Source organism: Anolis sagrei, chromosome 6 (assembly GCF_037176765.1).
Source record: "Anolis sagrei isolate rAnoSag1 chromosome 6, rAnoSag1.mat, whole genome shotgun sequence".
Lineage (NCBI taxonomy): Eukaryota > Metazoa > Chordata > Lepidosauria > Squamata > Dactyloidae > Anolis > Anolis sagrei.
In genome coordinates, this window is record NC_090026.1 from 25,496,491 (window position 1) to 25,561,090 (window position 64,600).

General features: G+C 37.3%; 8 protein-coding genes across 8 annotated transcripts; 6 read left to right on the forward strand and 2 right to left on the reverse strand.

Moving 5' to 3' along the window:
• Positions 1–2,452: 2,452 nt before the first annotated feature.
• Positions 2,453–3,403, forward strand: LOC132779532 (olfactory receptor 14A16-like). The gene has a single exon (XM_060783218.2). It carries the CDS (start codon positions 2,465–2,467, stop codon positions 3,401–3,403), a length of 939 nt encoding a protein of 312 aa, XP_060639201.2. The 5' UTR covers positions 2,453–2,464.
• Positions 3,404–8,894: 5,491 nt separating this feature from the next.
• Positions 8,895–9,848, forward strand: LOC132779405 (olfactory receptor 14C36-like). Its single transcript, XM_067469490.1, has one exon. The coding sequence runs from the start codon at positions 8,901–8,903 to the stop codon at positions 9,846–9,848; it is 948 nt and encodes a 315-aa protein (XP_067325591.1). The 5' UTR covers positions 8,895–8,900.
• Positions 9,849–18,348: 8,500 nt separating this feature from the next.
• Positions 18,349–19,314, forward strand: LOC132779533 (olfactory receptor 14A16-like). Its single transcript, XM_060783219.2, has one exon. The coding sequence runs from the start codon at positions 18,349–18,351 to the stop codon at positions 19,312–19,314; it is 966 nt and encodes a 321-aa protein (XP_060639202.2).
• A 5,420-nt stretch (positions 19,315–24,734) lies between these two features.
• LOC132779406 (olfactory receptor 14A16-like) lies at positions 24,735–25,685 on the forward strand. Its single transcript, XM_060783100.2, has one exon. The coding sequence runs from the start codon at positions 24,735–24,737 to the stop codon at positions 25,683–25,685; it is 951 nt and encodes a 316-aa protein (XP_060639083.2).
• Positions 25,686–33,237: 7,552 nt separating this feature from the next.
• Positions 33,238–34,236, forward strand: LOC132779407 (olfactory receptor 14A16-like). Its single transcript, XM_060783101.2, has one exon. The coding sequence runs from the start codon at positions 33,238–33,240 to the stop codon at positions 34,234–34,236; it is 999 nt and encodes a 332-aa protein (XP_060639084.2).
• Positions 34,237–43,404: 9,168 nt separating this feature from the next.
• Positions 43,405–44,382, reverse strand: LOC132779534 (olfactory receptor 14A16-like). The gene has a single exon (XM_060783220.2). The coding sequence runs from the start codon at positions 44,380–44,382 to the stop codon at positions 43,405–43,407; it is 978 nt and encodes a 325-aa protein (XP_060639203.2).
• A 6,517-nt stretch (positions 44,383–50,899) lies between these two features.
• Positions 50,900–57,945, forward strand: LOC137097422 (olfactory receptor 14C36-like). Its single transcript, XM_067470518.1, has 3 exons — positions 50,900–51,792; positions 56,505–56,626; positions 57,926–57,945. Exons 1-3 carry the CDS (start codon positions 50,900–50,902, stop codon positions 57,943–57,945), a joined length of 1,035 nt encoding a protein of 344 aa, XP_067326619.1.
• Positions 57,946–58,254: 309 nt separating this feature from the next.
• On the reverse strand, positions 58,255–59,241 carry LOC137097423 (olfactory receptor 14A16-like). Its single transcript, XM_067470519.1, has one exon. The coding sequence runs from the start codon at positions 59,239–59,241 to the stop codon at positions 58,255–58,257; it is 987 nt and encodes a 328-aa protein (XP_067326620.1).
• Positions 59,242–64,600: the final 5,359 nt, after the last annotated feature.

A 64,600-nucleotide genomic window follows, 5' to 3' on the forward strand; every position in this document is an offset into this window, starting at 1 on the left:
GGAATTTAAGTCTGCATATGTAATCAACAGAAGTCCAGCTGCTAATCTGAAAAACAATAATTTAGTGTAAACTTTTAAAAAGTTTGCTAATGAAAAACATGGAACTGAGATGGTTAAAGCAAGGGCCAAGATCCTATAACTTAATTGCATAGCATAATCACTATTTGTGGAGTTAGATGGCAGTTGTCCCATGTCACAGTTAGGCTCCCATTGAATGGAAATTGTGCCTTCATGCATTCTTGGAGATGATTGCATACATTTCATTTGTGCACTGAAAAATGCTCTGTTATAGCTCTACAAGAAATTGCTAGCTGTACAATGGCCATACTCCTCAACTAGGCCTGTGCAGCCTTGACCTGCGAGCAAGCAAAGTCACTTATATATCCATGCTGGTTTATGCCACTGTCTCAAATCTGGACAGATCACAATTACTTATTATAGCTTTTTTTCTCATTGGAACCCCTGATTGAAATTGCTTGGTTAGTTCATTGGTCTTTTCATTGTTCCATTAATTCTAAATGCTTTGGTATAATAAAGGATATGTTTTCTGCAATATGCCTTTCAAATCTTTTCAGTGTTCTTTCCTCATAAGTGTATCATTGTGTTATTGTTTTAATCAGAAATATTTGACTTGCTATTCAGGGTTAAATTTTGTTCTGAACATGGAAGAAAACACCTTAGATGGGAGGGGGAATGGAAGCAATTACTTGTGATCAGGTGAGCTGGACCCATGGGAGTGAAATCTCAAGAAACCAAAGCAGCCTTAAATGATGGTCTTTCTTGGCATCTTGCTATCATTTTTGTGGCAAACATGAGTCAGTGCTATCTTTATACATAATGTACCCCTAATAGTAATGTTGACCAAAGCAATGAATAGATTGTTCATTGTGGTGTGGCTCAAAATGTTTCAAGGAGAAGATGAATAATCTCACCTACCAACGCCTCAATGGATGCTGGAGGGGATGCTGAATTTGACAGTTACAATTACTTGCCTTTAATTGTTTAAATGTGTTTGGGTAAGTTTGATTTTGTTTTATTCTAGAACATTCTTTTTTTGCTACCTTCTGCTTGTCTGTCTAATTATTTTTCTATTCATCCAGCCATCCTTATGTATTATAAGGAAATAAAATATTCTTTCTCTTAATCCCTCCTGCAGTGGCACAAGTAGAATAACACTAGGATTGTTTTTCTGTTTCTTAAAGTATTTTCACATGCACCCTTATATGCTTGAAACATTAAAATGAGGAGAGAGATATCATCTTTTTGCTATGTGGTTTAAATGTTTAGTGGTCATTTCATATTTTCTAAACCAATATATAGATATCATTGTAACTAGTCAATTTCCATAGAAATAAATGTCCATTTAGTGGAGAAATGTATATATTGCCTGTTAATGGAAGAATGAGAATAAATCAGATTGTAACTAATCTCTCCTTAATTTGTGTAATTGTTAAGTTTTCTTCACTATCAAAACAAAGCAGTATCTTTGGGAAAATTATTTTGGCAGCCTACTGAAGAATAAACTAGAGGGTTATTGGCACTAGCTATCTGTTGATCTACAAACAGTATAAATACATGTTAGATTAATATCACTCATGCACTGTTGAAAGTTGGTTGACAGCATGAAATCATTTGAACTCAAAATGCTCAGTGAGTCCCCTCCTGTAGTATTAAACTTATGTAGATTGTGGCGGAAGTGATTGGCCCAAGAAAAGCCAATGTTATCCACAAATCTAGCAGTGAGTACAAGTCTCATAGACAAACAATTCAGGATTATCATCTTCAGGAACAAAAACACAAGTTCTTTGCATTGTTCAAAAAGTCAAAAGAAACAGATATCTAAACTCAGTATCGCATATGAAACTATTTAGAAAGAAGAGAAGGAGTATTGTGGGTTTTTTTTAATAGTTAGTTTATTTCAGACTGCACATGTGGTAATTATACAAAACTCCAGATATCATGAGTGACTACAATGACTTATAATTTATCAGTGCATATGAGCAAATCAATGTTAATCTATGAAAGGTGGTAGGGGGTTTGCAAGATGGGTTTATGATCTGTAAATAGGAATAAGTAGACAGACAGATGCTAGATGGACAGAGAATCCTAAAACCGAAAGCATATCATATCATAAAAACTGATTTATTTACTGAGAGTTCATATCTTGGAGAAAGGGAAAACATTTTTTAACAAATAGACCAATATTGCCTTCTCCCTTTAATAATGAAGAGCAGAGCATAAGTAACCCCTTCTATTATTCTATTATAAATACAGACATTGAGTGGATGCATAAATTCCACCCCATGCATAAAAACATGAAAACATGAAAAATTCATGTAGCAAAAACTTCACTGCCCAAGAAAAGGGTGTTTATTAAAATCAAAATAGCTAATATGCCAAAGTAGTAGTTTAACTATTCTTTTATTCCTCATCCTACAGGAAATACCAAAATACTGAAAACAGCATGAATAACCTTACTTCCACGTCATCTTTTCTGTTGCTGGAATTCTCAGATATGAGAGAACTACAAATGTTATGCTTTTTTCTCTTCCTAGCATTCTACCTGACTGCATTAATAGGTAACCTTCTCATTGTCACTGCAGTTGCAGTTGATTCCCACCTTCACACTCCCATGTACTATCTCCTATTTGATTTGGCCATGTTGGATATTGGATCAATTTCTGTTGTGGTGCCTAAGGCTATGGATATGTCCCTCAAGAATGACAGGTCAATTACTTATGCTGGCTGTGTTGCTCAAGTTTTCTTTTTTGTTTTCTTTGCAACCTCAAGTTATAGTGCCCTAACTATAATGGCTCATGATCGTTATATTGCAATTTGTCACCCACTCCACTATGATGTAATCATGCACAAAGGAGCCTGTCTACAGATGATAGCCATTGGGCTGATTTGTAGTCTTATTTATGCCATATTACACACTGGTGGTACCTTTGCAAATACTTTCTGTTCCAATATTGTCCATCAGTTCTTCTGTGAAATTCCACAATTAATAAAGCTGTCCTGCTCAGGCCTTTCTATAATGGAAATCGGGGTTCTTATCCTGTCATTTAGTACAGAATTGGGATGCTTTATCTTCATCATCAGAACATATGTACAGGTCTTTGCTGCTGTGCTTAGAATTCCTTCTTCACAAGGTCAGAAAAAAGCCCTCTCCACTTGTGTTCCCCACCTCACAGTAGTCACAGTGTTTGTAACCAGTGCGGTCCTAGCCTACGCAAGGCCAGCTGCTGACTCTTCTAATTTGGACACTGTTTTGGCCATAATATATACCTTAATTCCTCCCATATCTAATCCATTCATCTATAGTGTTAGAAGCAAAGAGCTCAGGACTGCTTTGCGAAATCTGTTACATGTTGCATATTTAAAGTTGTTCTGTGAGAATTGAGTTGTATAATCTTTCAAATGTTAATATTTTCCCCTGAACAATTAACTCCATACTTCTCATGTACTTTGTCCTCTCATGCAGATTGGGGTCTACTTTTTATTGTGTCATTTCTCAGAGCCTTTTTAAAAATAAGATAGGATATAATTTGATAGAATGTCTTCACCGAAAGATAATAAGTACTGTTGATTGCTTGTATATTCTCAGGTCCTCCTTGATTTTTATAAACAGCCTGGGATCCATAGGAGTCGCTATTCCTTGCAGTCCCAGCACATGGCCACTCAAACCATGCAGAAGTGTGCCCAGGTTCATTCAATTTAAGGGTAATTGTCTTCCCAGTTTCATTGCTGGGGCAATAAATGTTGCTGGAAAGGATACCTTTTTCAACAGATTTCCTCAATGTACAATGTACATATATAGGATGTGGCAACTAAGAAACACCCTATGAACTCTATACAAGAACCTTGAGATGCTTCTCAAAGTGTTGGAAAGATAATTATTTTACAGGTTAAAAATTAATAAAAATATCTTAGCAAAAAAAATCCCAAAAATAACAACCCGATGAATTTTTAAGAATCTTCAGGAAGGTGAGAGATTAGAAACAAATGGGACAATTGTATGGTTCCTGAATATATCCTTTATTGCAGCCATCCTCAAACTGCGGTCCTCCAGCTGTTTGGGCCTTCAACTCCCAGAATTCCTGACAATTGAACAAGCTCATTAAGGCTTCTGGGAGTTGGAGGCCCAGACAGCTGGAGGGCCACAGTTCGAGGATGCCTGCTTTATTGAATGTATTCTTTAGTGGAATGTTGCACTACTAAAAGCAAGTGTTTTGCCAAGCGTCAATGCTCATCTGGTTTGCCTATTCGTAACTTAAAAAGAGATTTCAATAGGATAAAAAAAAAGAAAGGATGGAGAAAATTAGTTTTATTTGGAATTGTGTAAAATAATGGTCATATAATTTTTAAAAGTTTACAAATGACTCTTGAAATCAGCGATAGAAGTTGAATCTGTAAAATGATAAGGTCTGTTAAGAACGGGGATATCATGAACAAATGAACATTTGACAAAAAAGATGTTGCATGACATAACATTAATCTTGTCTAACATTAATCAGTGATTTTGTAAGAAAATATAAATAAAAGATGTATAAATCACTTTATTACTCACTGGACCGCTGTTCAGGGAGCATACAACCTCTCTGTTACGCCAACTCCACTGGCTGCCAATTTGCTACTGGACTCAATTCAAAGTGTTGGCTTTACCCTATAAAGCTCTGAATTGTCCTGGCCCAGCTTAAATGTCCCAACGTATTTCTCCCTATCAACCATCTAAGAGTTTAATATTGTCCGGGGAGGCCCTTCTCTCGGTCCCGCCTTCTACTGAGGCGTGACTGGCAGGGTTAAAATGTGGCTATTTGAACAAGCCTATGGAATCTAATGCAACAGTCAAACATGGAATTAGATGAAAGTGAACATTGGAAGGGCTAGACAACGATATTTGGACAATGAGACTAACAATGAATACATTGGTTCTATATGTTTTTCAAGATTGCATTGAATGTCCTTTTAATTCTGTTACTTGTATATTGTTGGGCATCAAATTGTTTCTTGATTGTAAGCTGCCTTGAGCCACCCTCAGTTCGAGATAGGCGGGATAGAAATATCAGAAATAATAAATACATGAAAAATGATGTACTGAACTCTAAGTAGGTTGTCAAAAATGTTCACAAATACTTCAAATTTATGTTGTGCTTGTCAGGATAAGGAAGGATCTTTTTCTGACATATGGTGGACCTGCAAGAAGGTGAAAAGATCTATATATTAATGGAAATAAAGTAAAATAAAATTAAAGGTGGATTGCGAAATATAATCAGAAATGATTTTGTTGGACATTTTTGAGAAAGAATAGGATCCCAGACATGGACTATTCTTCACATAGATAATAACAGCTGGAAGAATATTATATGCCCAAACTTGGAAATGAATTGAAGCACCGATGAATGGAAGAATGGATTTCCTAATTTGCAGAATTCGCCCAAGTTGCCAAACTGATATGGATTCTGAAAAAAAAAAGCAATTGAAATTTTTACGAAATATTGAATACTGTTTATGAAATTTTGAGCAAAAAGACTGTGATTATGGCATTTAGTAATGTTAGCAAACAGAATTTAATTAAACCTATAATGGTAGAACGGCATAGCTTTTGCTATTTAGTTATTTCCTTCTCTTTATTACAGTTCATTGGGGGCAGAGTTCTTTTGTAGCTTCGTAAAGTTGTTTTGTGTTGTTGTAGGTATGTATTATAATACTGTAGATCAGTGATTTAGTAATGTTAGTTTAGGGTTAGGGTTAAGTGCAATGCACTTTACACACGGACACACGTTATATGTTATAAAAGTATAGTCCTTCTTTGCTACTTCTTTTTCTTGAGTGCTGTTTATCTCCATGTGAATTAGTTTGTATATGTTAAAGTCAATAAATATCACATTAAAAACTGAAATATTGTATATCTTTAAGTATAAAAGAAAAGCATATCCAGCATTTCTGTGTATAGTTTAAGATTGTTTGATAATTACAGCAAAAAGTAATAAAAATTCCAGAGAGTGTATATAAGATTCTCCATGCAGAACATTTCAAAAACTGTTTCAAAAATATTTCAAAAGCAACTGTCTGGTTGCCCCTGACACGACAAATAAATAAATAAATAAATAAATAAATATTTTAAAAATATCTCTAAATTCACAAAAAATAACAAGAACAATTCCCAGAAAAGGGAAATTCAGCAACTTACTTTCCACTTTTTGGAGGGAAATTGCAGTAGAACAAAAAGAAAATGGGAATGATAAAATATATTAGATATCAAGTTGCCTGTCACACTCTCTTAAGGCAAAGTGTCTCCAACTTGCATCAAATGTATTAAAAACTAACGTACAAAGGTGACTTTTACTAGCAGCCAAACAATACTAGACAGTTTGTTCACAGTAATGGTACAAAATGTTTGTATATCCTCAGTATATCGATTAATAATTATACCAAAATCTTCTAAAACTCTGTAATTTTTTGAGTAGCTGTGAGGTTACCGGGCTGAATGACCATGTTCTAGAACAGTGGTTCTCAACCTGGGGTCCCCAGATGTTTTTGGCCTTCAACTCCCAGAAATCCCAACAGCTAGTAAACTTTTGCATTGCTGTGAGTTTACCAGGCTGTATGACCATGTTCTAGAAGCATTTTCTCCTGACATTTTGCCTACATCTATGGCAGGCATCCTCAGAGTTTGTGAGGTTTGTTGGAAACTAGCCAAGTGTGGTTTATGTATCAGTGGAATGTCCAGAGTGGGAGAAAGAACTCTTGTCTGTTTGATTTTTTAGTTTAATTGTTAGTTTAAAAGTCACAAACCATTGGGGTGAAATATATTACTGCCAAGTCTTTTTACTATACGCATATCATTTTTATTAGTTAAAGGGCCACACTTTCTTTACCTTTAAAAGCAGGGTGATCAAAGATGTATTTACTTATCACAGACAGCCATGATTAGAACTATTAACATGAATTTTCAAATAAGAATTTTCAAAATACAAACATTTTTAGTCCGATAGAATTATAACATATTTGCCCCATTATCCATTGCCACAAAACTGCAGGTGAACTGCTGCCTCCCAGATAGCCATGTCTGCATCATGCAGTCTATGATTTGGTAGATCTCGGAAGAAGTGTGGATCTCATCTAACAGTTCTACGTGGAGCAGGGCCTAGAGATGCCTTATCTCCATGGTGCCCTCTATCACACACCAATTCCCAGTGAGGTAGAGGTACATGTGGCCTCCACCACAGGTAGACAAAATGTACATGGTGAAGTAGATGGATGTCCAGCCAGCCCCATCCATCAACTGCTTGATGCTTTCCCTGCAGCCCTCATCCAGGGATGGTACCACCATCGTTGAGATGTGTTTCCTGCAATATGCCTTTCTAATATTTTCAGTGTTCTTTCCTCATAAGTGTATCATTTTGTTATTGTTTTAATCAGAAATATTTGGAATGCTTATTCACTGTTCAATTTTGTTCTAAACATGGAAGAAAACACCTTAGATGGGAGGGGGAATGGAAGTAATGACTTGTGATCAGGTGAGCTGGACTCATGGGCATGAAATCTCAAGAAACCAAAACAGCTTTAAATGATGCTCTTTCTTGGCACCTTGATATCATGTTTGTGGCAAATATAAGTCCGTGCTATCTTTATACATGATAGTAATGTTGAACAAAGCAATGAATAGACTGTTCACATGTCATGGGGCTCAAAATGTTTCAAGGAGAAGATGAATAACCGCATTTACCAGTGCCTCAATGGATGCTGGAGGGGATGCTGAATTTGACAGTTACAGTTACTTGCTTTAAATTCTTTAGATGTGTTTGGGTAAGTTTGATTTGGATGTATCCTATAGTGTTCTGTTCTTTGCTGCCTCCTGTTTGTCTGATTCTTTTTCAATCCACCCACCCCTCCTTATCAATAGAAAAAGTGATCTCTTAAATCCCTTCTATTAGTGGCATAAGTAGAATTACACTAGGATTTTGTTTTTCTATTTGCTAAGGTATTTCACATGCACTCCGTTTGGTATTTTCGAAATCAAAACCATATAGATGCCACCGTAACCAGATAATTTCCATATAAATAACTGTCAATTTATTGGAGCAATGTATATATTGTCTGATAATGGAAGAAGGATAGTTTATTTCAGACTGTGCATGTGGTAATTACACAAAACTTCTTCAGATTTCATTAATGACTACAATGACTCATACACTCTTTGATATGTGGCTGAGCAAATTAATATTAATCCATGAAAACTAGAGGGAAATAGACAGCAGATACTGAAATCTAAATAATATTATAAAAGCTGATTTAACAACTGAGTTTGTTTTTTGGAGAAAGGGAAAACTTTTTTAAAAATAGAACAATATTGCCTTCTCCCATTAATACTGAAGAGCAAAGCGTAAGCAGCCCCTTCTATTATTCTATTGGAAATACAGGCATTGAGATTGGAGTTCATGCATAAAATCCACCCTATGCATAGCTTGTGTATATGTTAAGATATTTAACTGCAGCTGATGCCACTCATAAGCCTTTTCTCTGAATTTCTTCAGACACACAATAAGGTGGACATTGATGGGCTAAATAAGAGATAAATTAAACTGACATTAAAACTTATATATAAGATATAGCTAGAGATTTATTAGATATAAACATTATAGCTATTCCTGTTCTCTTTATGGCTGTAGTCCACCTTGGTTCATATTGGATGTGGTTGCTATAAGAATTACTACACACAGGACTATTGCCATAACATTTCAATATGAACAATTATTCCCCAAATGATGTTGAAAACCTTCACTGTCCATAAAAGCATGTTTATTAAAATTAAAGTAGCTAATATGCCAAAGTAGTAGTTTAACTCTTCTTTTATTCTTCATCCTACAGGAAATACCAAGATACTGAAAAGAAGCATGAATAACCTTACTTCCACATCCTCTTTTCTGTTGCTGGAATTCTCAGATACGAGAGAACTACAAATCTTATGCTTTTTTGTCTTCCTAGCACTCTACATGACTGCATTAATAGGTAACCTTCTCATTGTCACTGTAGTTGCAATTGATTCCCACCTCCATACTCCCATGTACTACTTCCTATTTGATTTGGCCATGTTGGACATTGGATCAATTTCTGTTATGGTGCCTAAAGCTATGGCTATGTCCCTTAAGAATGATAGGTCAATTACTTATGCTGGCTGTGTTGCTCAAGTTTTCTTTTATGTTTTCTTTGCAACCTCAGGCTATAGTGTCCTAACTATAATGGCTCATGATCGCTATGTTGCAATCTGTCACCCACTCCATTATGAGAGAATCATGCACAAAGCAGCCTGCCTACAGATGGTAGCCATTGGGATGATTTGTAGTCTTATTTATGCCATATTACACACTGGCGGTACCTTTGTAAATACTTTCTGTTCTAATATTGTCAATCAGTTCTTCTGTGAAATTCCGCAATTAATAAAGCTGTCTTGCTCAGGTGTTTCTGTAATGGAAAGTGGGGTTCTTATTCTTGCATTTAGTATAGCATTCGGGTGCCTTATCTTCATCATCAGATCATATGTACAGGTCTTTGCTGCTGTGCTTAGAATTCCTTCTTCACAAGGTCAGAAAAAAGCCCTCTCCACTTGTGTTCCCCATATCACAGTTGTTGCAATGTTGGTAACCTGTGGGGTCCTCGCCTATGCAAGATCTATTGCTGACTCTTCTAATTTGGATACTGTTTTGGCCATGATATATACCATAATTCCTCCCATGTCAAATCCATTCATCTATAGTGTTAGAAACAAAGAGGTCAAGACTGCTTTGCGAAATCTGTTACATGTTGCGATTTCCTACAAAAATGTATTTAAAGTTGTTCTGTGAGAATTGAGTTGTATGATCTTTCAAATGTTAATATTTCCCTCAGACTGTTTAACCCTACACTTCTCATGTATTGTTGAGGGCTTTCATGATCGGAAACATAATATATATTTGATGGAAATATGTTTTAATATGTGTATACTACAGAGTGTTTTTAAATGGTTATGTGATTTGTTTATGTGTCTTAGCAATGTTGTAACCCACTTCAAGTTGTGAGGAGAGGTGGGTAAAAAATAAAATTATTTTTATCATCATCATCATTATCATCAAAGTGTTTGTACATCCTCAGTATATTGACTAATAATTATACCAAAATTTACAATACATCTACATTTTTTTAAAATTGTGAAATGTCATTTTAACTTTCAACATCAAAACCCAAAAGACACAAACCACAGGGATGAAAGATATTACTGACTGTCAAGTCATTTTACTATACATAAATTAAAGGACCATTTACCTTTATAAATATGGTGAGAAAAAGTTTATTTATCAGAGATAGCCATGATTAGAATGATTGACATGGATGTTAAAATAAGCAATATTTTAATGCAAACATTTTCACTCTGATATAATTATAACATGAGTTTGTACACAAATTAAAAAAAAAACTATCAGTGGCAGGATCCTGCATCAGGAGACATATGTGTCTCACATATAGCTACATCTCTGTATCTACTGATGCTATACCCTCAAATCCAAGGTAATTTGTACAACTCCCTTCCACTCTCTGGCTACAACACAATAGCTTACAAGTTGCTGAAATTCCAAAATATGAGTGACAACCTACTCATACACTCTCTTTTGGTTAGATGCACTTCATCGGGTATCAATAGGGACCATAGGACATCTCTGTAGATAAGTGTTTTTTTTCCAGTTCAAGACTTTCAGGTGTTTTGGATCCAGTTCCCATAAGACTCAGCTGCTCTGGTCAATGACCATGGATTCTGGGAGCCAAAGTCCAAAACATCTAGAAGGACAAATTTTGGAAAACATTTATCTGCAGAGACCTCCTGTCACAAGTTTCCTGATTGTCTTGCAGGAAATTGTTGTAAAGAGAGCATCACACTGTGGATTTCAATAACACGGGTGCAAATTGGTTTTCAGTTGCAAAAAAAAAAATTAAGGGGGGGAGGGGTGTTCCTCACTATATAGCTATAGTGTTATGGTTTCACTTTAACTGCCATGGCAATGTCCTATGGAATCTACATCTCAGGGAAGTGTATTTAGTATTCTCAGGCTCCATTTACACTGCCATATAATGCAGTTTCACAATGCAGTTTAACTGTATCAAACTGCATTATATAGCAGTGTAGACTCATATAATAATGTTAAATCATATTATGAAATTGTATTACATGGCAGTGTAGATTAGGCCTAAGTCAGAATGCTCTAATGCCTCACTAAACTTCAAACCCCAGGATTCCACAGGAGACTGTCATAGTATTTCAAGTGAGAATTGTGTAATGTGGGAAAAAAAGCCCTGGTGTGATTATTTCATGTCATATGGTTGAGTGAGAGGGAGAGAAGTTTGGAACTTGAGAACAATTATGATATTTTCAGTAGGAGACCCGAGATTTTCTCACTTCTTCAATCCATATGAGTCACCCAAAGCTTTCATTCTTGTGACTACAGGTTTGCACACTATCTGTACCTGGAATAAATCCCCAAACCAACAGCATCAGTAGCTTTAAGTGGGAACTGATGTGCATCCCTAATTTTGATTTTTTGCAAGAAAGGAATTTATTGAACTGGGTGAGAAAGACAAGCCAGAAATGGGATACAGGACTGAACATACTGCCTCCCCAAAGTAATAGGCATATCTTTGGTCAGAATAATGTGTCAAAGAAGTGCTTAACTTCAGCTGGGATGGGCTCCTTTTGCATGTGGTTGGCCCTTCAATCCCTCAGTTTTCAGCACACTGATCCTTGTTGGTCATCTCTAATTGATTTCCTCTTAGGCAGCTCTAAAAGGAAATAGAACCTCCACAAATAGAGCATAAATGTCTAAACTTGCCAGGATGACTAGCATACATTCCTGAGATCCAAGTTTACAACAAGAGATCCTGTTGTTGTTTCTGATCCACCAATGGTTTTGTTGAAATGGAAGTTTGGCTGCATTCGACTATGTGGTTGCTATGTATATGTTCTCCCTATGTAGACCTCACCTCATTGAAGATATGATATATGTCTACAGTTGCAACTGCATTTGAGCCCTGAGTAAGGTTTGATTAATGTATGCTGTCATATGGAAATATTCATGAAAATACAGCCTGAGAAATCTATATAAGTCCTTTAGTGAGTGGCATGTTCTTAGTCCATGTCTCCTCATACTGATACTACATTGGTCCAATCCATGTGACAAGATCCAGGGTGGAATTAGATGGAGAGGGAAGACAAGACTTAGAAAGGTTTTACCTCTGTTTCTGTACTTCTGTCTTATGGTATATGGCAGGCATTCTCAAACTGCAGCCCTCCAGCTCTTTGGGCCTCCAACTCCCAGAAGCCCTAATAAGCTTGTTCAATGGTTCAGTGGTTAGGAATTCTGGGTGTTCCATTGCAAATAACTTCATCCAGACATAGAAAGAAGATTCAGACGCAGGGAAGACGAATGTGGAAGTCAACCTCACTCCAACCCCCCCCCCCCCCAGTTTTACTGGGGTTTTTTTTTGCTTTGTTTTGTTAGCTCATTTTCTTTTTATTCTTTCGTGGTGGATTTTTCTTTGTATCCTCACCATCCCCCCCCCCCCCCCCCCGCCCTTCCTAAAGGCCTGTATCTGAATTAACTACCAAGGTTCAATGTTTGGAATCTCAGACATTGTAATTTTGTAAACAGATCTGCAAATGAAGATTATTTAATCATCCACATCCTTTCAATTTATTGGAGGAATGATCCCCCCCCCCCCAGTTATCTCAGAATAATCACTTCTGTTTTAAGATGGGTCTACACTGCCAACTAATCCAGTTTCAGAATTAACTGCTTTGAAATGGGTTATATGAGTCTATAGTGCCATATAATCCACTTCAATGCAGTGAATCTGCATTCAGAAACTGGATTATATGGCAGTGTAGATGAGGTCTAAGAGACATAAATTCTTAGATCATAATCCCATTCTCCACCTTTCAAGCTAAAGACTGTGTACTGTACTTGGAATTTTCTTTCAATAATATATTACAGCTAACAACATTTGCACATTAGAAGATTATAATATATCTCACAAAAAGTTACAAATATGTTCATTTATTGTGTTATCAGAAATAATCGGGTAGGTGTTCTTTTGTGCTTTTGTGCTTTAATTTTCTTGTAACAGTGGGGAAAAGAACACCTAGGAGAGGAGGAATTCAACTGTTACTTCTGATCTGACCTGCTGGATTCTTGGGAATAAAATCCCAAGAAACCTCAATAGATTTAAATAATGCCCCTTCTATGACATGCAGTCATTATTTGTTGCTGTGAGGATCAATCCCAATTGTGTATAGATAGAGTGTTTCTATTTGTAGTATAGACCAAAAGGTGATCAGCCACATTTATGGCAATAGTCATTGGATGACCTATTTTTGCTGGAAAGAGAGGACAGACCATCTTGTCTGTCATACTGCAATGGAAATGGAGAAAAAGTTGAATCTTAAGGCTGAGTGTCTACCTGAAGCACATTAAAGGTATGTGGTACATGGTGTATTCCGAAGTTGTCATTTCTTTCTTTTTGGTTCTCTCTTTCTTCAACTTCCTTCCCATATATCTAACTTGTCTCTATGTATCATGTTTCTATCCACCTATCTTACCATTATTTTTATGATTCCATTTGGAAATGCTTTTGCTGTCATATTTATTTCCTATAATTGAACAAGCAAAACAGAACAAGCTTTTCATTTTTAGTTGACTGTGCATTTGCTAAAATATTTTTGTGTCATTCCATAAAACTGAAACATGACAATGGTGAGAGAGACCCATTCTTGTATTGTTGCATTTAAATATTGAATGACCATCTGCTATTTTTCAAGGCAATCATGTGTACATGTACACCTATTCAGAAATGATTATATTCAGCCAAAGTTTAGTGAACAACTGTTCTTTCAACATCTTGCATAAAGATGGTAGAACTAGCACATGGGAGATGATGGCTCACTTTCCAGGAACCTTTATAACATTTTCATTAAGAGAAACATCTTTCTGAGCACTAACAGGTAGAAGTTATCTGTATGAGTTCACTTTTCCAACATTATACTGATGCAAACATATATCTTCAGAGTTGTTCAGCTGTAGTAACATTTGAGCTAGCTATCTGCTGCACTCCATGCCAAAAATTAATACAGTTACAAGGTTTGAACTCATGCCATATTGCAATTTCTCTTCCACTAAGTATTAAATCTATATAATGATCAAAATGATCCAGCTGCAGTAACGTCTACCAGAGTTGTGTAATATAAGATAAGGAAACACAAATTCAGAGTTGGACAATATCACCATTGAGTGAATTGATGGGGAAAAGAGTAAGTAAGAAGGAAGTGTAACATGCACAGATATCTATAACAACAATTGCAAAAACTGTAGATTGCAAATCACAATTTCTATGTTTTCAGAATTTCTACATTGAATGTAACATGAGAACATTCACACGATTAATTAAAGACTGTTTGTTTATAAATAGAAGATAATTTTTCTATATTTTGTCAACACAGTGAAACTAGTGCTTCCAAAATAACAATTAAACAATGTCAGGCACAGTGACACAAAATAACACTTTCTATATTGTTGAAAGATCTTCTTCCATAAACAACATCAGAGACAGTGACACATGGTTTATCAATACTTTGCACTACAGTGAAACTAGAGCTTCCAAAATAACAGTTAAACAATGTCAGGCACAGTGGCACAAAATAACACTTTCTCTGATGTTGTTTATGGAAGAAGATCTTTCAACAATATAGAAAGTGTTATTTTGTGTCACTGTGCCTGACATTGTTTAATTGTTATTTTGGAAGCTCTAGTTTCACTGTGTTGGCAAAGTATTGAAAAATTATCTTCTATTTATAAACAGTCTTTAATTAATCGTGTGAATATTCTCATGTTATATTCAATGTAGAAATTCTGGGAACATAGAAATTGTAAGTAAGAAGGAAGTCTATGATACATCAATTTATTTTTCTGTATGATTTCATGGGTTACAAAACCATGCCCTTGAGTGTATAGATCAAGTATAGTAGCATATGAATACATTTCTATTTAGTTCTTGAATATTTTACTCCCTCCTTGAAACAAAAGCTCCATCTGCACTGTGTAGACTCATATAATGCAGATAATTGTATTATATGAGTCTACACCTACAATATAATATAATAGATGTTGTAAAATACCCTTGCTTGGTACTGGTATTAATCTATTATTCATCCACTCCAAGCTTCTTCCAATATGGAAGAAAGGTAACTTATGACAAATGTTTAAAAAGTGTAGCTAAAACATATCAGAATTGAAAGGTTAAACACAATGAAATAAGCTATTATATTGAAAAACTAATTTTAACACACTTAAAGTGTCATGACAATAAAAAAAAACATACAGAAGTCATCACCTACTAGTGAAAGGAGACCATAGGATAGTCTATCCTAGCCATCTGTGTAGGGAAATTCCCATCTTGGAGGCAGCCATTGAGAAAACGCATGCCCATGCCAGATATGGCTGCAACATAGGTGGGACTAAGGCCCCTTCTCTATTGCCATATAATTCAGATTATCCATGTTATCTGCTTTGATTATATGATTATATGAATCTAGATAGTCTAGACTGCCAGATAGTCCAGTTCAAAGATGATAATCTGGATTTTATATGGAAGTGTAGAAGGGGCCTAAGGCACAACTATATAAAATCCACATTGAACTTATTATCTGAGTCCATGGCAACATGAACTCAGATAATCCAGTTGAAAGCAAATATTGTAGATTATCTGCCTTGATATTCTAGGTTATATGGTTGTGTGGAAGGGCCCTAAGAGAAAGCCCTTACCTGAGGATCTTAGAACTCAAGTAGGTTCATAAAAGGAAACATAGTATCTCAGACAGGCTTTGTGGATGAAAATTAGAATGCCGACACAAAGAGAGTCACTTGATGCTAATTCATCAGGGGGTTAGCTATTGAATCAATATAAGAATGCAAGGTTTAAAAAAAGTGTAAAAAAGTGAGGAGCTATTGGCGGGAGGTCCACATGGAAGTACAAAGAATTCTCCCGACCAAATTAGAATTTAAAGCTGAATATTACTTGTTGCATCTATTAGACTTCAAATTAGAACCCAACAAAGATATGATATTATTTCACCTATCTGCAGCCGCCAGAACAGTGCTGGCAAGTAAGTGGAAATCTAAAGAACTGACAACAATCGACACCTGGCTGCTAAAAATTAGAGATTTTATGGAACTGGACTCACTAGCGAACATGATATATGATACTAGTAAGAAAAGAAGGATTGACTGGCACCCTTTAAGACTCTATTTAAAACAAAGAAAAAACATTGCCCTAGAGATCAGAGAAGGTGTTTAGTGAAACCAAAAAAGAGTAACAAAGGCAAGCTTTCTTTATAACCTTGCGGAACCTTTGAGGAAGTTCATTAGGTGTATGAAACCTGTTGTATGATATGACTGTAATCACCCCCCTGATACTCCCAACACTACCTACCTTTTCCACTCCATTCCCCCCTACCCCCATTCCCACTCCAGTCCCATTCCATCCCCTCCCCTTATACTGTCGATGTATGGTATTTATTTCTGCTTGTCTGTTGTATTTGTTTGTTATGAAAGGAAAAATCCACAATAAAGATTATTGAAAAAAAAAAGAATGCAAGGTTTTTTAAATTTGAATATTTTGTAAGCCAAACATGTGATATGTCAAGACTACTAATATTCCATCTTAAATATTGCAAGATTTTTTTTAAAAAAAATAGGATCTCAGATATATAACATTTTGAAAACTGAATATTCAATATATTGGTTCACTGTCAAGAGATGAAAGAAAAACACATTAGACGGTGCTGAAAACTTGATCATGCCTTTGTTTTGTTCTGGAATGTAATATTTATCTGATACATTTATGTCTGCCACTGTGTATTGTTAATTTGGTTGATGTAAATGAAAACAAATGATAGAAAAAGTTGAATTCTTTGCAGAATTAAGTTTTTTAAAATTAGATGTAATTAAATGGTAATATTGTCTTGTGTACAACTTTGCATTCAAAAGGAAGTGTAGAACCACCACCACCACCATTGTTGTCATTACAGGCATCCTTCCAGACAGCAATTCCTGGCACTTTATGAAATGGGGAAAGTAATTTTCACAGTGTGCCTTCAAATCCTTTCCAGTTTATGGCAACCTTAAAGTGAAGGTATTGCAGGTTTTCTTGGCAGGATTTGTTCAGAAGGGGTTTTGCATTTGCTTTCTTCTGAGGTTGATAAAGTGAGCAACGTGCCCAAGGTTGCATAGAGGGCTTCCATGGCTGAGAGGGCATTCAATCATGGTCCTCTTATTCTTAATTAAATGTTTAAATTTATCCACCACACTGGTTGTGGACATATTACAGGCCCGTAGCCAGGATTTTGTTTGGGGGGGGGGGCTGAGTCTGAGTGAAAGAGGGTCTACCCTAGCAAACCTTTTGTATCATTACCCCAATACCCCCATGCATATGGGATATATTGAGCATGGTGATCAGATCATGATATGAATAAACATAACAGTTTAAATAATGTACCAGTAAGGCCTTCTCACGGACCACCATGAGCATTTGGGGTGGGGGGACTGAAGCCCCCCAAGCCCCACCCCGCTACATGCCTGACATATTAGTAAAATAAGTCAAAGATGAAAGTGCACATCTATGAAATTGTACATCTGACTTTTCCATTTTTTCCAACCCCACACCATATTACGTCCATTTCTCTTGTGCTTTACTTCAGTGAGACAAGATCCAGCTTCCATTTTGCTACCTCTCCCCCAATATCTATGTATATGTTTTTACAGTGTATATATTTATTTTTTATTTATTTATTTACTGTATTTGTATACCGCCCTTCTCAGCCCTCTGGTGACTCAGGTCGGTTTACAGTGGCTACGGATTTGATGCCCCAAAACACCATAAAACATTTAAAAGCATTAACACATAATATAAAACCATAACAAGAATATTAAAAATATAGATCATTTGCGTCTTCTAATAAAAACATTGTCCAATCTTGTCGTCCAGTCGTTCCAGTTCCTATGTCTTTTACCTTGCATTTTCAAACGCTTACTCAAACATCAAGTCTTGACTCTTTTTCGAAATGTCAATATGAGCACAAATAGAAACTTAGTCCGTTCATCCTTGGACTTGAATTGCGTATCTCAGAGAAAATAAATAAATAAATGAATTAAATAATTTTCTCAGTTGTTTTAGACAGGTCTGGTAGTTAACGAGAGAGATCTTCATTAAAGTAATTGGGTTATTCAACAGTTCTCATTTTATTTTTCCTGCAGATAGTATACAAGGATGGAACATAACATGGACAACGTCACTTCCATGTCCACTTTTCTGCTGCAGGAATTCTCGGAGGTCCGAGAAATGCAGATCTTACACTTCTTTGTGTTCTTGGCACTATACCTGACAGCAATAACTGGGAATCTTCTCATCATCATGGCAATTATCCTCGATCACCACCTGCACACTCCCATGTATTTCTTCCTATTAAATTTGGCTGTGTTGGATCTTGCCACAATTTCAGTTACAGTGCCCAAATCAATGGCTATGTCTCTCACAAACAACAGGTCAATTTCTTATTTTGGTTGTGTTGCCCAGGTTTTCTTCCATTTCTTTTGTTTGTCATCAGATTTTTTTGTCCTGATTATAATGGCCCATGATCGCCATGTTGCAATCTGCAACCCACTCCACTATGAGAGAATTATGCACAGAGGAGCCTGTCTTAAAATGGTAGCCAGTGGGGTGACTTTTTGTCTCTTTTATTCTGCATTACACACTATAAGCACATTTGCAAACACTTTCTGTTCTAATATGGTCAATCAGTTCTTCTGTGAAGTCCCAGAGTTATTAAAGCTGTCTTGTACAAACATATACTTAGTTGAAGTTGGGCTTCTAATTATAAGCTGCAGTATAGCACTAGGATGTTTTATATTCATCATCATAACATATCTCAATATCTTTGCTACAGTGTTAAAAATTCCTTCGGTACATGGCCAGAAAAAAGCTCTCTCCACATGCCTTCCCCACCTCGCTATTGTCACACTGTATGTAACAAGTGGAGTCCTTGCATATGTAAGGCCACCCAGCGATCTTTCTTCTGTACTGGATATAACTTTTGCTGTGATGTATGCCATCATTCCTCCCATGGTGAATCCATTCATCTATAGCATGAGAAACAAGGAGATCAAGACTGCTCTGTGGAAATTGTTAGCTTTGGAACTTTCCTCTAAATTTATCTTTGAACGTTTCAAGAATTAGTTCTGTAAGAGTACAGTGATTTGGAATTAATCACAACAACAATAACAGGGATTTTTCCTTTGCCTCCCCACCAAGGATTGAGAACAGGAACAACAGTGTATTAAAATACAACATATATTTTAAACCATCTGTTTAAAAGAACATATATATCCAATACATATTAAGAAAAATGCATAATTAAAAATTCATAATTTAAGAATTATCTGAATAAGCCTCCCAGAAGATATAGATTTTTGTTGCTGTTGCTAAATATCTGACAGCAATTACTTGATTGAAGTAATTGTCCCTCAGGGGATCTGACTTTCCAGTGAACTTATGGAAGGAGATGATCCTGTAGGTAATGTGGACTCAAATAAGGCTTTAAAGGTAATGACCAGTACTTAGTATATTGTCCAGAAACTAACTGGCTGGAATAATTTTAATATAGGTGTAATATGCTAATTCCTAGATGCACCAGTGAACAATTTGTCTGCCATGTTGTGAATTAATTGATGTTTCTGAACTTGATATGGCCCAATGACCCATTGCAGAAATCATCCTTGAGCTTACCAGAGGATGCAGTAAAATTTTTTGAATCTCCACCTCTAGGTATGTGTTGTTATTATTCAAAATGTTACAATAATGCGTTAGGAGTAATGCAGCTATATTTGACAATTAAAGCAGGATTACACGAAAAAAGTTCTGTTGGTCTTGCTGTAACATATAACGAAGGAGGGATGGGCATGTTGTTTCCAATATTTGTATTTCCTCACTCGTACAGTTTGCATATCTCAACTGATTGTGAATTGATGTATCATTATTGATTGACCTCTCATCTCATCATCATCATCATCATCATCATCATCATCATCTTTATATTATATTAATTATACTGTTGAATTGGCAATCAGTAAAAATGTTTATGTTTTGAACCCTGTCTTAAGATGCATAAGCACCCAGGTATGAAATGTGCAACACAAAGAATATCTGCATTAAACTCTGGCTAGTTGACATCCAATACATATCACTCGAATATCTTAAAATCAACATATATTCGAATCAAAGTTATTTTTCATCCATATCCTTCATCTTCCTGAAAATCAAGTCAAAAGGTTTATGGCCATCTTAGACTCTATCTACACTGCCTAAAATCCAGATTATCATATTTAAGTTGGATTTTATTATTCTACACTGCCATATAATCCAGTTCAAAGCGGCTCCAGTTGAGGATGATGAGATGGGGGGAAGCATGAGTGTGAGGCTTTCCCCCATGAATACCAATGTTGCCCTGGCATGCACTGGCTCTTCCCTCCTTCACCCATGGAGCTGTGCTGGTGTCATCTGATGGGAGCTGGCAGGCTTGATGGGTGACCAGGGTTAAATTGGTGCATGCTCCCAGGTTTAGCCCCATGTGAAGAGGTCGTTAGAAACTGTAACTCCCACATCTCAGTTTCCATCATCTAGTAATGTCTCTTGTTTGGTATATACCAGTATGTTCAAGGTTCCTGTCCCAATTCAAAGTGAAGATGGTCATCTAAAAAGCCTACACAGTTTGGGTCCAGCCTATCTCCATGACCGTATCCCCCCCCCCCACCCATGAACATGCGTGAGCTCTAAGGGGACCACATCCCCTTATACGAATCTGCCCAGGCCCTGTGATCTTCAGGAAAGACCCTTCTCTTGGTCTCACCTTCATATCAAGCTCAGTTGGTGGAAACAAGAGAGAGGGCCTTCTTGGTGGCTGCTCAGCGACTCTGGGATTCCCTGATATACTTCCTACAGTAGGCTCAACTTTATCCAGCAAGGCTTTTAAAGATGAAGATTTTAAAGATTAATTCAGGAGGTGCTGTGGTTTTTAACTGTGAGTATGCTTAGAATATGTGTGTCGTCACACCCAGACGCTATAATGTTAAAACTAAGATGTGCCTCTCTCTTTATCTGTGCGAACTGCTGGGGGTCTTTCTTTGAAGCAATAACTCAATACTTTCAGCAACAGATGCCAGTCAAGATATGAACATCAACAAAATATTTATTTCCAAAGTCCTTGGCAGACTTGGCACAGCTTGATAAAGTTACAACACAGTCAATTTGGGAAACCATAGAGATGTTCTTTCTTTCTCCTTTCTTCAATTATTGAGGTAACCTTTCTCCAAAAGGTAGAAAAAATCCTGGGATCTTTCACCCTAACCCTGAGCTGCTATGGTTAGAAAGAACAGGCCTTTCCCTATCTAAGCTCAAGGTTAGCTTTGGAGATGAAGTAATGCTCAATAGTACTCAATAACTATTTCTCTCTATTTCTCAGTATCTATCTATAACTCAATCTGCTTCTCTATCTCAAGTGCCTTTCTTAATAACTCAATTTCTTACTCTGACTAAATAACCCAATAACCCAATAACTCAATAACTCAATAACTCAATTCCTATTCTATCTATCTATCTATCATCTATCTATCTATCTATCTATCTATCTATCTATCTATCTATCTCAGTATCTCAATTGTTCAGTTACTCAATTGTACTCACAATGGGTTTTTCAGAACTACCTGCCTGACCAACAGCACATCTGAGGCTCTTTTCTCTACTGAAGGAGGCAGGGGAGATTCCAAAATGGAGATCTCAACCCCAGGAAAAAGGGCGTACTCCAAACCCAAAGAGATACTTTCTAAACCAATAACCGGAGAGGGCCTGCAGGCTGGCTTTCCAGACTCTGATACTGTTTAACTTCCAGGGTGCTGCTGAGTCTGTAGCAACCCTGGGGAAATGCAAAGGAATGCTATCCAATGCAGCTAAAAGACAATGTAAACCATGCTCCTGGAAGACGGTACAATATGTTTTAATGGTTTTAACTGTGAATTCTTAAATACTGTTTATATGCAGCTCTGATTTAATGTTTGCATATTTGTATATTTTAAATTGTATGCAAATGCCTAAATTAATGGAACAAAGAATATGGATGAGAGGAATTCCAATTATATTTTCTAATCAGATATACTGTACTCAAGAGAATAAGATCTCAAGAAACCAGAAAGTTTTTAAACAGGTTTTTGGTTTTTTTGCCAGCCATGAGGCAATCATTTCCTGCTGGAGAATCTGTCTCTCGTGTTGTTACTACCTATTATGTGTTTCATAAAATGAGAGCTAGACAGACCAAGAAAATTGCAAAAGGAGGTGTTTGAATGAGATGATGAATGGATTCACATATTGTGTTCACATCTTACCAAAATAAAAGCTGGAGGGGAAGCTGAATCTTACAGTACTGATGCTTCTTTCAAACTGATCAAGCTTGGGTAAGGTTTATTTACTTTGGTGTACTGTAGAGTTATTTCTCATTTTCCCCCTTTCCTGTCAGCTCTCTCTCCTTCTCAAATTGCCCTCTTGATTTATCAAATAGTACCTCTTTCTTTCACTAGTTATGCAACAGAATAATGTAATATTTGCAACATCAAACAGCTTGGAATCAACTCTGCAAATGAAAATTTACTTTCAAATATTTCCTTTGTTACTGTCTAATTGCAACAGTTTTAGTCTGGAATCTGCTAGTCTCAATATGTTTTGTGCTATGTTAGCATCTTGTACCATTCTGATTCTGAGGCAGTATACAATAAAGGCTGTGGCTACAACTGAGGAAGGGGTGGAGTGATTTTATGTTGTGTTCCTCTGTATGTGCTGACAAGTTTCATGGCAACTGCAGGAGTTTCCTAAGGTCTTCTGATGCAAGGAATATGAAAGGTGCTGCTTTCCATTCTATGTAATATAAGTTACAGCACCCGGGATTCATTGCCAATAGCCCATTAAAATACTTAGCTTAGCTTCCAAGATCAGATGGGATCTGGTGCCTTTAAGGTCATAGAATCCTAGAATGATAGAGTTGGAAAAGACCTCATCAACTCACTGCTAAGGAGCAGGAAAATTGCATTCAAAGCACCCTCCACAGATGGCAATCCAGCCTCTGTTTAAAAGCCTCCAAAGAAGGAGTCTCCACCACATTCTGGGCCAGAGAGTTCCACTGCTGAACAGCTCTCACAGTTAGAAAGTTCTTCCTAATGTTCAGATGGAATTTCCTTTATAGCATGTTATACCAGTGCTTAGAGGAGTTGATAGGCTGCCTTTGAGATATAGCATTGTAATATTATTCCAAAAAAAAAGTCACAATATAATAATATATAATATAATTTTTTAAAAGAAGAAGGAAAACTGCTAAAAGTCCAGCACAGTATATGATTCCCCAAAAGAAGGGATTCTTAAAGAATAAAAAGGAAAGACAGCCAAGGGGGGGGGGGGGGGGGGTGTGGTCCTGGGCTAACCTCTTTGGGAAGACTTCTTGAAATGTTGCTTGATTGTTATTTTCCTGAAATTCACATTTAAAAAAAATTAAAACCTAGTTTCTAACTTAGACCTCAAACTGCAACTCAATGATAGAACCCTAGTATCATTAAAATATTTATATTAGATATATTTCTAATAAAGTTTAGAGTTGATATTTTAACATATGAGGTATATACTTCTTAACTTTGGAGGGTGGTTTCACTTTGCTGTGAAGTTTGGCATGGAACAATGTTCTCTTAGAGTTTAGGTTATTACTTTTAGGTTTTTTTATTCATTAGTTTCACAGCACCCCCCTTTTTTTCTTGGTGTCATGGTTTTTAGGCCTGTCCCTGGGGTTAATTGGGGGTGCTGATTCAGAACATTGCAATAGACAGACTGCCTCAGCTCTATTTTCTTAGATATGGTTATCATTATTTTCTATGGGTGAGCAGATAGACACTGGTAAAATCATAAAATCATTGAATTGAAGGAGACCACAGTCCAGCTCCCTGCCATGCAGGAAAAGCACAAGCAAATCCCCTGACATATAGCCATCTAGCCTCTTTTTAAAACTCTCCAAAAAGGAGCTCCCACCACACTCTGAGGCAGAGAGTTCCACTATTGAACAGCTCTCATGGGCAGGAAGTTCTTCCTCATGTTCAGGTGAAATCTCCTTTCCTATCATTTGAACCCATTGCTTCAAGTTCTAATCTCCAAAGCAGCAGAAAACAAGCCTGCTTCCTCTTCCTTATTATGGCATATCTTCTGTACCTCAAAAACTAGAGGTGATAGGGAAAACTTTGTGCCATTTTTGGAATCTGCAGGTCAAATATACCCAGAAATGGGAAAAAGCATTTGAGGCACCAAAATATGTTTTGTTTGATGTTATCAATATTTGATTAAAAGAGCAATATTTTATTATTAATGCTAATGTTAATAATGAGACATGTCTGAAGAAAGAAAACCAGTTGCAATTGTTTGCCCATAAATTACATTAGGAAAAGGGAGGGGGCTGCTTTCACTGTTAAATAATCTAAATCCTTTCAAAATTGATTAGCATTAACCGATTTCAATTACTGGATTAGTAAGACTTCTCCTCTTCTCCCTTTCACAGGTAGTTTGCAAGGACTAAAGACATGAGCAATCTCACTTCCATGCCAACTCTTCTCCTGCTCCAATTCTCAGACATCCGAGCGCTGCAGATTTTTCAATTTTTCATTTTCCTAGCTTTTTACCTAATGGCAGTAATAGGCAATCTTCTCATTATCATTGCAGTTGTCTTTGATCACCACTTACATACTCCTATGTACTTCTTCTTATTCAATTTGGCCGTGATTGACCTTGGAACAATTTCAGTGATTGTGCCAAAGTCTATGGCCATGTCTCTCAAGGATGATAGGTCAATTTCTAACTATGGGTGTGCTGCTCAAGTTTTCTTTTATTTATTTTTTGCATCACTGGATCTAGTTGTGCTGACTGTAATGGCACACGATCGCAATGTTGCAATCTGCAACCCACTCCACTATGAGAGAATCATGCACAAGAGAGCCTGCCTTCAGATGGTAGCCATTGGGTGGGCTACTAGTCTTTTGTATGCTACTTTACATACTGCAGGCACTTTTGCAATCACCTTCTGTTCTAATATGATCAACCAGTTTTTCTGTGAAATCCCCCAGTTATTAAAACTCTCCTGTTCTCGTATTTATCTAGTGGAAGTTGGGCTTCTTGTTGTAAGTTGTGGTATAACAGTAGGATGCTTTATTTTTATTACTGTGACATATGTTCAAGTCTTTACCACGGTGCTTCGAATTCCTTCAGTTCACAGTCAGAAAAAAGCACTTTCAACTTGCCTTCCTCATCTCACTGTTGTCTCCATGTTGGTTTTCTGTGGCCTCTTTGCCTATGCAAAGCCTCCCACTGGTACCTCTTCTAAACTTGATATTGCTTTTGCTGTGATATATACTATACTTCCTCCCATGCTGAATCCATTTGTTTACAGCATGAGAAACAAAGAGATCAAGACTGCTCTGTGGAAACTGTTAGATTGTATGATATCATCTAAAAGCATATTAAAAATGATTCTGTAAGAAATTCATTTTTATGGTTTTGTCAATGAATTATTTCTTAAGCTAAAATCCATCAGGTGGCCCTACGGGTGTTATAGAACTGCAGTTCTCATTGGTCCCAACTAATACGGTCAATGGTCCAGATTGAGAGGTACTGTAATCCCAGCTATATCTAAGTGGTCACATTTCCCCCCTTCCAAGTTTATTTCCTGTGCAACCCTCAGAATGTTGGTGTGAGATTTCACTAGTATGTAATCTTAATGTGGAGATCTTAATTTCTGTAGTTCCTCTATTCTGCTAAATGTGAAAATAAATTCTCAAAATGACAAAAGCAATTTTTGTTTCCAAAAGCATGAGTCCTGAGGGATCAGGTTCAAAATTGAGGAGACCTCTGGGATGTCCAAGTGAGAGCTACAATCTGTGTTTTCCCCTCATTGTCTAAGAGGCTTAGTATTTTCGACATGAACATTGTGTGCAGCCATGATGACCAATAATTGATCATAGGCTTTTCCATCAAAGGTCCATTCTTTCCTGCTATCTATGCTAAAATCCATCAGGTGGTCCTGCGGGTGTTATTGAACTGCAGTTCTCATTGGTCCCAACCAATACGGTCAATGGTCCAGATTGAGAGGTACTGTAATTCCAGCTATATCAAAGTGGTCACATTTCCCCCTTTCCAAGTTTATTTCCTGTGCAACCCTCAGAAGTAACATATTGTAGCATTAAGACATAAGAAATTGTACATATTTCTTGACCCATGTCAGAAATGACATCTTGAACCCAGGAATTCTTAAGATAACAATGCAATGCTGGTAGATGATCACAAAAAAGGATTTTTCTAATACATATATCATGCCAAAGCTTTATGTTAGTGGTTTATCAGAGACTCAAAAGGAGTATACTAATTTGTGAACATTGGACATTATGGTGACAGCTATATAGCAAACAAAAAAAAATAATCTGCTTGAAATAGATAAATACAACTGTGATTATAAATGTCAGGAAATCATGTTTATAACTCATGGAAATCAATCTATTATTATTGTATAGTAATGCCTTCAATCAAGGATATACAGAATTCCATTCACAGTTATAAATACTGTTTAAACTAGATCATGTATTCTTTGAAGGCTGCCTCAAACCTAATAGCTTTGACAGGGCAGTTATGATTTTGTTTCTCCTGCTGTAGAAACCAGGATTTAACATGAGTGGAAAACATGGAGCAAATTTCACTAATTATTAGATCCAAACAGGGTGGGGTGTTAGAGAAAGGGTAGCCTGACATAGGCAAAGCACACCATAATTACAGTGAGGAAAATCTGGAAAAGTCAATGAGGTGAGAGTCATTTGATAGGGTAAGATTCTTATTGAGAGATGCAATAAAGTGCTCCCACCTCCAGCTACACCCCTATGCTTCTCACACATCAATAATAAGAATGTCACAAAGTAAGATGTATCAGTGTTATAAAAGCCATATCCCTCATATACATGTCCTATTTGTGGAATCTTATAGATGCCTAAGAGAGTAGCCATAGAGAGTGAAGTTTCCAAAACAATGACAGATATCAAAATCCTCTCTGTTTCACACTTGTTGTTGGATACACTCTTTTTCAACCAAAAAAATAAGATGGTCTGATAAGTCATATTGACATTAAAATAAATGTGGATAAAATCCTAGGATTTTCATTGAGCTCTTAGACTCTAAACATGAAGGTCAAGGCATGCTAGTAATTCCTCACCAATACTCTGAAATGAAAATAGAGGTTGCATTTTATGGATAGTCCACTGGAATTAGGTTGTTTTGGTAGACTTCAGTAATTTACAATATAGTTTTCAATATTCAGTGATTTCAAGGAACACATTTACCCTGTACAGGCAGTCCCCGACTTACAGATGACTCATAGTTAAGAATGGGGTGAGACAACAGGAAGTGAGAGAAATCTTCTCCTAGCAAGTGAAATTCACTCCTGAAAGAGTTATTATCATGGGGAAAGGGTATCTCCACTGAAGTTTTCTCACCAATCCTTGTTCCCACAATTTTTTTAAAATCCAGTGATAACAGGGACAGAAAATGAAGTGAAATATTCTGAAGAGGGGCACAGGCAGCAAAAGAAACATCACATGCTATCCAAAGCTGGCTGGCATTACACTTACATACAATTCAACTTAAGAACAAACCTATAGAACCGATCTTGTTCATAACTTGGGAACCGCCTTTATTAGAATGCTGAAATGAAATAAAGTGCATAGGGAAAAGGTGTCCCCACTGAAATTTTATCATCAATTGTTGTTTCCACAGCAAGCTAAACATTTCCAAATTCAATTATCCAATTATCCCAGAGACAGAAAGTAAGATGAAATCTTCTGAAATGGAACACAGCAGCAAACAAAACAAAACAAAAACAAAAAAACCCACAGGAGTGCTAACCCTTCCCTGTACCGGCCACGTTGTCCGGATGCCTGACCACCGTCTCCCAAAGCAGTAGCTCTACTCTGAACTTAAGAACGGAAAGCGGAATGTTGGTGGACAGGAAAAGAGACTTAAAGATGGCCTCAAAGCCAACCTTAAAAACTCTGGCATAGACACTGAGAACTGGGAAGCCCTGGCCCTTGAGCGCTCCAGCTGGAGGTCAGCTGTGACCAGCAGTGCTGCAGAATTCGAGGCGGCATGAGTGGAGGATGAAAGAGAGACGTGCCAGGAGGAAGGCGCGTCAAGCCAACCCCGACCAGGACCGCCTTCCACCTGGAAACCAATGCCTTCACTGTGGGAGAAGATGCGGGTCAAGAATAGGGCTCCACAGCTACCTACAAACCCACAAAAATAGTCATCAGGGAAGACCATCTTACTCGTCCAACGAGGGATCGCCTAAGTAAGTAAGTAAGTAAGTAAGTACCATCCAAAGCTTCACACACACTTAAAATGTACCTGCTCCAGTTTACATACAAATTTAACTTAAGAACAAACCTACAAAATCCATCTTGTTCATAACTTGCGGATTGCCTGTATTTCTCCCCCAGCCCCACACATATCCCCATTATCTTACTTCCTTAAACTTGTAGCCCAGCAATTTTTCCATGAAGAAGAGATTCAAAATGTAGTTTCAGATAACTGCAGTTCCCAGTACAGCGCATAGGAGGAGCACATGGGTACAAGCTACCATTACTACTGATTTGTTTCTTTTTTTAATTAGCTAAATCAGCGCAATCACCTGATTCTGGAAACGAGCACTTTCTCCCCTAAGGTGCTGGGAACTGGTAGAACATTTTCTCCATTGGTTACAATTGTTTCTCTATTTCCTGAAAAATGTCAATAGTTAAGGAACTGGCATTGGTTCATGAATCATCAATTTGAATAACACTGAATTAAGGTATTGTATTCTAATGATGGATAAAAATTAGTCAATTTTATTTATTAAGTATTAGCTGAGAAACATAATATTTGCTGGCTATGGAATCCTGGGATTTTTGGTTTGTTGTGATACCAGCAATCTTTGGCAGAGAAGGCTAAAGACTCATAAAACCATAACTCCTGTGATTTTATACCATACAGTGGTTAAAGTGGTACCAAGAGATTAATTCAACAGTGTAGATGCCTAAAAGAGTACCTAAAAGAAGCACCAATTCCCCTAAGGGGACAGCCACCACTATCATTGTCCTATCCAGACATTTTTAAAAGTCCAGAAGCAGCAACATAGGAATACCGAGAAGGTCAGTGCTTCTTTTTGGTTCCCCTGGGACAGACTAATCTCTTGCTTTTACTACTCATAGAAATCTTAGGACCTTATCACATTGGCATATGGATTTGCCACGCATCATGGTGAATCCGTGGGTTCCCTGCGGGGTGTGTGGAGAGCCTATCGCCCTACTTAACTGCTGGCTTCAATCCATGGGGAGGAAGTCCACCACCCCACTTTCCCTTCCCCATTGTTTCAAAGGTAACACAGGAACCTGGCTGGAAGTAGATGTATATTGTTTAATGGGCTCCATGGTGAAAGAGGAGAGCATGTGGCATACAATGGGAAAAGTAGCATATGATGAAGTCATTATATATCACACCAGGATTCTTAGTGGAGGCAAAATGGGTGAAACTTCCATCTTTCAAGCCACCTTGGGCCCCATGTCAACAGAAAAGTGGAATATGAATTAGTTACAGGATGAATAAATTGCTCAAACAATCACTTATTTGTGAATTATTTGAAACTCTTTTATGTGGAAGGGGTCCTCTTGTTTTAACTCTTGCATGTCAACCCCCCTCCCCAATGATTTTAATTGTATAGTTATATTTTACCTAATTTTATTTTCTGGGAGAAAGGTGGCATATAAATGCAATGAATCTTTTGCAACCAGGATAATTGTCTAGTGAACGATTCTACATTATCATACTATATTGTCCTACAAACAGATAATCTGCCTTGCATATGATTCCATGTACTGGAAGAAGAGAAGAAAAGCATTATGCTATTTGATCATACAAATTTGAACACCATTCCATTGACCATGTGAGCAGGTACTGTACTTTCTTTTCTTAGGGGCATTGAAATACAAATAGAAATACTAATAATGTCTCCGAGGATTTTTGTCACCGAAATTTCCTGGGCTCTCTGGGCTGTTATCTTCAATAATACATACACAGCAGGCAAGCATAAAATGCCTTTTTTGAAAAAAGCACGTATACTATTAATCCATACTCTTTTTACAGGCAAAGACATGAAGTAGAAGAATGTTCATTGTACGACACATGACTTTATAAATGAAGTCTCAACTAAGATATCAAAGAATGAGAATGCAACAGTAAGAGGTAAACCTCAATTTCCATACCCGTCCTCTCTTCCAGACCTCTTCTGTAATGTCATTAAGTAAGAAAAATATCAGAATACTCCAAAATGCTTTGAATGACTTAATGTATTTGTTATTGTTGTCACTGTTGTATGCCTTCAAGTTGTTTCCGAACTATTGCAATTTTAAGATGAACGTATCATAGGATTTTTTTTGGACAAGATTTGTTAAGAAATGGTCTACAATTGCCTTCAATAATGTAACACTGTTCTCACTCTCTTCCTCCAAATCTACCTGTAATATTGAGAAAACATTGGCATTGAGTAATGAATGCGAAGCTTTCGGACTACTTGGAATATGATATAAAATGTTAAGTATTGTAACTATTCAGATGAAATATTGGTACCAAATATGCTATTAGTTAGTCTTTGACTATTTTTTAATTGGGCTGTCTCTGTCTTCATATGGGCAACTAACATTCATGCAGAATAAGATATTGTCATAGAACAGTATAGTAACTGGCTCGATGTATGCTTCTTTCTGTATAGTGTGGAGTCCAGTGAGACTAGTTCTAGGGTAAAGGTGCATTGTATTGAGAGCTATTGAAATGGCCCAGTAAACAGTGGACCTTGCTTAGGGCTATAAAAAACATTTAGGATTGCACTGCAGCTGTGTAGATAAAGTCACTGTATGTCAGCATTCCCACCAATTCTGCCTGTCTCCCCTTCTATCTGCCTTTCTCTTTCTTGTCTCTCTCACAAACCCTCATGTAATGTTTTCTAACTAATGCACACCAGCATGTTGACTTTTCCTGAACCTCACATTCTATGACTCAACAGTGTCATCAATTTGCCCAAATACATTATATAGATATACTGTGATTAGATATATTAAGTACGTTAGATAGTATCTAATATTGTCAGAACCAATTTATTTGTTTGTTTATTTATTGCTGAGCAGTTATTAACTGGAGTGAGAGAGAAGCATTGCTATATTGCTCATGTAGACTGGTTTTTGGAATATCTCCATCGCCTTGAGTGGAAAATTGTCACCCTGCTTGCTCCAAGAGTTGGAATGCCCATTTGCCACCCATTGGCAGAAACTGTAGACTTTGCACATAACCACTAACCATGCATGAAAGAAATTTCCAACCATCCTTTCGTCTTTTAAAAATGTCTAAATGTTTGGAAAGCTTTTCCTATCTGCATCCACCTGTCAAAGGAAGAGTGTTGAACACCATGGTGCTGATCTGCTGTGGACACTTTTATAGCCAAGAGAAGTATAATGTTGTTTCTGGTATTCATAGGAATCTGCCACAACCAGACTAGTATTACTTTAGATTACAAATATCCACATTGGCTGACTGTGAATATGTAATGTGGTGAGGGCAGATCCTTATGAATCTTCTTCTGACAACAGGAATTTCATTTGGGGCTTGAATGTCTGGTGGGAGTTCAACCAAGAATTCTCCTCTACTACTGAAATAAATCTGAGGAAAATAAAAATTCAGAGGGTTTATAGTGCTTGCCTCTTTTTGGATAGGAATATAACATTGTTGGCTGTGTCAATAGACAGAGTGAGATTTCTATTTGAGAAAACTGATTCCAATGGCCATGGATGGAGAATAACCTGTTCAGTTTGTAAATCATTGTGATATCATTGTAATTGTTAGAGTTGGGGTAGAGATACCAGTGAAGTGTTCCTGTGATGTGCTCTGAAATGATTGCAACAGATTGCTTTGGCAATCTTTGAAGAAGGAATTTCACAAATTTTCTTGGCCATGGAAAAAGAAAAGGTGTCACAATTTGTCTCAATTTGTTAAAAGAGTGTTTGCATTTTTGATGGAACTATTATTATTACTAACATTTCATGAAAACATTGTGAAAATATTGGTAAGATCCTGCAGCATCGGATTTAAATATGCCAGCATCTGCATGGCACAAATATGCCTACATTTGAATACTGGTGGGGTTGAGGAGGATTGATTTTTTTCATTTGGGAGTTGTAGTTGCTGGGATTTATAGTTAACCTACAATCAAAGAGAATTCTGAACTCCACCAATGATGGAACTGAACCAGTCTTGGCACACAGAACTCCCATGACTGACAGAAAATATTGGAATGGTTTGGTGGGCATTGACCTCGGGTTTTGGAGTTATAGTTCACCTACATCCAGGAAGTAGGAAGGAGGGCTTTTGGTGGGAGGATTTTCCATCTGTTTCCAAAAAGGCAGAGGACAGGCTGAGAGATTTTCAATCCTCTCTTCTAAAGAGGTCCCTAAGACCATCAGAAATATGTGTTTTCTGATGGTCTTTGGTGACTCCTCTGAAACCTCCTAATGACACCCCCTCAGGGGTATCGACCCCCAGATTGAGAAACACTGATCTAGAGAGTGTTCCTACTGAAGATTTTCTGCAACCCTGTAGACTGGGGCACTGGAAAAAATGATGTCTCCTCCACATGGGTCCTGCCACAACTGCTTGCCTCAATGTGCCTTTCCCCATGATCTGAATAGTGCTTAAATTGTCATTTTCTAGCACTCCAATTTTCAGTGTCTCAGAAACTAATGGTTGATGTATTGCTGAAAGGTTTTGGGGACACATTCCATCATCTGTGACTGTAACACTGAATTCTTAAAATTATGAGATAAGTCTGGTTATGATCTTGTAACTATTGAAAAGATGGCAACATAAAATGGGATAAACCATGAACAATCTGTATTGTTCCAAAAAAAAATCTTATTCTAATTTTGCTTTTGTTTCCCTCTACAGAAGTGCAGGAAAGAACCATAGAAAGAAATGAGAAATGCAAGCTCCATTACAAGTTTTCTTCTTCTGGGTTTTTCAGACACTCGGGAACAAAATATTATGTACTTCATCCTTCTTTTATTGATTTATTTGGCAGTCTTGATGGCAAATTTTCTAATAATGTTAGCTGTTTTCCTGGACCACCAGCTTCATACTCCCATGTACTTTTTCTTGGTAAATTTATCTGTTGTGGACCTCGGTTCTATTTCTGTCACCATTCCCAAAGCCATGATTAATTCTCTCTTGAACACTAGAGATATTTCATATTCTGGCTGTGTTGTACAAGTATTTTCTTTGTTTTTCTTTTTGATATCTGATTTGTTCCTCCTCACAGGCATGGCTTATGATAGATATGTTGCCATCTGTGACCCACTGCACTATGAAACAACGATGAGCAGAAAAGTTTGCATTCAATTGGCAACCAGTGCATGGATAGCTGGTCTTCTTTATTCAGCTTTACACACTAGTAGCACTTTTGCCATCACATTTTGCTCCAACATCATCAATCAGTTCTTTTGTGAAATCCCACAACTACTGAAAATTTCCTGTGATGATATGTATCTCATTGAAGTTGGAGTCATTGTTTTTAGTATATTTATAGTTTTCCCTTGTTTTGGTTTTATTGTTGTTTCATATGTGCACATTTTCAAGACAGTGCTAAGAATCCCCACCACTCATGGACGAAGCAAGGCCTTCTCAACATGCCTGCCTCATCTTATTGTTGTTTCCTTGTTTATTAGTACTGGGAGCATTGCCTATCTGAAGCCTATTTCTGGATCTCCTTCAGAGTTGGATGTGATTGTGACTGTATTATACTCTGTTGTGCCTCCTTTGATGAATCCAGTTATTTACACTATGAGGAACCGGGACATCAAAACAGCACTTTGGAGAATGTTTGCATGTGGGATTTCTTCTTGGTATCAAGGAAGTTCTTTTATTTTTACTTTCATGTCTAGCCTTGTTAGGCCTATTTTTAAAATACATAGTTGATTTTCATAACCTGATGTCATTGAACATACATGCACACAATACTGAAGAGATAAGTTTGGACACCTTTTAAGAAATTTAAAGCAAACAAAAAAAATCTTATATGCTTTAAGTTCCAATAAAATACACTTGATATTCTATTAAATTGTGATAAATTTGAATCCAGAATGTAATCTGTCTAAAGAAAGCCCATTAAAGCATATGGGACTCAAGTCACAACTAACTTCAATCCCATTTGTTTTAATTAGTTTAACATAATTGCACCAGATCTGTCTTATCTTGGACACTAAGCAGGATCAGTATTGCTTAATACTTGAGTGGGAGACTGCCAAAGAATATCAGTGCTTGTCTGGTAGTTTTGCCAGTTCCATCCTTTGAAATATATCAGAGTACTTATTGCATAAGAAAATCCTATGTGTGGGGTTGTCAAAAGTTGATCGGTAATATGAATGTGCACACACAATTAGCAGCATTAGCTATCTGAGGTTGGATCTACACTGCCATATAATCCAGTTTCAAATGCAGATCACCTGCATTGAATTGGATTATATGAGTTTACCCAGTTCTATGCATTTAATCTGCATTCTGAGACTGGATTATATGGCAATGTAGATCCAGCCTTGATTCCGAACATAAGGGCTGTAATAGATGTGACCGCGCAGCTTTGTAGAGAGTAATATATCTGGTAAAATACTATTGTTCTGCATCAGAAATGAAGGCTTAAGGTAAAACTTTAGCTTCATATGACTGCCAGAAATCTATAACCATCCTTGTGACCCATGACTAACCTAAAACATTGTATTGCTTGTGATAAAAAATAAAATGAAGGTTTCTTCCAGTTCCACATAGAAATGCCAACTGGACTGGTAACTGTATATTTCTTTAATACTGGTGATGGGGTAGGCTTTTCCCACTGTTTAGCTAAAGCAGTAGGTCGGCTGTGTTGAAATGAAAGTCAGACCGTATGGCACAAGTCACTCCTTGAACATCTTTCTGTTAAATTTAAGTTTATCTACATTGGCCTCCCCAGATGTCTCCTGGTGCATGTAAACGGCATGTTAGCATGTTAGGCAGGGATAAAGGGGTGATTTGCCACCTCACCTCTTGGCATGTAATTTCTATGTGCCAGGAGGCCTCCAGAGAGGCATCATGGTAGCCCAGTAAGTTTTCTTTTAATTTTAAGGCTTGCGGGGGGGGGGGGGGGGGGGGTTGGTGAGGGGGTGAGTGCCTCCTCAGTTCTCCGACCTCATGGGGCCCAAAGAACCAAGATGGGCTGTGGGGACTGACCCATGGGTAGTTTTGAGACTACCCAGGAGTCAGTCCCCATAGGGCACATATCCTATTCGAGCCGGGCCTTTCAGGAAGCCCCAGATCTAATGGGGTATTTAATTAATGCATGGGAAAGTAGGTTTTCCTGCTTTGTTCCAAATTATTCCTTTTTCACTGGAGGCTTTGTTTGGACACCTCTGGAAAAAGTCTGATAGGGCCTGCATTTTGGGCCCTGTTTGGAAGGGCCCTGAGCCCCTGTCACATCTGTTGATTGACTGCTGCAGAGCTCAGTGAGAGCTCCTAACTGTTGTGAGTACCTTATTGATATCAGCGAAGGTGTCTTTGTAACCAAACTACCCATTGGATCCTATTGGACTCCAAAAATTTAAATAAGCACAATTGTAAACATACATGTTTGTTTATAGTACTTTGACAGCTGTTCAAAAAAAATGCACTATGTCGCCTTGACTTCTGATTGATCCAAAAAGGTGCCTCACTTTCCTTCCCCTCCATCAGATGGCAGTAAGGGCGGCAATGCATGGCAACGCGTGTTGTCCCTCCACGCTTTCAACCATCTCATGGGCTTTTTAGCCTCATCAAAGCTACTCAAAACACACTTACCTTCCCGTAGTTGGGAAGAAGCACTTTTTCGCGCTTCCCCTTGACTCTGGGAGGAAAAATGGGAAAAGTGGCTTAAAGGCAGCAAAACAAAGCTAAAAAGCCCAGTGTGAAGAAGTTCTATATGTCTTCTCAGGGTATTGTGAAAGAATTATGCTAGCTATTGTGTAGATCCTGGTTGTGTGTGGTGTTTATGCAACAGAAGTTCTATGAAGTTCAATGAAGGGTGACTTGAAATGGTCAACATGGGCTCCCTATTAGTCCCTAAGGCCATGGACCCTTGGGTTCATTCATTTGAGATGTGGTTTCTGATAACAACTGTGTGCCCTTTAGACATAGTATGAAGAATGTACTGGAGGCAGACATTAGTAGAAAGAAAACAGAGGGAAAGAAAGCAGAGCTCCATTGCCTGGGGCATTCTGGCAGTTGTCATTCAAAACTTAACATTTCCAAGCTCTGTATACCATCTCTCTCTCCTTCACATGAATCTAGTTGTGTAAGTAACATAATGAGTAATGCTTCAGACAGCTCTATTTTGTATGATCTACTCAGAATTTTATCTCAGTTCTGGATATTGGTGCATTCACCATCTCTACATGCTATTGCCTACCCAGAAATGTGCATTTTGTCTCACTATGATAACACACAAATATCAATTAAAGGTGGAAACTGAAGTAGTTAATGAATGATTGTAACAAAATAAAGGATGTGTGCACCTGTGTTACATGTCAAATTTTCTTTCCCAAAATAAAGCATAGATTTCATCATTATTTTAAAGTTCAGAATTCTTTGCTATACTAATACAAAGGCAATTCTCAGTGGATCAATTAAGTTGAGTTTATACATGAATTCACAAACGTCAGGAAATCTGTGTTAATAATTGGATCTCATTATATTGATTGGAAGGCATGATAATCCCAAGAACATTAATCTATTTCTGTTTCTCTTCAGAGAAATAAAGAAATGTTGCATAGATAGAAAGATCTCTTTTAAAATAAATGTAATGGTTAAAATTAATTTTTGAGATGTAGAATCCTCTGTAGATCAGAAGTTCAATTTAGGGTAAAGTTTACTCTATGTTTATCTTATTCCAACCCTGAAAGTCTTCCCCAAGATTCATATTAGAAGAAGTGGCAAAATAATAATTTTACTGAGTTATTCCCTAGGAGACCAGTTAAAACTGCTTATTATCTACCAGTGATTCACTGTGTTTTATTGTTCATACACTCTTTGAAATGTTGCTAAAGCCAATTTTTTAAACTTTAATTTTGTAAGGGTGAACAAGAAGGAAAGGAATACCCCCTTCTTCTTTTTTTTTATAACAAAAATAAGAATAAGCCATATCTTTCCCAAAAATTCCTTCAACACTTAAAATAATGTCATACTGTTCAGGACATATTTTTTTCATATACACTACAATCTTATCCAGTTAGAAAAGAAACAGAGGAATAAACTGTGGCAGCACCATAAAAACAAATATTGGAGAGAGGTCACAAAGGGGCAAAACACATTTCAGAATGGATAGGCTTTGACCTTCATGTTAAATTACTGAAAAAAGTAACAGAATCACTATCAGTGGCTATCAGTGGCACATACATGTTTGCTAGTCAACCCAAGGAATAATGAAGCTAGACACAGCAATAGGACAAAAGAAGAGCAATTTAATTAACATGGAACCACTTGGTGAAGGAGTGGTTGGAGTGGTGGGTTTCACCTAGGGCAGTGATGGCTAACCTTTTAGAGATGGAATGCCCAAAGCAGGATGGTTGGACACGTGGAGAGTGGTGAGCAGGATGGCTAGTGGGGGCAGACAAGCAAGGCCATGGGCAAGCAGTGGGCAAGTGACGATTGACAAGTAAGCAAGGGGGCAAGGAGCAGGCAGGCAAAGGGGGCGGGTGAGCAGGCAAGAAAGCATGGGGTGGGGTCGGTGACTGGAGTAGGATGGCGATGGCTTGTGTTCTAGGAGAAAGGGTTCTGTGTGCCCCTTCTGACACGTGTGCAATAGGATCACACCACTGACCTAGGGTGAACTTTTGGCCATACATTTAAAAAAGATTAAGTTGCGACAAATTTTGTGCATTTTAATATTATTGTTACTCCAAAGAATGGATAATATTAAACAAAATCATTATTTTACAATGTATATAATATATAGGTCATAATATAAAATACAAATGTTCAAAGAATAGATAATATAAAAAAACCCCATTATTTTGCATTGTATACAATATACAGGTCTTATTATAGAATACGAATGCACATTTTTCTCAGTCCTAATTCATATGTATTTGTCCACTGATGCTGCAGAAATAAGCCCTTTTTATCCTATATAAATTTCAAGAACATTTCATGACTATAGTCTAATGTTTTAAATGTATTTTTAATATAATGTTTTACCTTTTGTATAATGTTGTTTGTAATGTGTTTTTGTATGTTGTCGGCATCGAATTGCTGCCGTTGTTGCTGGATTGAGCAGGACATGGTAGAAATGTTGGAAATAAATAAATAAATAAATAAATAAATAAATAAATGGCTACCATTAGCTCCGAGAGTGCCTTCGACTGTGAGAAGATCCAACCAGTCCATCCTCCAGGAAATAAAGCCCGACTGCTCATTGGAGGGAAGGATACTAGAGACAAAGTTGAAGTACTTTGGCCACATTATGAGGAGACAGCAAAGCCTAGAGAAGACAATTATGCTGGGGAAAGTAGAAGGTAAAAGGAAGAGGGGTCGACCAAGGGCAAGATGGATGGATGGCATCCTTGAAGTGACTGGACTGACCTTGAAGGAGCTGTGGGTGGTGACGGCCGACAGGGAGCTCTGGCGTGGGCTGGTCCATGAGGTCACGAAGAGTCGGAGATGACTGAACGAATGAACAACAACAACCATTAGCTCTGACTTAATTAGTCCTTTCATTTCTCTGATCAGTCCATTTTTTTTGCTCATGAGTGAAAAAACTTTTTCAGTATGCACATTTGTATCTGAGATACTTTAAACCAAGCCAAAAACTTATTAAGGTTTGGCACATCAATTTGTTTCTTAAATCACTGAAAATATTGACCCAATTTTGTTCTATACTTCTGGTTTTTACCACATTCACAACACTTTTTACACGACAGCACTCTTCATACAGGCCATCCACATTTTCAAAATAAACATTAGTTTCTTTTACAATGGTTTTCAAATGTCTGAAAGTTCAGTATTTACATTTAGTGTCAAAAGACAATGGACAGGATTTGCATTTGATAGCTCAACATTCTTGGAAATGGACAGTAGAAATTGACAAAATAATCTCTAGCATATTTTTGCATGGGTAGATTCAAATGCGTTACTTTTTTTTGTGGCAGTACAATTTTTTTTCCTATTTTCTATCCCCTGCAGAATTTTGTTACCTAGCGTTCCATGATGCCAAAATTTATCAGATCTTAATATTCCACCCTTACTTCTGCCAAGATGTGTAGTTCTGATATATGCATTATAGACATGCTCAATTTGTATTTCCTTCAGATGTAAATGAGCCCCCGGTGGTGCAGTGGGTTAAAGCACCGAGTTGCTGAACTTGTTGAACGAAAGGTTGCAAGTTCGAATCCGGGGGGGGGGGGGCAGTGTGATCAGGCTTTTTGAGGTATGGTCACAGCTGGCACACAAGTTTTACCGAAAGTCCTTCTGGCCACCACCGACACCTGAGCTTCAAGTGTCAGCAATGAATCTAGGAGGACCCCAGACTGTGGACCTGTGTCCAGAATCCCTGGAGTTGATAAGCCACCACTCACTCCAGAACCTTGCCCAGAAAAGGGAGATTTGAAATGGGTTGGTAGTTGTTTAATACAGTAGTTATTTAATACAGAGCAGTCCAGGGACAATTTCTTTAAAATTAGTCTTACAATTGCTTTCTTAAAGCTAGATGGAAGTTGTCTCTGTTCCAACGAGGAATTAACAATCCTCATAAACTACCTACTGGCAAGTTTGATAAGCCAGGGAGGACAAGGGTCTAAATCGCATGTGGTCACCCTCACAGCTCCAATAATCTTGTCCACATCATCAGGCCATACATATTGAAATGAATTCAAAAAAATGAGACAGACAGGTGCCTCAGGTACCTCTATTGGCACTACCCTAAAGCTGTGTTCAGGTTGTAACATATCTGAACAACTTTGCAAAGTGATGGGTGAACTTTCTACGTTGAGTCATCAAGAGGTCAAGAGTCTCCCCTTGAGAACAAGGATGGAGGAGTTCCCTGACCACTCGGAATAACTCTGCTGGGTTATTCATTGCAGACGCAATGCAGGCAGTCAAGAAAGCCTTCGTGGCTGTCTTTATTGCTGCGGAGTAGGCTCTAAGTGAAGCTCTAGCTTGTGTTCGGTCAGATTCATCCCAGGAATCCTCCAGACTCACTCCAGTCTCCACCTCACTTTCTTCATCACTGTCAGCTCCCAGGTAAACAAAGGAGCTGAGTTGGCTCTGCTGAGTGAGAGGAAATGTTCAGGAGTGATTGAGTCCACTGCTCTGGTCGCCTCTATGTTCCAAAGGTTGACCAGGGCTTTGACAGGATCATCTGTCACCATGACAAGAAGCTCCCCAAGAGACGTAAGGAATCCATTCAGATCCATAAGTCTCCTGGGACAGATCATCTTAATGGGTCCCACACCCCTGCAGAGGTTAGAGACTGTGGTTAGTCTAAACCTTATCTGGTAGTGGTTGGTCCATGGCAACGGAATAATTGAAAGTTCCTCCAACATGACATTTTCATCCCCATCCACTTTAAAGACCAGATCAAGGGTGTGTCAAGATACATGGGTGGGCCCAAATATTATTTGGGACAGGCCCATGGTTGTCATGGAGGCCATAAAGTCCTGAGCCACCCCAGACAGGGTGGACTCAGTGTGGACGTTGAAGACCCCCAGCACAATATTTGAGAACCAATATTTGATCCTCCAAGGAATTTGAATTGCTTAGAAAACAGATGAAAACATTTCCATCTCAGATGGAGGCTACAGTATATTTGTTCTCATTTGCTTTAAGATTGTTCAATCTGTTTGAAAGAAAGAATACATAAATCCATTTATAAATTGAATTTTATCCCCTGATCTGTCTTTAATTTTTTTTTAAAAAATGTATCTTTTTCTGCTGGGAAGGATGTGAAGGCAAAGGAATTTTTATTCATATGTGGCTATATAACACCAAAATGAGAGATTTCTGGAAACAAATATAGAATCTAATAAATATAATTACATCCCAGTTTTCTTCAGTGCATTTTAATATTTTTAACATTTAACGTTTTAACATATACATTGTTGCATTATACTAAAACCTTAGTTATACTTTTATTTTGTCATTTGCATTATTTTTAGCTTGTATTGTTTTAAATATATTGTTGCCTGTTTTCAGTCTCAATATTGAGAGAAATACAATACAAACGAATAAAATCATGACCATTATCTTTGAGAGCTCTGGAATGGAAAATTTGTTACTTTACATCAAATACTTTATATATTGGAAACTGAAGACTTGAATTGTTACCTGGCAAGAGAGGGGAAAATACGTTCAAACTATCGTCATCCCATTGCTGGGAGAAGCACTTTACATGTAGTCTTGTGGACCTAAAAAGAGGCCACCTTGCAGGGAAGAAAACATGGTTAATTGCTTACAGTTGCAACACAAAGAGCTCCAACTTCATTAATTTCAGCTCTACCTTTAGTATGATCCAGGTATCTGATACCTGGCTTTCATCCAGTGGACCAACATCTGTGTGGTTGGGCAGTAGGACTCTAATCTAGTATCCAGGATGTGAGATGGGTCTGCATTAGATACCAGTGTAGAAATTGTCAGTGCCCATTGCCACTTGGGGGTGAAACTGAGATTTAGATTTCTAAGCTGGACCTGACTCCTGGACACCTGCACTCCCAAATATCCCGAAGGGGACCCATGAAGATGGAATGAAAAGCTATCGGTCCTATTTTTCCCAAAACTTGTTTTTGATCCAAGCCACAAAATCAAAGGGGTAAACCAATAGCATGAATGGAGCATGAATGAGTAACATTCACACCAAATGCTAAGCATGTCATAAAAGGTGGGAAGGTAGGATTTTTTCCAGGACTCTCTTTTTTCTTTTTTCCTTCTTCAAGAAGATTTGATGTCTGACCAAAAGAACGTCTCATCCTTCATCTACTGGCATGTCATTTTCCCAGAACCGTGTGAAAGCCATGGGAAATCTTGGGAAGAGGATAACAAGAGAGGAAATGACTAATAAGTTTACTATTAGAGTTTTGCATGGAATTTGTTCCTACCATTTCTATCATTTCTTTCGTGTCTTCCATTATTTTGGAAACACAAATCAGGAAGCCACATCCCTACACAAAAATCTACTCAACATGAAAGCCGGCTTTCTTGTATTCCCTTGCCTTGGGAAATAGAGTGTGTGTGTGGCAGGGCATGCAGGCAGGCAGGCCTGGAGCTTGGTTGCAGGCATTCTTTGGGTCTACCTGCATGCCCCTCCACACATGCACTCTCAGAGAGTGTGGCGGTACATGTGGGGTGGGCATGCAGACAGGCCGGGAGCATGCCTGCATCTGTATGCCTCTTGCTCTAGAGCAGGCATGTAGCCGGGGGGGGGGGGGGCTCAAGGGGCTTCAGCCCCCCCCCCCAAATTCTCATGGTGGTTCACGATGCATTATTTAAACTGTTATGTTTATTCATATCATGATCTGAACACCATACTCAATATATCCCATATGCATGGGGGTATTGGGGTAACGATACAAAAGGTTTGCTAGGGTAGACCCTCTTTCACTCAGACTCAGCCCCCCCTGAAACAAACTCACCTCCCCCCCAATCGAAATCCTGGCTACGGGCCTGCTCTAGAGTAAGAGGCACTTGACTTCAGGACACTGGCAAGTACCCTGCCAAGGAAAGTGCGTTTTTTGTATGAAGCAGGCCAGGAAAGCATTCACACCTGCTAGTGCCTACTGCTGACCACCTCTTACTCTAGAGTAGAAACAGCAGGTGCCAGGTAAGAAGGGGAGCCAGTGAGTGGGAAGCCTTCCCCCCAATAATGTTGCAATGTTTGGGGTCCTGAATTAAAAGAACCAAAAACAACCCTCCCAATTTCAGGAGGCTCACCAAAAATGGATCAGCCCAACAAAAGCTGCAACATGAAATGGGGCAAGGTTTACCCTGAAAGCACAACCCTACTTGTTACCCCATTTTACTGGTCTCAAATCCACAGGCAAGAATGAGGGGAATAAATATTTATATCCCTTAAATTTCCCAAACAAGAACCCACCATCACATCATGCATCTTATCTTATTGATTTCAAATAATGGTTTCTTAGAAGAAATCTTCATATTTAGCATTTTCCAGAGAGCAACCTTGATCTCTTTATTTCTTAAGCTATAGATGAATGGATTCATCATGGGAGGTACCACAGAATACATACCTGCAAATATAACACCATGGTCTGATGGGGAATTAGATGCAGGTAAAATGTAGGCGAAGAGCCCAGTAAATACAAACATGGAAATGACAATGAGATGAGGAAGGGAGGTAGAAAAGGCCTTTTTCCTTCCCTGCACAGAGCGCATTTTCAGCACTGTAGAGAAGACTTGTACATAAGTGATAATGATGAAAATTAAACAACAAGAAGCTATACCAACACTCAGTACTGTAACACTAATTTCAATAAGATATAAGTTAGTGCAGGAGAGCTTGAGTAGTTGGGGTATTTCACAGAAGTATTGGTCAACAATATTGGAGCAGAAGGAAATTGCAAAAGTGCTACCTGTGTGCATTGCTCCATATAGAAGGCCACTGATCCAGGCACTGGCAACCATTTGTTTGCAGCTTGCTTTGTTCATTATTGTTTCATAGTGTAATGGGTTACAAATGGCAACATACCGATCATGAGCCATCACTGTGAGCAGAGCAAAATCAGATGCCAAAAAGAATATTAGGAAGAAAACCTGTGCAACACATCCAGAGTAAGAAATCCATCTGGTATTCAATAAGGAGTTAACTAAATATTTAGGTATGGTTACAGAGACTGATCCAAGATCCAATATGGCCAAATTTATCAAGAAGAAGTACATAGGAGAGTGCAGATGATGGTCAAAAACTATTGCAAAGATGGTGAGAAGATTCCCAGTCATGGTCAGTAGATACAGTGTAAGGAAGACAAAAAAGTGTATAATCTTTAGGTCCCGAACCTCAGAGAATTCCAGCAGTAGAAAATAAGTAATGACACTTGCATTGTCACTGACGTTCATTCTGTGAGTCTGAATACTTGCTGGAAAAGGAATAAGATGGAGATGTGTTACAAGACATTATGATGGATAGAATGTGGACATTCCTTTGAGATACTGATACCAATGTGAAATTGAGTTACTCAGTGAACTACAGAACCAAGGAACCCGTTGCTCTCATGTTCCTTCCTTCGGCAGCGTGTACTGTAGATGTTCATTCAACAGCATTTTAAGGTGTATATTTGCACAACTTTACATTCATCACAAGGGATGCATAACACAATCAATGCATAACTCATAATGTAGGTTTATACTACAGAACCATAATGTAACATTTGAATATAAATAGTTTTTATTTATGAACAAGAAATTAGTTTGTTTAGTGGGAAACTTAGATATACTAAAAACGCCATCAGTCATTAGGGAAATGGAAGGATGGGACTATAATGAAAATTTTCTCCAGAAATTCATTTCTAAATAGGGCAACACATGTTTAACCTCCTTTTTATAATACTCTAAAGAACCTTGTTTATGTGAATTCATGCACAACTATATTACAGCACATTAATTTATTTTCTCTCATTCAGTTTTGTCCTAGTTCTCAATTTGGCTATGATCCCAGTAACTGGTCTCAAGGTCTAATGTCTGCTACCTATATCCACCCTATGGATGGATATAGGTAGCAGAAGCAAGCAATTTTATTGCTTGCTTGGGTGTTTCAAAACAAGCAAACAGCTAGAAGCATAGTAAAAACAGATATGTAAATGTGCTAAGGGTAGCAGATTCTCTCTGATCTTGGGAGTTAAGCAGGGCCAACTTTATTAGTACTTTGTTGGGGCATTGCCAAAGAATACTAGTTGCTGTAGGACAGATTTCAGAGAAAGAAAATGGCAAAACCACTTTTGAATATTCCTTGCTTATGAAAAACATAACATTCAAGGAGCCACCATAAGTCTTCAGATGGCTTAAAGGCTTTCACAAACACACTTTATTTATTTAAAGAATAATTTCCACCCCATCCTTTTAATATTTACACAGCACTCAAAGTGGCTAAAAAAAGTTAAAGTCTGCCATAAATTGCCAAAACTGTGACAATATAATAAAATGATATAGGCAAGATAACAAATAATCAGCACAAATGAAGCATTAGATAAAACTTGCAAAATAATACAGTACTTTCCTGAACAAGAGGGTAGTTTTTCACATACAGTGAAATCCTAACAAACTTCCCATGGCAAAAATAAAACAAATCTAAAATATAGATGCATGCAACTCACTTCCAAACATCGAGAATTTGTGAAACCTGGAGCTTCCTAGAAGAAACTGCCCTAGCAATTTTTAAACTTAGGAATACACAAAGAACTTACTCTTTTATGTATAAATATTGACGTATCCAGATGCACTTTCCTTCTGTAGTTGAAAAGAGTTATTCTGTTCAGACATCAATAAAACTTTACTGTGAATACCTTTTAATTTGCATTTTGCTTTCTGATGCCAAAGTCTGCTTTATACTGGTAACAAAAAATGTCTCCAGGGATGTAGTGAATAAATCACTTTCTGTGTCTCTTAAGTTTTGATCTCAGGAGCTCTAAACAATTTAATGATAGAAGAACTTTTGTTTGGCCCATAGGTCTGCTAATAGTGACTGCTAAAGAAAACCAGTAAGTTGAAAATTAAAAGAAATTCTTGTTGCAGCCCAAATATATGCATTATAAATGTGGCAACAAAATGCATAGTTAAATGGTAGATTAACCAAATTGAGGTTCAAAGATGCTTAAGTTTTTATTCTCCCAATCCAGGCTGTGCTTTTCTGAGAAACATCTACATTAACAATGATGGTCAACAGGAACTTTGAAAACAAGAACTTTTGGCTGTTTAGGATGTTACCAACTGGGTTGTTCTTTCCAAGGAAGTCACCATTGCATTTGGAAAAATTCAACATACCATCCATTTGCCATCAGTAAGAATGTCATGACAAAGAACTGGAAATTTTAGCAGATAGGAATAGTGTGCTTATGTCACGGTCATAACAGTGCAGAAATCTTGCTATGCCATATGTCCTATAGTAGTTAGTACATAGCAGTAAACATGAATTCTACTGGATCTCTCTCCGTCTCTCTCATAGCAATTCAACTACAAACAATATTACACATTTTCAACTATTCTTGGGATATTTTAAATAGTCTTTCTATTGTCTCGTATCAGAACACCATATTTTATGTGTGACCCAAAACTAACATATAAAACAGCTCTGTATTTAAGCAAAACAATACAATTGAGAACCAAATATGTGGGGCTGATCGGGGTAAATTGTAGGGGTGATAAGGAAATATGATGTATATACTCAGTTTTATCATATTTATTTACTGCATTGTTATAAGTGTCTTATTTTAACTTACTACATAGACTGCAATCAAGTCTTATCAAGTCTTATTGTTGAGTTTGAAATTGTGATATGGTCTAAGGGCCAATTAATAAAATTACTAGTACTATTGTCTAAACATGGGTTTTGTTTAGACATAGAAAATATTTTTAAAATTCAAATTACAGTTTAAAATGGGTTTCGTCTTAGGAATGTCTAACAAAGGAAGATCTAGATGGGTTGGAGTCTTTTCAGTTTGAGATTTATTCTCTAAGAAAAAAGTACATGGACTTTTCTCTCTTAGAATCATAGAATCATAGAATCAAAGAGTTGGAAGAGACCTCATGGGCCATCCAGTCCAACCCCCTGCCAAGAAGCAGGAATATTGCATTCAAATCACCCCTGACAGATGGCCATCCAGCCTCTGCTTAAAAGCTTCCAAGGAAGGAGCCTCCACCACACTCCGGGGCAGAGAGTTCCACTGCTGAACGGCTCTCACAGTCAGGAAGTTCTTCCTAATGTTCAGATGGAATTTCCTCTCTTGTAGTTTGAAGCCATTGTTCCGCGTCCTAGTCTGCAAGGAAGCAGAAAACAAGCTTGCTCCCTCCTCCCTGTGGCTTCCTCTCACATATTTATACATGGCTATCATATCTCCTCTCAGCCTTCTCTTCTTCAAGCTAAACATGCCCAGTTCCCTAAGCCGCTCCTCGTAGGGCTTGTTCTCCAGACCCTTGATCATTTTAGTCTTGTATTTCTTTCTTTCCCCACCAGTCCTCCTTTATCCCTTCTGTAATAACAATATTATTTTTGGGATCAATGGAATCTCACATCTCCTTCAAAGAGTACTAGTTTGCAAACATTATACTCCAATTTCACGCAATGAGTCCAGAACTACCTTTAAGAAGTCAAAACTATAAATATATGTAAGGAAGCAGAAAAATAACCTGTTTGGCAGTGATTTGAAAAACACAGTGAAGTGGGCTTAGACCACCCCTTGTCCTTTTAATGTAAACCTTTAAGGCAGCCATCATATTTTCCCCAAAAGACATTAGTCCCAAGATCAGGTTCTTTCCCAATTTGGAAACCACTCTTAGCTTTTGTAAAATGATGAAAGAAAGTAGAGAGAAAATCTGTGAACTTGTAAATGTGATGAACAGCATGGACTATAACAATAACATGCTGACAAAAAAACCTCAACATTTTGATTGTTCCAGAACATATAAACCATTTATTTTTAAGAGGAGGGAATGACCCAGGGTGGGATGGAATGAATCAGCTTGACCTCATAAAACTTAGCATGGAGGAATAGATTGGGTTAGGGCTTATATACATTTTATGTTATGGAGATGGCTCAGAAGAACACCAACAATTAAAAGTAAGAAATACTTCCCCCACTCTTGGCAAATGTCTCCTTAAATCTATTTGGCAATAAAGTTCTGAAATTTGGATTGGGAAGACAGTAATCAGCTTGAGCCCTTTGGCACTTTATAGTGTGGTGCCAGGAATGAGATTTTCTCAGAGATAATGTGATTGATATGCTTCCTCTTATGCTTAAACCACCTTATCTTCTATTTAACTATTTGTTTAATATATTATTATTTTATTATTATTATTTTTAAAAACCTATTATATTCAACTCAACTTTGGAAAGGGAAACGTGAGAGACAGCATTAATCTCAAAATAAGGAAAAGATGGAACAAAAACAAGGAACAGTGAGCAAATTCATTTTTGAAAAATAATTAAAATTAGACATTAAAACATCTATACTCTAGGGATATGCTTGCCAATGTATTATGTAGCATTTGAAATAGCAAAATGGAAAGGATTTGTTTTTATTTTAGTGTTTCTTTCATTTTTGTATACCTAAACACTGTTGATCTTCACTGAATTTAACAAATTTATCAGTCAAGAAATTTATTTTAAATACACTTTGCTGAGTTATAATTGGCCACCCCTGGGAGCAATGTTCCAGAACCACAGAAGACAAATTAATACATCTCTTCAATTGAAGACATTTTTCTTAATAAATCCAAGTGGAAGGGGACTTTCATGCAGTGGCATGGATGTCTTCATTGACACTCAGGCAGCTCACTGTTAAGAAGGAAAGTAGATTTGAAATCAGAAGCAACCTGTGAAGAAAAGTTGTAAGTGATTTAGAAGTTCTGTGATTATTTTGGGATTTTCTCAAAATTCACAGGTTTTTCTTTGCTTCCATATTTTTTCTTCTTCATATATTCTCTGCTGTTCTATGTAAATATCTAAAGGGTTGTCAGAAATAGAAAGTTCTGGGGTTCTTTTCTTATAGCCTACAAGGTAAAACAGATCACCAATTCAAATTACAAGAGAAAGGACTTTGAGTCAACATTTGAAGATTTTTTTTGACAGGAACAGTGGTTCAACAGTGGGGCCAGTTACCTAGAGAGGTGGTGAGGTCTCTTGACATGTTCAAAAAGAGGTTGGATAGCTACCTGCTGGGGATGCTCCACCTGGATTCACTGCATTGAGTCGGGTTTGGAATTGATTATCTATGGGGCCCCTTCCAACTATGAGTCTATATTTTTGCCTTTTCTTATGATTCCCCCTGCATCTATGAATCAATATAGTCTCCATCTAACTGGGGTGCCCATATTTTTTTTAGATATCTCCTACATGCAAACAAGTGATTTATAAAGATTCATGCAAACTGTTGGCTACTTTCCAGACAGTACTGAGATGTGCATTAGATATGTAAGTTTGGCAGGGCTGTGGCCTTACTTGAGTGGATTGCACTCTTAAAAGGAAATTTGAACTTAATGTGAAAATTACTTCTCTATTTGAGAAAGTTTAGGAAAGCAAGAATGAATTGATAGAAGACATTCTATCAATTCATTCTTGCTGAATACTCTAAGGTCATTTCACCTTTGTTAGAATGCTAGAATATTTGTTCATTCAAAATTTGAAATCGTAAGAAGAATTAAGGCAATATCATATGTATGTATGCATGCATGCATGCATGTATGTATGTATGTATTATAGAACCACATGAACTATATCAAAACCTGCTATACAAATGTGATTTGTTTGATTAAGACCCACTTTGCTGGGTAAGAACAGTTTATCTCAGTGGGGCATACTTCCAAGAGGGTATGTTTTAGGACTGTATTGTTGAAGTGAGATTTGAAGTTGACATGCTGGTTGCCTCTCTGATATTACATCTGAAGAGTATTAGAAAAGCAAACAAAATATATTGATAAGAACATTTAGGGATGGTGAACCTAGAAGAAAATGATGGAAATTATGAATTAATATACTGCAAATATATGAATGGTTTTAGAGTATTAGTTCTAACCCTGGCCACATATTGCTCCCAATTAAGGATGACAAGTTTTATGATCAGTCACAAATTATTACCTCCCAAGATAACTACGTCCTATAATGTAAAAAGAATTTAGCACTAGGAACATGAAGTGTATTAACCGGAAAAAAAATTAATTAAGGAAGAAGTTGAAATGGGAATTTGCTTTATTCATACATTTATTTTTGACAGCAGATTAAAAAGTTAAACTCGAGCCAAGACTTGTGCTAAATATCCATTTCTGCTAAAAATTAATATGGCAATTTCAGCCTCTCCAGTTCTTCCATGCTCATTTTAAAGGCTGCCAATTTGTGGGTGGGATTTAGTGGGGACTGTGTGTTTTAAAATGCATTTTAATTGTATGTATTATATTTTATTGTATTTTAACATAACCCACACAGTACTATTTAATTTTTTATGTTTGTGTTTGCTTTGCTTTAAATGGGGACCAAAGTGTGTAGTTGTTATTTGCCTCAAGTCTCCATGAGGAGAAACACGGGATATAAATAAAGTAAATAAATAAAATAAGAAGAGGTTTTTTTACATAGGCAGCAGAAGTACTGAGAAGCAAATCCATTCTCCCGGTGTTTTGTCTTCTAGTATTCTCAGAGATTTGAGAGCTATGACCTCTACACTTTGTTGTGTCCTTGTCTTTTATTTTTCAACAGTTGCAAGAAACCTTCCTATTATCTGAACAGTACCTTGTTCCCCCACTCTAATATGTACACTCCTATGTACTTTTTGCCTGTGTTGGATTTTGTCTCTATCTCTGTAGGAATGCTTAACTACTGTCTTCCTTGTGCTTGAACAGGCAGCCACTATACCTCTTAAGGAGCAACAATTAATGAATCAGTCTGTGTCAGAATTTCTTCTCCTGGAATTCTCAAATGTTCGGAAGTTCCAGATACTACATTTCATTGCGTTCTTCATCTTCTACCTGGTAGCAGCTGCAGGAAATCTTCTCATCATTGTCGCAGTAGCATCTGACCACCATCTGCATAACCCTATGTACCTCTTTCTGATGAATTTGTCCATACAAGATGTGGGGCAGATTTCTGTCATCATTCCCAAATCCATGACTAATTCCCTTATGAATGACCGGCACATTTCTTATTCTGGATGTGTAGCTCAAGTCCTTTTCTATATTTTGTTTTTATCATCTGATTTCTTTCTTCTAACAATTATGGCATATGATCGTTATGTTGCCATTTGCAATCCATTGCAATATGAGATGGTGATGAACACACATGCCTGCTTTCGGATGGTAATTGCTGTGTGGATCAGTAGCTTATGCTATGCAATTTTACACACTGGAGGTACCTTCACACCCTGCTTTTGCTCCAATGTTGTCAATCAGTTTTTCTGTGAAATCCCACAGTTATTGAAGTTGACCTGCTCTGATGTATACCTTTTTGAAACTGGAGTAGTTTTATTAGGAGTACTTGTTGGGGTAGGATGCTTTGTTTTTATTGTAGTGACCTATGTACACATCTTCATTGCAGTGCTGAAAATCGCTGTTATCCAGAGAAGGCAAAAAGTTTTCTCAACCTGCATTCCCCATCTCCTTGTTTTTTCCATATTTATATCCACTGGTGGTTTCTCATACCTTAGAGCCACCTCTGGTTCCTCATCATCTTTTGACTTGGTCCTGTCCATGATCTATTCTATGGTTCCACCATTAATGAATCCAGTAGTTTATGCAATGAGGAACAAAGATATAAAAAATGCTCTATCTAAGTTATCATCACTTAGATATTTTACTAGAAATTTCTTCTCCAATCTCATTCACCAGAGCTGAATTGATAATTTAAATAACTGCAGTTGATGGTGTAATTGTGAGCAAACTTTATTTTGTAGATACTGTAAAATTGTTTCCATTGCGTTATGTGTATGCATGCAGAAGCAACAAAGAAACACATTTCTGTTATTTTACAGGTTGAATATATATCTTGATATTCCAGCTCTTTCTTACAATGGGTTTTTATTTGATCAAATTGTCTTTTCTTTCACTAAAAGTAAAGCTGAGATTATTCAATTAATGTTTTTGGACAATTTTTAACAAAGCATTAAATTCCCTTCTTTCCCAGAGCTGGAGATCGTAAAATCCTCTTCACACTTTCTTTATTAGAGGTGGAATCGTGTAGCATTCCAGATGTTGTTGTATTTAGAATTCAGCATTCACCATCTTTAGCTAAGCTGGCTAGGGCTGTTGAGTGTTACAGTTTTACAACTATTGAATGACTCCTGGTTTCCTACACTAACTCTATTGGACTTCCAGGAAAGAAATAGTTTCAAAGTATCTGTCTGAAAGTCAAGATACTTTCATCAGTCATTTTTGGGATGGACCGGTCTACCCTTGGCAAAGTTTCTTGAACTTATAAAATGAAAAAGCCGCTTCAAGAAAGGGGGTTGGGTGACTTTGAAATAGAAATTGAGAGAGAAAAAGAGAGGGAGACAGAGTCTCTAAGACAATTTTACTGTGCAACAGTGAATTGAAAGATATCTTAATCTTATAATGCAAATACAAAACGCATACAGTTTGATATAGCCCTTATCCCAAATGCTTGGGACTAGAGGCATGGGATCTAGATCCCGCCCCCCCCCCCCCACTAGCTTTGAAGTCCTTGTAATCACATGTTCATGATGAAATGGTATCTTGGAGATGGGAGCCAAGTCTAAACACAAAATTGATTTATATTTCATATGCATCTTCTTCATGTGACATGAAGTTAATTTTATCCACAATATTTTTAATAATTTTGTGCATGAAACTGCATTTGTTGAACCATGAGAAAGCAAAGATTTTACAGTTTCAGCCACCCCTATGGGCAATTTTGGATTTTGGAGTAGCATGCATTTCAGAGTTCCATATAAGGAATACTGCGAGGAGGTGATCAGAGTGGAGAGAAAGCACATGTGCTGTCGTGTGACAGGAGAGTAGAGGGAGATGTATTGTTTATTTCTCTGAATTCTGCCACCAACAGGTATAGTGGAGGCCAATTGTTATATGTAATCTATGGTAACTGCCACCAACGTGAGATATGAGGTATTACTGTGAGATATGGCAATACAGACGCAGAATGGATGGAGATGAGACTGTCTTCAACACAAGATAACTGGTTTATTGAGTACAAAGCATGTAGTTGCAAGATTGTAACTTATTTTATAGAACTTTGAATAATACTTGGTTAGTTAAACATTTCACTCTTCCAGGTTACACAGTATCTTACTGAGGTGAAGCTCTTATTACTAAACAATGTTTCAGTACAGGAATATCTTCCCTATTTGATCTTTCCTTGATCAAATAAATTAACAAGCTTATCATTTAGCCTTTCCCTTGACTAAAGAAAACTGGCTATGTTTCCCCTTTCAGCCTCCTTAGACTGAGAAACCTCCAGTAGCTATTCAGGCTTCCCAAAAGCCACAATTCTTTGCTTCACACTTCACTCTCCCACTCTACTCTTCACTTCCACTCTTTTACTCCTCTCAGATACAAAATCAACTCCTAACTGACTCTCAAACTGTCTGTTTTCAAAACTCTCTCCACTTGGCTCCTCCCACTTCTCCTTCTGCCAGCTTGCCTTGGTCTCCATGGTAACGCTGACTGAGGATCTCTGAAATAGGCTGCTCCAGTGTTGCTGTAGCTAACATATATATACAGTTTAAAACATGCAAAGTATTAATAACTTCTGCACAATACCTATTTGCTAATTCTAATTTTCCAAAATAGCCGTGTATCAGATATTTATTGTCACTTAAAAAGATATAAGTATGAGTTTGAAAGAGTTAATATAGTGGTTTGAGACTTGAGAAGGCCAAAGTTCAGACCCTGCATAACAATGTAAAGCCTCACTAGGGGCCCTTCCACATAGCTCTATATCCCAGAATATCAAGGCAGAAAATCCCATATTATCTGAGTGTGGACTCAGATAAACGAGTTCAAAGCGGACATTGTGGAATTTTCTGCCTTGATATTCTGGGATACAGGGCTGTGTGGAAGAGCCCCTGGTGATGACATGAGAGAGAGTGTTTTTCCAGTGGCTGTGCCCACCCTCTGGAACTTTCTTCTATAGGAAGCTAGTTTGGCCACTTCCCTGATTTCCTTTCATTGTCAGGTCAAGACTATTTTGTATATCTTTTAACTTTTGTATGTTTTTATTGATTTCAAAATGTATTGTGATATAAATGTAATTGTTATAAAATGGTTTAGCAAATGTTTTTAGCTTATTGTTTTTGGAAGCAGCCTTGAGTTTCACTCTGGGGGAAAAGTAGTATTAATACTAAAATACTACTAAAATACTAATACTAATACTAATACTACTACTAATAATAAACACTGCAAACAACTCTGGGACTTTTGAATTCAGACTGACAAGAGTTTTGGAGCACAATACCCCTGACCTCACGATCATGGAAAAAAACAAAATATGGACCATCTATTTTGCAATTCCAGTAGAATTGATGATAAGCAACTGGGAAAGCTTGCCTGATACGAGAATTTAAAGATTGAACTGCAAAGACTCTGGCACAAGCCAGTCAAGGTGGTCCCAGTGGTGACTGGCATACTAGGTGCAGTGCCTAAAGACCTTGGCCTGCACTTGAAAACAATTGCCACTGACAAAATTACCATCTGTCAGCTGCAAAAGGCCACCCTACTCGGATCTGCATGCATTATTCGCTGACACATCACACAGTCCTATGACCTCATCACATTGGATAATGAATCCACTTTAAATCTGGTTGCTGCCTCCTGATGAATTCTGGGGTTTGTAGTTTCGTGAGGAGCCTTTAACAGACTCACTAAACTACAAAACCCGGAATTCTGCAGAAGGCAGAAACCGGATTTAAAGTGGATTCATTCTCTAGGGTGATGAAGTACCTAGGTACTTCATCACACTAGAGAATGGATCCACTTTAAATCCGGATGGACACTTGGGACGTGTCCAATGTGGGATCCAATACAAAAGCCAGCATAGTGATCATGTTTGCTGTTAATCTTGTGTATCAAATAATAATAATAAGCATACTTTCACAGAATTATATTTTCATTGGTATTTATTTATTTATTTCTCTATTTATGTGAGAAAAGATTTTGAGTCTGGAAATGGAATAATCTGATAGAAATATCTGAAGAATTATTGTACATGAGCAAACCTTATTCTTTATTGTATCATCTTTTTAATACATGGCCTGTAAATACCAGTCACAGATTCAATGAAGTTTTAAATCATCTTACATCTGTATTTTTATTTACCTATGTGATAATAACTTAGAAATAATAAAACCCTTCCCAGAATAGAGGGCAAGTATTATAACATTTTTTGGAATTTAACTTTTAGAGTTGAACTAATTCAGTCTGCCTGTCTGCTGAATCAATGTTCCTTCCCTTGAGACTTGAATTTCCATATAACAAGGTTAGCCAGGCTTTAAGCTTTGGCTTGTAATTTTCTCCCAACTTGTCAACTTCATTCTCCTGCTGGATTTAAGCACTATTTTTGCTAATATGTTACTTGCAACAGTTGCCAATAGAAGGTCTAAATAAAAAAAATACAGAAATGCATATTTACAGCTTTTAACATATAGATTTCCAGAGAAACAGAACTTCCACCGAAGAGGGCAAGGCATATGAGGTGCAATACAAATGGCACTAAAACAAATAGTTCATTTATTTGTCCTTGGGAAGAATTCTACTTTGAATCCACTGGCTTGGGGATAGCAATGGTCTCAGACTCCCACTTAGCATTGCTTGCTACATTGGCAAAATATAGCCTATCAACCATGCACATTTTGACAAGACTCCATACAGGGCAGCTCAACCCATTATGCAAAGTAAGCATTTGCAGTATAGTTGATTTTGCCCAGGGGCGCTCTTGAGGCACTCTTGGGGAGAAATAGACCTTGACATATGCGAGTTGTAGTTACTAGGATGTATAGTTCACCTACAATCAAAGAGCATTCTGAACTCCACCAATGATGGAATTGAACCAAATATGGCACACAGAACTCCCACGACGAACAGAAAATATATATCAGTGATTGGTTGGGGGGGGGGGGGTGTGTGCCAAAATACTGTTTGCTTACTATTGAAAATTACCTAGGGCCGCCTCTGACTCCATACCTGCCCAAAGTGTCCGGAATCATCCACTACTCCACATCTTTACCATAACAAAAAACTCTGTTGTAAAACTTGTTAATAATGCCATTGCTTTTTCTTTGCTGAAAACATGATTTTGGGGGCATGGTGTCAGAGCATGGACCCATAGCAAGTAAAGTGGTGTCAAACTGCATTCATTCTATAGTGAAGATGTCCACAATGCAAACAGTGGAATTTGAGGAATGTAGTTTCGGGTGAAACCTTTGGAATTATCAGCTAAAGAGGTCCTTGATTTCTCTGACTGAACTCTTTTTCAAAAATTTTTTTCTTGTGTATTCCAATTTTTCTTGGAGAGAATTTTATTCATTTTGATCATACTACCAGCAGTGAAGAATAGGCTTGGGCTTGAATCACTGTTAACAAAAAGATTTGTAGTTTTCACGGGGCCGTGTTTGATAATTTTTGAAAACAGAATGGGTAGGAGGGAGAAAAAAAAATCACACTTGCCAATCAAAATGCTTAGGACACTTAATAGATCACTTAATGAAGTTCTCTTGTTCTGGGAACACTTATGTTGGTGGAGGTCCATAAGGGCTGAAAGAGTCACTAAGGGTACCTGGAATCAGGAAATGGAAGTGAATTGGGAAAAAGGGAAAATATAGGTACAGCTAAGACATGTTGGTAGGGAGAACAAGAGAGAGAACAGAGGAGTCATTTAGCCAGCACTTGTGGACAGGGGAGAGATGGCAAAGGAAGAGAAAAGAGAAGATATTTAACCAGGTATTGAGAGGAGAGGAAAAGATGAAAAGGCAAGAAATGTGTCACCATGACTTTCCTTGCCTACTGTGTAATTAATTATCACATACGGTTCTTGTGGGTTTTTTCGGGCTATATGGCCATGTTCTAGAGGCATTTCTCCTGACGTTTCGCCTGCATCTATGGCAGGCTTCCTCAGAGGTCTGCTGGAGCTGGGAAAAAGGGGTTTATATATCTGTGGACTGACCAGGGTGAGACAAAGGGCTTTTGTAAGTTGGGCTAGGTGTGAATCTTTTCAACTGACCACCTTGATTAGCATACAATGGGCTGACTGTGCCTGGAGCAAACTCTTAATGAAAGGTGCTTATATTTGCCTTGTGATATCATCATATCTTTTCCCAAAAAAGCAGGCTCATTGATATGTTCTGTTGTGTAGTTAATCCCACATCGTTCTCCACTCTCACCCTCACTCTATACAGTGTCAACAAGACAAGTTTGCCTTACACATATTCACAAGTCATTAACAGGGTTGCTTAACACCACTTTTATTTAGATAGGTATACACAAAGTTATGAAATAAAGGTCATTATTTTTCTTTGCTTTGAGTCCCGTTATTGGGGGAAGGGTGAAATATAAATGAATGAACAAACTTTTTAAAAATGGAGCCACCAGTTCAGGGTAGTTCATTTTGTATTTCTTATTCCTTGTCTCCTTATGTGAAAATTAGTTTTTTTCTGGTAACCTGTAATTTAAACAAGCTGTACAAAATATATATTTAGTTATTTAGGATTTCCATGGGTAACACATACAAGCATTTGCAGTATAGTTGGGAAAAAAGAATGCTCAAATTCAACAGAAGAATAACAATAACAACCTGGGGAACAAAAGAAACCAGCTGATAAAGCCTGGCTAATCTTATTATATGGAAATCAGATCTCAAGAAGAGGAAGATCAATTCAATAGAAAGATAGATTACAAAATGCATTCAAAAATTGTGTTTCTTCTTGCTGTACCTTTTAGAGCAGTGTTCCTCATGGTAGATAATAAGGGAAACAGAGATTTTCTTTTGTCTTTTGATGTTTGGGGCACTCAATGTTTGCCTAATTATAACTCTATTTGTTTCCTGGAAACGTGCCAGGAACCTGCAGTGATTGACTAAAGGAGAGTACTGGTCCCAGATTACAATTTAAAATAGATTGTTCACTAGTTTAGTAAAACAGAGTCTTTAGATTATATGCGGTTTTGACAGAGTCCCAATGCTGCCCCTAGAATCTTTAGTCATCCAATACTCCATATCCTCGTCAGAAAAAAGATAGTCATGTAAAATTTGTCAATTGTGCCATTGTGTTCTATTTACTAAAAACTTTACAATTTTGGGGAAAGGTATTTGAGACAACTCTGTGATACTGAAACCATTTATTTGACATCTTCCATGCAGCCTGATGGATATCTTTATTTCTCAGACTATAAATGATAGGATTTGTTACTGGTGGCAGAACAGTGTACAAAATTGCAGACAACAAATCTAGAGAAGTTGAGGACAAGGCCTGTGGTCTAAAGTATGAGAATGCAGCAGTTGAAAGAAATAACGAGACGACAGTCAAGTGTGGGGTGCAGGTGGAGAAGACTTTACACTTGCCCTGGGATGATTGAATCTTTAATACTGTTGAGAAGATGTTTCCATAAGATATTAATATTAAAGAAAGACAACAAATACCAGCAGTTAATACAACAGCAACAATAAGCAATTCATTGAGCATTGTATCTGTGCATGAAATCCTCCATAATTGTGGAACATCACAGAAAAATTGTTGAACATGAGAAGTGCAAAAATGTAACCTGAATGTTGATATACTTTCCACTATTGCATAAACTATAGCACTGAGCCAAGAGGCAGCTGCCATTTGGAGACAGGCATTCAAATTCATGATCCTCATATAATGTAAAGGGAGGCAGATTGCCACATAACGGTCGTATGCCATAACAGTAAGAAAGAACAGCTCAGCACTTGCAAATGTGAAAACTAGGAGCACTTGAGAAACACATCCCGAGAAGGAAATTCTTCTGTCATTCATCAATGAGATAGCCATAGATTTAGGAACAGTTACAGAGATGTAGCAAGCATCTACCAATGATAAATTGGCTAGAAAGAAATACATGGGACTATGCAGATTATGGTCATAGGCTATAGTCAGTATAATGAGTATGTTACCCATCAATGCTACCAAATAAATGGACAGAAACACCAAAAAATGCAAAATCTGTCGCTCTCTGATTTCAGAAAATGTCAACAGAATGAATTCATTCACTGTAGACTGGTTTTCCATTTTTTTCATTGGTGAGAATCTTCTCTACAAAGACAAATAAATATATATATAAAGAAACCAAGCACAACAAAAAAGTTATTCCCAATTTTTAACCTAGCTCAGTAAAAAAAACCCAATAAAAACATAATGCTTTTTGATGCTTTCTGCCTTTTGAAGGACAGATAATGTCTTCCATTTCAATTTGTATATGTTTTGGAGGGGTTCTTTCCGCTTTGTAATTTGGAGCTTTGCATTTACAAATCGTCCAAATCTCCAAATTATGAAATGGAATGTAGAAACTTTGCACACCCCTAATATTCATATTGATTTTGGTCCCAACAAGTCAGAGGAGAATGGGATAAATTGATTGCCCATGTTATTTCCAACAGCAAAAGGCGTATGGTAAAATGGAGATTTCAATTTTGTTTCAGAAGCTGCTTAGTAGTCTTCAAAAAACAAACAAACAAACAAACACATTTCAAGTTTTCCTATAAAACAATACTCTACAACAAGCATCCTCAAACTATGGCCTTAAAGCTTCTTTGGGCCTCCAACTCCCAGAATACTTGACTATTGAACAAGCTGGCTTGGGCTTGTTGGAGGCCATAATAGTTTGAGGATGCCTGCTCTACAACTTGTACAGTCTCCTTATTCTCACTGGAATTGTCTGCACTTAGATGTGCCCAACTCATGATAGAAAAATGTTTATAATTTATGTGACTTGTGAAAATGAACTTGATTTGCATTGCTAAAATCTCTCTGACTTTTTCTTGTGGTTGATTAACACCCATAGAATGATTATATCACAAACATGCCACTGTTTTAATATTTTGGGGAATAGCCATGTATACATTACTTCCATCGCCAACCCTACAGTGTAGTCTGGTTATTTTTGTGGTGTAACTTTCCTTTCTTTCTTATATCAAATTGAGGGGTCTTAATTTTATTCCACTGAACACAGATTGCTATTTCTCCAATAGGTGTTTCATGCTGTGTTCGCATTGAGTTAAAATAATGAATTTTAAACTACCAAATGTGAAACATAAAGTGATCAAGAATGTTTAGATAAGGGGTCCCCAAACTAAGGTCAGTGGGATGGATGCAGCTCTCGAAGGTCATTTACCCAGCCCACACTCTAAACTTATTATTGCCCTAAGTCTGAATGCAAGAACAATCCTAATTGACTTGATTATCTCATCAGCCAAAAGCATTGGCAGTATATCTCATTGAAATACTGGTGAGTTTTTCTTTGCTAAAATTGTTCCTCATTTTAAATATTGTATTGTTTTTTCATTATTCTTTTTGCACTACAAAGAATATATGTGCAGTATGCATAGGAATGTATTAGTCTGAACCTGGTCCAGGTGAAGGTGGCACCCCCCCCCCAAAAGGTGGGGGTATGGGAATAATAATAAAATTCTAAATGGATAGAAAATTGTAATAGAACTATAAACATAATATGTTTAAAGAGGGAAAATTGAAAACTAGATGGGGAGCAGGTTATCCTTATATTTAATGTTGCTAATATGCTTAATGAGGGTATATATAAGTATTAAGATGTTAAATATATGTACATGACTTTTTCAAAATACCATGCACTTTCCTGTCATAGATATTGATTTTTATTGTCATATTTGTGGAAAAATAGTTAACTATATATTCTGATAATTAAAAGCAATTAAAAAAAGGAATGTGTTCGTGTTTTATTCCAATTTAGTCTGGCCTCACAACAATCTGACTTCTGATTAAATCTGACAATCTGATTAAAAAGTTTGAGGACCCCTGGCTTACATGGACATCATACTAATTAAACATCTCTGATAACAGAATAGTATCAATTACAATTCTATGACCAATTTCTATAAACATGTGAAAATGTGAAAACACAATAATTTGGTGATAATGTTAAAGTTTAAAGTATTTCTAATATTATTTTAGTAGCTAACAGGTTTATGATGATATGGCTTTATAGATGCTTATTTTTTATTTTGTTTGTTCTCTATAATGTCAAGGGTTAGGAAGTATTTCTGCATCTTAATATAAAGCGAATTACAATTTTTGTTAAACTAATAATTTATTTAAAGCCCAAATCTGAGGGGAAAAAACCCTAACATTTTCAATAGACAATAATAACTATTTGAAATATTTGGCTACAAACCAAATGTTATATTACATTGCTTTTTAATTTAATTGTAGATGGATAACTGACCTCTTTTATTTCATAATATTTTTAAACCTCTCCTCAGTACTGATATATGAAACATACCACATTGAAAGAGCCATCTTGTGCAGTTATTGACATTACCCTTTCTTTGAAGGAGCTCCGAACTTCTGTACTAATAAAGACCATACAGTCCAAAGTCATATGCATCTAGTTACTCACCCCTGCTCCTTTCTTCAGATAATAGCCTATTCAAAAAAGAAGTTGAATAGGTAGAGAAAAATGTTATTTATTTGTGCTCCAAGGTTACTGGAGGTTTGAAGGTCCAAGGAATATCACAGAAGCAGAAATACATTTCAAAAGGTCTTTGCATCATTCTCGCTGTCCCCAAAGGTTTAATTTAAGTGAGAGAAAATGGAAGACTTAATGGGGCAGTGTTCCATAGTTAATTTGTATTCCCTGGATGAAAAAACTGAATGTGCAGCCTTCGAGATGGAGGCTAAAGTTTGTTGGCTAGATAATTTTACATTAGGACTTTGATAGTCACTAAAGGTACCTGGAATTCACCATGGAAACACAGGGTGGATGGAGGTGAATTGGAAAGAAAGGCTAAAGATGGGTATAGCTAAGACATGTTGATGGGAATGAGAAGAGAAAGAAAAGTAAGGATCCATTTGTCCAGAAGCTGTCAGCAGAGGAGTTGTTAGTAGAGGAGATAAGAAAAAGGAAAAGAAAAGATGAGGAGAAGATACTCGACTGGGAATTGAAGGCAAGGCCAAAGAAGGAGATGACAAGAAATTTGCTGATATGACTTTACTTGCCTGCTAGATTATTATCACATATATCCTTATTTATTCAAGTCTAATGTGCACCTCAATTTTCAAAACCCCAGGATCCCAAAACAGCATTTGCTGATGAATGTAATGTGCAGCAGCAAAAAGTGCACTATTTGTAATTTGGACAAAAAAATTATGAATCACATTGGCTGCATGCTTATATTTTCTTCTTTAAAAACAAAAATGTTAGAACACCAAAGCTTTCAGCAATGAAAATGAAAACCCCGAGGTGCATCTATATTGTTTAATGAATCCAAGGTAATTGAGCCAGAAAAAGTGAGCATTAGATTCAAGTAAATACTATATTTCCCTTTTGGAGCTATTACATCTATATCCAAAACAACAGGCTGAGTGTTACAGTTTTACAACTATTGAATGACTCCTGGTTTCCTACACTAACTCTATTGCACTTCCAGGAAAGAAATAGTTTCAAAGTATCTGTCTGAAAGTCAAGATACTTTCATCAGTCATTTTTGGGATGGACAAGTCTACCCTAGGCAAAGATTCTTGAACTTATAGAATGAAAAAGCTGCTTCAAGAAAGGTGGTTGGGTGACTTTGAAATAGAAGTTGAGAGAGAAAAAGAGAGGGAGACAGGGTCTCTAAGGCAATTTTACTGTGCAACAGTGAATTGAAAGAGATCTTAATCTTGTAATGCAAATACGGTTTGATATAGCTCTTATCCTAAATGCTCGGGACCAGAGGTGCGGGATTTAGATCCCCCCATTAGCTTTGAAGTCCTTGTAATCACATGTCCATGATGAAATGATATTTTGGAAATGGGAGCCAACACAAAATTGATTTATAGTTCATATGCACCTTCTACATATGACATGAAGTTATTTTAAGGGATAGTGTCAGATATTTTAAGGGATACTGTCACTTAAAAAGAGATGAGTTCAAAAGAGTTAGTTATAGTGGTTTGAGACTTGAGAAGACTAAGGTTCAGACCCCTGCACAACACTGGAAAGCCACACTAGGAGCTCTTCTACACCCTATTCTGGGACATAGGGGTGTGTGGAAGGGGCCTGGAAATCCATGGGAAAGCCACGCTATCTCAAACTCAGATGAAGATAAGGACAACCCCTTGCTGAACAAATTTCTGCTAAGAACATCCCATGATAGGTTCACCTTACAGCCATCATAAGTAGGGAAAGGTTTAATTCACCATCATAGGTTCACTTGGTGATGACATAAGAGAGAGAGTTTTCCCAGTGGCAGTGCCCACTCTCTGGAACTTCCTTCTATAGGAGGCTAGTTTGGCCACTTTCCTGCTTTCCTTTCATTGGTGGGTCAAGACAATTTTATTTAAGCAAGCTTTTGATGTATAAGCAGTGGTGGCTTTTTACTTGAGCATATTTTTTATATCTTTTAACTTTTCTATGCTTTAATTGATTTCAAAATGTATTATAATCTAAATTTAATTGTTATAAAATAGTTTAGCAAATGTTTTTAGCTTATTTTTTTTTGAAAGCAGCCTTGAGTCCCACTCTGGGGGTGGGGAGTAGTATTAATACTAAAATACTACTAAAATACTACTACTATTACTACTGATGATGATGATGATGATGATGATGATGATAACAACACAGCAAACTACTCTGGGACTTCTGAATTCAGACTGACAGAGTTTTGGAGCACAATACTCCTGAACTGACAATCATGGGGAAATAAACAAAGTATGGATCATCAATGTTGCAATTCCAGGTGACAGCAAAATTGACGAGAAGCAACTGGAAAAGCTTACCCAATACGATAATTTAAAGATCGAACTGCAAAGACTCTGGCACAAGCCAGTCAAGGTGGTCCCTGTGGTGATCGACACACTGAGTGCAGTGCTTAAAGACTTTGGCTTGCACTTGAAAACAATCGCTACTGACAAAATTACCTCCTGTCAGCTGCAGAAGGCCACCCTACTGGATATGCATGCATTGTTCACTGACACGTCGCACAGTCTTATGACCTCATCACATTGGATAATGAATCTACTTTAAATCCGGTTGCTGCCTCTTGCAGAATTCTGGGGTTTGTAGTTTAGGAAAGAGCCTTTAACAGCCTCACTAAACTACAAAATGCTGCCTCCTGCAGAAACCATATTTAAAGTGGATTAATTCTCTAGTGTGATGAAGTATATAAGTACTTCATCAGACTAGAGAATGGATCCGCTTTAAGTCCGGTTGGACACTTGGGATGTGTCCGATGTGGGATCCAATACAAAAACCCGCACAGTGATCGTGTTAATCTTGTTGTGTATCAAATGATAACAATAAGCATACTTTCACAGCATTCTGTTTTCACTGATTTGTTTATTTATTTACTTCTCTATTTATGTGAGAAAATATTTTGGGTCTGGAAACTGAATAATCTGACAGAATATCTGAAGAATGATTGAA

Coding starts and splice junctions, on each gene's coding strand:
- LOC132779534 (XM_060783220.2), bottom strand. CDS start 44,382: ATGAACGTCAGTGACAATGCAAGTGTCATTACTTATTTTCTACTGCTG.
- LOC132779406 (XM_060783100.2), top strand. CDS start 24,735: ATGAGCAATCTCACTTCCATGCCAACTCTTCTCCTGCTCCAATTCTCA.
- LOC137097422 (XM_067470518.1), top strand. CDS start 50,900: ATGAATCAGTCTGTGTCAGAATTTCTTCTCCTGGAATTCTCAAATGTT. Junction 51,793..56,504: donor ATAAAAAATGCTCTATCTAA/GTTATCATCACT, acceptor TTTCTTGGAGAG/AATTTTATTCATTTTGATCA. Junction 56,627..57,925: donor AATTTTTGAAAACAGAATGG/GTAGGAGGGAGA, acceptor TGTACCTTTTAG/AGCAGTGTTCCTCATGGTAG.
- LOC132779532 (XM_060783218.2), top strand. CDS start 2,465: ATGAATAACCTTACTTCCACGTCATCTTTTCTGTTGCTGGAATTCTCA.
- LOC132779407 (XM_060783101.2), top strand. CDS start 33,238: ATGAGAAATGCAAGCTCCATTACAAGTTTTCTTCTTCTGGGTTTTTCA.
- LOC137097423 (XM_067470519.1), bottom strand. CDS start 59,241: ATGAAAAAAATGGAAAACCAGTCTACAGTGAATGAATTCATTCTGTTG.
- LOC132779533 (XM_060783219.2), top strand. CDS start 18,349: ATGGAACATAACATGGACAACGTCACTTCCATGTCCACTTTTCTGCTG.
- LOC132779405 (XM_067469490.1), top strand. CDS start 8,901: ATGAATAACCTTACTTCCACATCCTCTTTTCTGTTGCTGGAATTCTCA.